The 59,777-nt window shown below is 46.4% G+C and overlaps 2 protein-coding genes across 6 annotated transcripts in view; one reads left to right on the plus strand and one right to left on the minus strand.

The window, feature by feature from the left end:
* The first annotated feature begins 6,536 nt into the window (after positions 1–6,536).
* Positions 6,537–38,318, plus strand: LOC128331305 (zinc finger protein 883-like). The gene is made up of 5 exons (XM_053264655.1): positions 6,537–6,736; positions 11,447–12,323; positions 22,481–22,535; positions 23,327–24,161; positions 36,219–38,318. The coding sequence occupies exons 2-5, from the start codon at positions 11,682–11,684 to the stop codon at positions 36,658–36,660; spliced, it is 1,974 nt and encodes a 657-aa protein (XP_053120630.1). The 5' UTR covers positions 6,537–6,736; positions 11,447–11,681; the 3' UTR covers positions 36,661–38,318.
* Positions 38,319–47,843: 9,525 nt separating this feature from the next.
* The window catches only part of ZBTB45 (zinc finger and BTB domain containing 45), a 15,221-nt gene continuing 3,287 nt past the window's right edge, over positions 47,844–59,777 (minus strand). For 4 of the 5 annotated variants that reach the window (XM_053265274.1, XM_053265270.1, XM_053265272.1 and 1 more), the window contains 2 exons: positions 58,635–59,777; positions 47,844–55,755 (listed from right to left, as the gene is read on the minus strand). The exon at positions 58,635–59,777 is cut by the window's right edge and continues 483 nt beyond it. In XM_053265274.1, coding sequence (XP_053121249.1) covers positions 55,199–55,755; positions 58,635–59,777 — 1,700 coding nt within the window. In that variant the 3' untranslated portion in view covers positions 47,844–55,198. The remainder of the gene's footprint in view (positions 55,756–58,634) is intronic. The other variant, XR_008310379.1, reaches the window with a different exon arrangement.

Consider the following 59,777-nt stretch of genomic DNA (forward strand, 5'->3'; position numbering starts at 1 on the left):
ACATTGAAGGTGTTTGTTTGTTTGTTTGTTTGTTTGTTTGTTTGTTTGTTTGTTTGTTTTGCCAAAGTGGTCCCTACCTATAACTGAGGCTAAAGAAGAGAGAGTAGCTGGGCCAAGGTGGTCCCCTGACTGATGAATTCAAGACTGACCTGCCCATGCTAAAGATGGTTTCCCTTCCATCTTGGAAACATAGCTTCACCCGAGCCTGAGCAAACTGCTGTGCAAAGAACTGAAGCCTGTACTTGGAGGACCAGCCTCCATTTTAGGCAAACGAGACAGGCAGTCACACTGGCAGAGGTATTGTGCTTTGAGACTGGGAATGAGGAGACTGAACCCAGCGAAGCTAAATTGCCACCCTGGGCCATTAGGGTCCTGGAATGCAAGAGAACTTCCAAGGGCCAGCAGACCATGCCTGAATGCAACCAGAGCAGCTCCTAGCCATTGAATGAATAGGTGTGTACCAGGAGCCCTTTCCTTTTGTGCACCTCTTGAATAGCCTTGACGCAACCCCTCTAACGACCCTACCATTTGATTAATTAATTATTTTTTACATGTATATGCTGTTCTTCCTCCAAGGAGCCCAGAGTGGTCTATATGGCTATGTTTATCCTCACAACAACCCTGTGAGGTAGGTTGGAGTTAGAGATGAGTGACTGGCCCAGAGTCTCCCAGTGAGTTTCATGGCTGAATGGGGACTTGAACTCAGGTCTCTGCAGCCCTAGTCCAACACTCTAACCACCAAGCCATGCTGTAAAACATCAATGTCCACATTGCCCGCCTTTTCAAATCCCTGACATTCTAGAAGTCAGGGGACCCCATTCCTTTGTTCTCTGTTGATTTTTACCATAAATTCCACAAAGCTACAATTGCCCAAGTACCTAAAACTTCGCTTTGAAGCCTGGGACTGCTGGTGCACACTATGTCCTGGGACCTTGGGTGAAGACAGCGGGAAAGCTTGAGGAGCAACTCCTCACTTTTTTGGGGGGGGAGAGATATTTTGTGGGGGAGATATATAGATTATTAGGTTTGGCGTGGGGAGAGTTCAGTAAAATGGGGGAATGCACAAATAGTTAGGAGGGTTCTGTAGCCCTGCCTGGCAACATCCAGCCAAGCCCCTGCCTCTGCACTCCGCCCCTACTTCTTGGACTTGGAATTGACTTGCAGCACACAAATGCACGGAGGATGCCAGACTGGAACTTGGGTGCCAGCCCAGTACCATTGGACTATTAGAATCAGGTCCCTGACCAGCAGCCTTGAATATTATGATTAGGTCCCGCTGAAATTAATAGGACTTGACTCACTTGTCTTAATGATTTCAGTGGTATTTAGTCCGGATTCGCTTTATTTGAATAGAACCCGTTTGTTTTGCTGCAGAGCTGTACTCCTATATCCCAAAGTAGTTCTATTACCCACATTTACATTATGTTCTGTAATCACAATAAGATTTGTTTTCTTATTAATATCTTATTTTCCCTCACTCACACCATCTCTGTGAAGTTCAAGTTCGTTTCCCTTCTTTTCTAATGTATAGATGAGGAACTGATCTTTTTAATGTATCGATGAGGAGTGTGTATAGAGGAGTGGTACTCTTTCTGCATTATCAAGAAGTGTGTCTGACTCCTGGAGGTGTTTCAGACAGCAGGCTTTACCACAGGCTTACCAGGAGGCTTTACTATGAGTTTGGGGCATAACAAATACTCCAATGCAAAAAGAAGATTAAAAAAAAAAAATCCCAGACATAAATTGGGCTAGGTTCCAAAATGGAGGGAAGAACCCAAATCATGTGTGAAGTGCTTTCTCAAATATCGCACAGATTTCAGGGTAAATCTGGCCGATATGTGAACGCACCCGGAGGCGGAACTAGAGGAGAGAGAGCCCGTGTTCACCCCCTCCCCGGTGGCCCCTTGCAGTGAGGGAGATAATGAAGAAAATAGGGAGAGGTAGATGGGGGGGGCTCAGGAGCTGGGGCCCCTGTTTCTTTGAATCCATCCACCCAATTATAGCTACACCCCTGCCACCCTCCCAAAGTAAAGTCGTGGTAAAGTCACAGTCTGAAAACGCTCATGGTGAAATTTTTCCTTTCCACAATATTCTCACAAGCCATTGTTGTTTTTGTTACAAAGTTTTCTTAACTACTTAAAAAAAATGTTATGCAGTTTTAAAAAAACACCCCAAAACTCTCTCTCTCTCTCTCTGTATATGTGTATATATATGTGTGTGTGTATATATATGTGTGTATATGTATACACACACACACACACACACTGTCACTTGGTACCACCTGTAACTATCTGCCTGAGGGGAAGTTAGGAAAAGTCCTTGGCTCTAAGACTGTATTTGGCAAGTGTCTATTAGCCTCATGCTACTGTATGTTGCAGATGACTGAGAGTTTGTTCATGCATTACATTTGTGGGTGAAAGAAGAAAATACTCTCCAGAGAAACTTCATATGGATTTTAATTTGTGTTCATTTGCTATTTGTCCTAATTCTCGGTAAAGTTCATTGCTTTTTGTTTGTTTTTTACATTGTATATCCCGCTCTTCCTCCAAAGAGCCCAGAGTGGTGTACTACATACTTAAGTTTCTCCTCACAACAACCCTGTGAAGTAGGTTAGGCTGAGAGAGAAGTGACGGGCCAGAGTCACCCAGCAAGTATCATGGAACATAGGAACATAAGGAGCTGCCATAAACTGAGTCAGACCATAGATCCATCTAGCTCAGTATTGTCTACACAATACTGAGCTAGATGGTCCTACGGCCTGACTTGGTATATGGCCGCTTCCTATGTTCCTATTGGGAGACCCGCGGCTGGCGAGGGATGACTGTACCCTGACATGAGGCACACTTGCTTGGAGCACCTTCCTTATGAGGCAAGGCTACAGCATCTGGGGCTCTTTAGTTTAGAAAAGAGGCGAATATGGGGAGACATGATAGAGGTGTATAAAATAATGCATAGAGTAGAGAAAATGGAGAGAGATTATTTTTTCTCCCTCTCTTACAACTCTAGAACCAGGGGTCATCCCCTGAAACTGAAGGCCTGGAATATTAGGACCAACAAAAGGAAGTACTTTTTCACACAGCGCATAGATAATCTATGGAATTCTCTGCCACAAGATATGGTGACAGCCACCAGCCTGTGTGGCTTTAAAATGGGCTTAGACAAATTCATGGAGGACAGGTCTATCATTGGCTACTAGTCTGGTGTTTACAGGCCACCACCAGTCTCAGAGAGAGAAGGCATGCCCTAAACTCCTGCCTGTAGGCTTCCAGTGGCATTTGGTGGGCCACTGTGTGAAAGAGGATGTTGGACTAGATAGGCCTTTGGCTTGATCCAGCTGGGCTGGTCTTATATTCTTCTTATGCCAAGGTTGGCCACCTACAATCTCTATAACTAGGGGTACAAAGTCTTCCCTAAGCATTTGAGGAGTCGTCCCCCCAACTACCTCTCTGTCCCCCTAACACATTTTTCTCCAAAAGTGTCTTTCCTCCCCCCACTCCCCGCCAAAATGTAAATGAGGAATTGTTCCTCAAGCTCCTCTACACCCCCCAGTACAACCCTCTTCTCTCTAATCCCCCAATTAAACCGTCCTTTACATTTTCCTGACACTTATCTGGGTGAGAAAGCAGTAAAGTACAGCTGTTGCTTTGGGAGTGTAAAGGAGAGATGAAAGAGCAGCACCACCACGACCATAGTCTCCAAAAGTCTCTACATAACAGGGATAGTCCCCGTTTTCTGGAATCTGTCTCTGGTAAATTACTGTCCCTATTTTGTCCTCATTTGTGTTTCTTGGATATGTCTTTTCCAGTTATGTTAATGTGAATTGCTAGCGTTTTCAGGATTCTGCTCCCTCCCCAAAGTTTCTAGGAATCAAATTTCCAAACGAGTGGGTGGATATGTCTCCAGTGCACCTGGATGTAAATGGGTGCAGAACGCGGAGGCATTATGAAGTGCACAGCATATTGTGTGTGGAATCTAGTCTTCAGTAGTAATAATGGGTCAGGGGGCTTTGGCAGTAATCCATGGCATGGGAAATCCCTGTTTTCCACTACAAAATGTTGGAAAGTATGGGCGTGACTCCTCTGCTTTGATAATCAGGATTAATGTGCTCTGGATGCCTGGACCTAAGGCCTTTGGAGCCGCCGCCCCACCCACGCTGTAAGATAAACATCATCCCCCTACACACACACACACACTGTGAAACTCACAGTATTTTTAACATGTGGATTCTTGAGGGCACAAACAGCAACTCACTTCACAAGAATGTAAGAATCTAAAACAGGATTCTTATGCATTAACAGAAACATTTCAACATCTGAACTTAACATATATCTACCCCACATATTTCTTTCCCCACTCCCCCCTCTGTCTCTAAAGCAGAGGTCATGTGTGGTGTGCGGCGCAGGCCACAGTCATGCTTGGCCGTCCGGCGCAGTGCGGGCTGGCGGCACGGCGACCACACCACCTGGGACAGACTAAAGAAGATTTGGGAGCCCCCAGGGGGTATGGAGGCCCTGGACTTTGGCCCAGAAGTCCAGGGGTAAGAGCGCCTCTGCTTGTAGACAGAGTTGTATGCCCCACTTCCCAGGTTGTTTGGCAGTGCCCCCTCCACACTGTAAGTCATCCTTCCCATGATGCCTCTGTTGGAAGTTGATGGTGGGATTCTTTCCAGCCAGAAAGTGAAGGATTAATCTCACTCTAGAGGTGAAGGGATCAGAAGGGGGTTTTCATATGTAAATGGCTTATCTGCATACCTGCTTTTGTGTCAGCTAAGCACAGAGACACAGACCAAGTCAGAAAGACTGACAGACTTCTCTCTCCATCCAAACAGACATGTAACTCAGCTAAGCTTTTTCTTACTTTCAAGTCAAGTTGCTTACAGTTATGAATCATGGTTCCAGGTGGTTTCTTCCAAACCCAATGCTGGGCTAAAAGAAGAAACCACCCAATCAGAGCCAGCATGGTGTAGTGGTTAGAGTGCTGGACTAGGACTGGGGAGACCCGAGTTCAAATCCCCATTCAGCCATAATACTAGCTGGGTGACTCTGGGCCAGTCACTTCTCTCTCAGCCTGACCTACTTCACAGGATTGTTGTGAAAGAGAAACTTAAGTATGTAGTACACCGCTCTGGGCTCCTTGGAGGAAGAGCGGGATATAAATGTAATAATAATAATCATCATCATCATCTCCACGTCCCTTACCCATTCACAGGCATGCCGCATGCTCCTATTTTCATTAGTGAAATGTTGGAGCTTTGGAGGGTATTCACTACGCAGCTCTCTAAGGGGGATAATGAAAAGGATTCCCTCCCCAAAGCTGAGTTTCTTTGTTTTGTTTAGTTCGTCACTGGAGAACTAAAAAAGAAATGGGCTGTAGCTCAGTGCTGGAGCATCTGCTTTACATACAGAAGGTCTCAGGTTCAGTCCAGGCATCTCCAGGCCGGGCTGGGAAAGACCCCTGCCTGAAACCTTGAAGAGCCTCTGCCAGTCAGTGTAGACAATATACTAGAACAAGGGTCTGACTTGGTAAAAGGTAACTTCCTGTGTCCCTAAATCCTTTGGTTGATTCAACCACTCTGGAGTATCTTGTCTGCTGGATGCCCTACCTAAACATTCGTCCTAAACATTCCCCCCTTTTGGACAAGTCCATTTTGTTTTAGTGACAACTCCGCAAGCCCTCTGTCCTTTCCTGTTAGACAGGATTCCTCACTTACATAAGATGTAGTAACTGGGATTTAGCAGGGGAGGCTGGGGGTGGGGGTGGGGGGAAAGCAGAGCTAACAACTTGTTGGGGTTAGGGCCTACACAGCCCTCTTTACCTTCCCATGGTTGATTGTCCTCAGATCACTGTCCTTGGACACTCTGTTGAATTTTTACCCCAGTTCTAAGCAGGTTATTCGGAAGTAATAAAAGAACTACAAATCACAAAGTCCCTGGTTCGAATCTCACCTCCCACATGATCTTACTAGATGGCTTTCGGCAAGCCACAATCTCTCAGCCTTTTTTGAGTCCATTCCCCACATCTGCAGTGTGGGGGAAATGCCGACCTATCAGTAATCCGTTCAAAACCCCTTTAAACTGGGATAGTATTATCTCCATATTGCAAATAAAATAAAATATTAATTGATGTGATTACCTGACTTCACCTTTAAAGTGTTATTGTATGGATTACTACGTGAGTGTGTTCTACGGATTACTTCATCTCTCTCTCTCTCAGGGTGGCATAGATAGGCTAAGACCCCTAGTTATGGAGTAGGCGGTCATGCTTCGGAGTAAGAAAGACTTCTTGTTCCAGGGCGGACCCTGCTCAGCTAGGAGGACAAGTCATGATGCTTGCTACCACAAGACCAGCAATTCTCACAACTTACATCCCGTAAATAGTCTTGTAACCTGAGCAAGCTTGCATTCTCTTTGCCACACATTGATTCCACAAAAGGCACTCATTGTTCTTTTGTAGATGCAGCTCAGCGAGTTTGTATTAATTTGATTCCCTTTACCGGCGGTACGGTTCCCTCGCTCTCAGCGAGGTCCATTGGCAAGAGAAAGAGTTAAAACCACCGAGCTGGCGCTGTCGTGCAAATAGGGCGGGAGACAGGATGCAGCAAGGGGTATTTTCCTGTGCATGAACCCGCCACTGCCCACACACCGAGGGTGGCTGTTTCCCTCTCAGGCCTGAGGCTGGAATGCGCTTGCTACAAGGGCGCAAACCCTTTTTGGATTCCTGCACTGGGGCTGCATCGGTGAGAGCTCCCTTCACGGAAATAGTTCAGTGTAAGGGGCAGGGAAGGGCATCTAAGTGTGCGTGGAAACCCCAGTAATGGGGAGACACCTGTGAAGGGCAATTCTCGCTCCCCGCCCCGTTCCCTCCCCATATCCCAGATCACTTTGCAGCTGGGAGGTTTCGCCCCCGATTTCTTTCTCTTTGTTTATTTCCTTCTTCTGCTTTCCCTTTATTCCTTCAGTTTTTGGCACGGCCCAGCCTTGGCTTTACCGGGCGGGATTTTCAAGATAACGTTGTGGTCAGTTATTCAATTTTGCTTTAGCTTGCAGATATAACGTTTAATGTGTAAGGGTTGTATAGATTCAACTGTCTAACATTGTAACTGATATGGAAAATGCTTGGGTCACCCCCCCCCCTTTTAAATTACATTTCATGCTCCATTTCCCCCTTTCTGTTTACGATTTCAGATGTAATTCTGATTGTAAGCTTGTTGGGGCAGGAATCTGCTCGTTTTGCTTATGTAACTCTATAAAGCACCGTGTGCACTGATGGTACTGTGTAATTTAAAAAAAAAAAGGATTTTTAGCACTAGGAGTGTGGTAGGTGCTGTATAGAACAGATGACATCATTCCTCCCTATAGATCTTGCCAATTGATTTAGAAGGGCAAGCCAGAAGCAGAGGGGAAAATAATTGGTGGGAGTGGGGGGTGGAGAGAGGGGCAGTGGATTTACAGACTGCTGGAAAAACATGACTTTCAGAGTAGAATTCAAAAAGGAGATACTTTACTTATTAAGGGGAGTACTGTTGCAGACACAAGGGTGAGAAAAGATGCAGAGGGCTCACAGTAGGCCATTTAATATTTCTTGAGTTGCTGGGTGTTTTTAAAAATAAATAAATTAATAGAGATAAATCCTCTCTCTTTCTCTCATGCATACAGATACACACACACGGCATATGTTCAAAGGAACAAAAAATTAGAACACAGGGGTATACATCTTTATTTACATTGATATTGTCATTCCTATACATACATAAGAAAAACCGGAACATGGCAATTGACGAGATAGCTAGTCATTTTGCCTGGTTTCTTTTAATACATATCAGACATTAACATAACAGGCAACCATTCATCAATCAAATACTCATTCATCCATGGAAGAAACGATAGGTTTCATCCATTTATGAGCAATCAATATTTGAAAGGTAGTAAATTCAGAATGAAGTTGGTTATCAGAAAATTGCAGGTAAGCAGAAGGGCTGCTTCCAAGGGTTAGCAACTTTACCTGCTGTCGAGAGTGAGCCCTCCTTCTGCCCTTCCATACGGAGCAGTGTTTTTCAAAGTACAGGTTGCAACTGGTACTGAGTTGTGAAATATTAAGCACTGGGTCCCTTGCTAACTAAAATGTTTATGACCTGTCACATTAGTTAAGTGAAACTCAGCCTGACCATCTTTCATACAGCGTTTACAACACTTTTATAAGGCGAGTCTCATGATCCGTGAGACCCGCTTACGATCTCTGTAGGAGCCCTGGGCGGCCGTATTGGCTGCCCACATGATTGCCGGCTCCGTGACAGAACTGGGGGGAGCAGGGGCCAATTGGCCCCCGCAAGCTCCAGCATGCCCTCGCAAGTGCGCGCATGCTGGCGAGACCCCCAGAGCCTCACCTCCAGGGGTCTCCGTGAGTAGCCGTGGCGTGGAGCCGTGCCGCGGCTACTCACAATCTGATAGCCCAGGTTTGCGGAGCGCTTGCTCCACAAACCCAGGCTAAGGGGTAGCTACCAAAGTGGGTTACCCGCTGGAGAACCGCCAAGCTCGCAGCTGAGCCTGGTGGTTCTTACGATCGGGAAAAATCGGGCTAGGCTTTCCTAGCCCGATTTTTCCTGATCGTCGGAATAGCCCACCTATGTCTTTGTCTAATATTTATTTATTTATTTATTTATCTATCTATCAAATTTGTACACTGCCCCAAACTTTCGTCTCTGGGCAGTTAACAATAGCATAAAACAAGTTAAAAACACATACAAAAACTTAAAACAATTTAACAATTTAAAAATAAACCAGAGATTAAAACCTAAGAATTTTTAAAAGCTGAGAAAGCTTGGGCGAAAAGATGGGTTTTCAGGTGTTTTTTAGAAGTTGCCAAAGTTATGTCAGTTAATTGTTAACTAGTTTAAACAGCATGTATTGCCCTTTGATTTTATGAAAACTCCTGTGGGAATAAATTATTCTTTGGGGTCATAGGGATAAGCGATTGCCTCCAACTGGGTCTGAAAAGTGCTGATCTAGAGGAAAAAGCCTGGAATCTAGACTGTGTCACAAACCATCAGGGCCTTAAGTGAGCCCCCTCCCCCAGCACCAGGATATTGTTATTTGCATTGTAACTTGGTATGAATTGTAATTATAAGCTGCTTTGGGAGCCAATCTTGGCTGATACGCAAGATACAAAGTAAAGGACTAGAAGACTTCCAAGGTTCTTTCCAGCTGTAATACTCTATGATTCTAAGCTTTTTAGCCGGGGATGGGGGGCGGGGGTTAAGCCACTGGCAGCTATCCAGACTAATGCTGCACTAGTTGCTGCACTAGCTAGTTCTGCTAAGCCAGGAGCTTGCATTCCAGACCATAAGGACATAAGAACAGCCCTGCTGGATCAAGTCCAAGGCCCATTTCAGTCCAGCATCCTGTTTCACCAGATGCCCCTGAGAAGCCCATAGGCAAGAGGTGCAGGCATGCTCTCTCTCTGATCCCCTGCAACTGGTGTTGATCGCCTGTAACTGGTATTTAGAGGCACCTTGCCTCTGAGGCTGGAGGTGGCCAGTAGTCACCAGACTAGTAGCCATTGGTAGACCTGTCCTCAGTGAATTCTCTAAGCCCCCTTTAAAGCAATTCAAGCTAGTGGCCATCACCACATCCCGTGGCAGAGAATTCCATAGATTAATTATGTGCTGTGTGAAAAAGTACTTCCTTTTGTTGCTCCTAAATTTCCTGGCCTCTTGTTTCATGGGATGACCTCTGGTTCAGTGCTGTGAGACCAGTGTTGTCCTGGTGCGACAGAGAGCACTTGCATAACCTATGGTGTGCCTCCTGCTGTGAAAACCTCTTCCTCAGTCCATATATGTTGCAGGGAGTGATGCAAAGCTATGCACTATCCTTGTTGTGCAAGTGGACCAAGAGTGCAAGAAACTGAGCAACTTTGAGCATCCGCTCAGCTATGTTACCTTGCATATGTACATCTTTGTTCCTTGTATTAGCGCAGCTTTAGTCTGAATTTCACCCATTGAATCTAAAGTCATAGTGAACTGGTAATATGCTTTGTAAATTCCCATGCATGATGTATAAATTACCTTTATCTAAAGAACTTGCATGCACAGAATCATTTACAACAGAGCTTTGACAGCCCATGCAGTTAAACCCTGCTTTTTATCTGCCATTATCTAAGCCAATATTTATTCATTTATTTTGTTAGTATCCTGTGTGATGTTAAATACACCCCACTTTATCATGGTACTTAGAAATACCATTGATAAATTTACCTATACAGTTATCTATGCATTCAGTACTGCAAATTATGCAGAGCTCAAGATGAGTTGGTTTTATATTCTTCATCCCCCCGCCCTGCCCCCCATTATGGAAGAGAAAAGAATAGGATTCTATTTATTTTATTATATTGCATATATAATATAATACATTTTATTTTTAGTCTCAGTTTTAATTCTAATTGTAAACAAAGTTATTTTGAATGGTTTTACTGTGGAATAGCAGTCTATAAATATTGTAATAATTAACCACAACTTAAAGCTCCTGCTTGCCTGTATGCTTTTGGGGATCTCCCCCCCCCCACATTTTTATCCCACCCTTCCTCCAAGGAGCTCAAGAGTCTCCCCTGACTTCCTTTTGTTCTCACAAGAACCCTATGAGGTAGGTTAGGCTGAGAGTGAGTCATCAGCCCAGTGCACCCAGCAAACATTGTGGCTGAGTGGGGAGTTGAAGCTGGGTAATCCCAGACCTAGTTGGACACACTAGCTGCTATATACCTCTCCCTCCTACTGCAGCTGCATTTTCCTGACTTAGGGTCCTAAGCTGTATTACTAAAAACAGGTATGGCTAATCCCTTGATAATTTTGTCTGTCTGGAACATCTCACTTTGGAAATGAAGCACTTATCTTAACACTGCATCCACTGGAGCACACTGGGTCTTTCATTCTCATTTTGCTCTCTTGCCACACCATTCAATCTCTATGGCCATGAACGCATGAGATGGGATGCGGGGGGGGGGGGGGGGAGAGAGCGTATACCTAAGAAAATGATTGACATAGAGAGTAATGATGCACCAGTGCAGCAAGAGAGCAGCCTAACACAACTTCCCAACTAACTACACTGGTGCAGCGTAGAAGTGGCAATATTTGACACCTTCCCCTTCCCCAAGAAGCCCTCTGTGCCACCCAAAGGTATGTCCCTGAGGGTTGCACAGGCACAGCCCTTGGGGACATATTTTCAGATGACACGGAGAGCTTCTTGCTGGAAGGCGAGGGCATCAAAATTTGCCTCTTCCCTGGTGCACGGGTGCAATTAGTTGGGAAGTTGTGTTGGGCTGCTCTCTCACGGCACCAGTGCTCTGTATTTCAGCCATTATTTCTTAAACACCAGTGTTCCACAATCTGTTGCTTCCCTTTTTCCTTACTTTATCTCTCAGCTTTGGCAACACCTTTTCTCTTTCTCTTTTTCTGCAGCTGCTGTGGGCAAAGAAAGCATTGTAAATCCAGAGAGTGCATAGACATTATCAAGGGAAGGCTTAGCAAGAAACAAAGAACCCAGACCAGAAAGGCTGGTGGCCAAGAGATTATCCTGTTGGAGAAGCATCTGAGATAGACACCTCGCTGGAAAAAAATCTCCTTAATCACCAGAAGCTGAAGAGAGCCGTGTTGAGGCCAGTTTTCCTACCAAGGAGCCTGCAGACCAGGAGCCATGGGGGAGAAGTCCCACACATGCCCCTATTGTGGGAAAGGCTTTCGGCGCAACTCTCACCTGACACGTCATCTTGGCACCCACTCGGGGCTGCAGCGTCCTTTGGGTGGGAAGCGCCTTGGGCAGCAGGTGCAGGAGGAAGACCGCCCCTACACCTGCAATTACTGTGGGAAGACCTTTGCCCGCCCTGCCCACCTGACCCGGCACCAGGAGACCCATTCAGGAGAGAGACCATACAAGTGCAGCTACTGTGGGAAGGCCTTTGGGCGCAACTCCCACCTGACGCGGCACCACAGCACCCACACTGGCGAGCGCCCCTATGAGTGTGGGGTCTGTGGCAAGGCTTTCACCCGCAGTGCCCACGTCACCCGCCACCAGGGCACCCACACAGGGGAGCGGCCCTTCCGCTGCACACACTGCGGCAAGCGCTTCACCCGCAGTGCTCACCTCCAGCGCCACCAGGGCATCCACAGCGGAGATAAGCCCTTTTCTTGCCGTGACTGTGGGAAAGGATTCACCCGTAATGCCCACCTTGAGCGCCACCGTGCCACACACTTGGGTGAGAAACCCTTCAAATGTGCCAGCTGCGGGAAAGGATTTGGGGCAGCCTCCCACCTTGTAAGGCACCAGAAAACCCATAAAGTTTAATCTGCCACAATTGCCTCCTCCATCCATCCAAACTGGGCTCAGAAATGGCCAGTAGAAAGTGCTTGGATTTACTTTATAACAAAAATGGCTCCTTTCCACCTTTTTTCTCTGTTCTAAAATATTTGGGTTTTGTCTGCTGTGACTTGGAGAGGAACTGAGTGTAACAAATTCAGCAATGTTTATACTGACAGAGAGTCTGGAGTGATGTGATCTTCTCTCACTCAGATCAGCAGCAGACCCAGGCCCTGTGACAATACATTTAAATTGAGGAATTGCAAACTGTTCTGCTACATTTTTCAGATAGGGAAAGGAGGTTGTTAAACCTGCCTGACACCATCCCTTTTTTTTTCTTAATAAAAAGAACAAAAACATTTTCACAAATGAAGGCCACTTTTTAATTCCAACTTGTCTAGTAGAAAGATGTCATATTCATCAAAAATAAGAAACTCATGGGAAACACTCTCCAAATTCACTTCCAGCATCACCAGAGATATACAGTGTGTTAAGTTTTTGCCAGCTGTGGAGAGAAAAATATATTTCTGGCAATTACCTGGAATGAACTTAGAGTAACTCTTCTCTCTGCCCCCACCCTCCGCCCCGTTCTTCCTTCGACTTTTGATTTCGGCCACTACAGCCAAGTGAATACTGCTGTGTCACATTTAGATCTGCCTGTAGTGCCCATGAAAATGATGCAGGGACGTAGGAGTGCTGGGTCTGTCCCTGAGCACTTCCATATCAGAAAAAGCAGAAAAAGGCTACTTAACTGCCTCTGAGGCCAACTGCCAGAACTTATCTGTCTCTTTCATAGCACAGCCAAGTGTGAAACTGTTTTACAATCATTCTTTCTTGTAATTTATCCTCTCAGCAATTTTGTAGGATATTGCTGTGCGGAACTGAGGAAGAGAATAGTGACTTTTTCCTGGTCAGCCAATGTGTAAGGCTGAACAGAGGTTTCTTCCCAGCCTCACCGAAGCATCACAAGCCCTTGTACAGTTAATGCTGTTTTGTGATCCCAAAACCCTCAAATGAATTCTAGCATTCTTTTCCAAAATACTGACTGGTATAACTATACAGGTGTATATAACAGCAGTACTCCAGTGTGGTCTAGATAGATAACCACATTCAACCCAAAATTATTGTAATTTTTTAGTCTCTTAAAATGTAGTCTCTTATGTATTTTTGAATGGGGGGTGGGGATGTATAAATGTTACTCTCATCTGTATCAACACAAACAGCTCTGTGGCATGTTTTTCACTGCAGAAGAACTTATGGGGACAGTGTGGGGGATCTTTAGTGTAAGCAAAGCTATGACTTGGAAATCCTTCTGCTGTGGATTGTGCTGGAAAATCAGCAGCCTCGGGCAATCTTCTGGCTGGAGATCCTAAAAATTTCTTTTTTTTACTCAGACCTGTCCCAAGGAAATATCGTCTTCTTCTGCTTCTTCCTAGGACCTCACCCAAACAGTGTGTTCCAGCATCTCCTTGTCTGTGGCCCTGACTGATTTGCTTCCAGATGTGTGGCCATGTGACACTCCAGAATCTTCAGAAACACCGACCACAAAGAAGGGCACAACCATGTCCTCATGTCAAGGTCCCACACTGGCATCTGCTGTGCCAGTGGCTGAGTTACAGTGGCATTGGGCCTCGGCAACAGCAGGAGGCACTCTTGAGTCTAGTGGAAGTGTTGATTTTTATTTGGGCTACAGCTACACAATAGATTGCAACTCTGGAGCAAAGATTGCATACAGGGGTTGAGTTTACTATATATATATATATACAGAGAGAGAGAGAGAGAGAGAGAAATTAATAGACGGGAGATAGTAACCAGAGCCAAGAACTGGATGCAACCTACACATCTTCGGTCGCTTGCCCTAAAAGAGAAATGACTTCAAAGTACTTTTACTAGTTTGCCAAATTTTTTTTAAAAAAATTAAGCCTAAATATGTCATAACAAAGGGAGCTTCTTGTAAGATTCAGCCAGATGCTCTTTTCTCTCTGCACTTTTTCTGAACTCTATCAAGTTACAAAATGGAAGAACTGAGCTCCTCTGTATCAAAATTTTGGTGGCCTTGCTGGTCACATGGAAAATAATAAGAGTCGGTAAAAAGGCTACCGGGGACCGTTGGTCAAAATGCAGTTGCTTTATGCTCTTGTATATCTTCTTTTTTTAATGTCTGCATATGCTGATCTAAGAGTTTGCTTTAGCTTCCTATGAATTTAAAACCAAACCAAGTCTGACTTTCTCCCCTCTAGAGTGTATACAATAGTAAGGAAATACTGATACCATGAACCATAACTCTTGTAGTAAAGACCTGTGATACTTTTTGTTTGTTTAGCATCCCCAGGACCCAGTGATTGCTGGAATCCTGTTTGGATATGGTTCCTTATCCTAAAGGGCACTGCTGGCTTTTTGTTGGAGCTCCATGCTCCAAAATTAAATTTTGCCCTTGTGAATGAGGATGTACCTAGTAAGCTGAACACTATCTCAACCCATGCAGTCTTGGGCAACTTTACTCCCATCAAGTTACTCAATATGGAAACTTGAGATATGAAAATATGACAGTTCTCCCTTGCTCTTTGGAGGTCAGTCTCACAGTTGGGTTGTATTCCCCAAGGATGAAGCAGGTGAATGTGATTTAACCCCTTATATCTAGAGCAGGTCTGTTCAACTTGGGCCCCCCAGCTGTTTTTGGACTACAACTCCCATAATCCCCAGCCACAGTGGCCAATAGCCAGGGATTATGGGAGTTGTAGGCCAACATCTGCAGGACGATTGAAGTTGAGCAGCCCTGATCTAGATCTCTCAAGCATCATGATCATAAGGTTGGTTTTCCACTAGTAAACTGCTTTTGTTTCTCCAATGCAGACTGCTGCAACACTGTCTCCTGATATGATTCAGAAGGAGGGGAAGTAGAGAATTTTCCAGGGATATATAATCTCTGTCCATAGTGTGCACTTCCACCCTCTATCCCTCCACTGTCCACTAAACCAATGTGGTTTATCCCCCCACCACTTTTAAATAGTTATTTTCTGCTAAGTCCCTCTCCTGAGTTCAGCCTAAGCAGCAAATGCAACAGTAACATACTTTGCCTCATCTTTACAGATGGACCAAAGTAAATAGAATTGGTAAGCAGCCACCATTTTGAACTGGCTTTGAGAACTGAAAGAACTCAACGGCCCAAATTACTCACTGTGCAGAGAAACAGTCTGCTCAAGGGCCAGTTCTGATCCTGCAGTCCAATTAAGAGAGACACCAGTCTTAAGTAGGAGCTTCTGGCATACAAATAAGGAGTGTCTTGTTGCAGATTTCAGCTGCAACATCTCAGAAGAAACAAGCAAGAGGGAAACATTAGGCAGTTTTTGCTGATTTTATACATACGTTGATGGTGTTCTTGATCCCATGCTTGATTAGTTGTTTCCTATCAAAGAAATGAAATAATCAAGCATGGGATCAGGGATCCATCAGGACTCATGCAGTATGAGTGTGGTAGCAGCATGGTTGTTAAATTGACTTTGGTGAAATGATGTAACCCAATCCCAATGCTAGGGGTGCAGGCAGAGAAAGGTAAGCATGCCAAAGGCCCATTGATATCAATGGGACCTGGATGCACTTATCATGTACTACAAGGCACCATATTGTAGTCACCTTGATACAAGAGCTGTGTGACAGACTAAGAGCTAAACATGACAAACTCTTTGTCTTACATAAGCTAAAAATGACAAACTGTCTATATACAGATGATAACTTTTCAGAGAGTTGGAGGTGCTATTGTAGAACTGCCGTTGATGGTTATAGTCCGTGTTCATTTTTCCTTTCCAGTCATGGACTCTGGTCAAACCATGTATGCAGATTTCTGTAACACTTCAAGCAGTACCCGGGCGAAAGCAGAAATTAGCTCCCAGCGGCCCACTCGGCATCACTGTTGTAGATTTTATAGCTGTTGCAGGAACCTTTTGGACTGTGTCTGTGACATTACTGATTATGATTCTGTAAGCCTGGAGCAGTTTTTAATCCTTTTCTTAATTTTTGTTTAGTGTGCTAGAGAATGTGAGTTTCTACTATCTAACCTTTTAAAAGAAAAAAAAAAAGTGTCCCCGTTCCTTGTGACTACTAACATGCTCTCCCTCCTCGTGTTCACGTTTTCGTTGACCCCTCACCCTATAGTTAAAAGACATATGCATATCCACTAGAAATGGGGCGGGGGGGGAAAGTATCCTATAGCCCTTTAACGAGACAAAAATATAGTGCAAAGCAGCCTGTTGCCACACAGCCACCTCCCACCATTTTCAACATGGGTATTTAAAACCACATGAGGCAATAACATTTTGCCCCCAATGGTTTTCAGTACAAATAACCAAAATCGTCTGAGGAATACTGAGAATGGAGACAAACCTTTGTATATTTTTGTGTAAATTTTGACAGAGTTGATGTCATTTGTGACAGGAAATTATCTCTCTCAGGTGATTTCTGCTTCCCTTATCATTCTGTGCTTTCTTATAGATGTCCCCACAGGGGACGCTACTATCTTTATTCAGTGCCTCAACGACTCCTTTCCTCCCAAAAAGTGTTCCGGTTAAATATTCCCTCTCTAACAACTTGTATGTATGTAAAACACGAGGAGCCCATGCACAAGAAAGCCTTGCTATAGGGGTTTGCCATAGGAGGAGGACAGGAGAATATGTAGAGTTGAAATTGGGCAACTTTTCTATTCTCAGATTGTTTTTAAAACTCAGGCAGTTACAGGGCTAGTTAGTCCCCTATACACAGTAGAAATCTATATTGTCATCCATTTCCATATTTGTGACTTTGAGGGTATTTCCATGTGGAAACAGAATTGCAAGCCTCTTATGGTTCTTTCTTTTCTCTCTGGATCTCCTAACATGGCAATTCCAATTCACCTTTTACAAAGAGATCTTTCCAGCTGGTACCATCAGTTACAGTTCTGATCTGGAAATGAACTCTGTAGCCTCTTTTGCCTAACTTCACTCTCAGTTTCCCTCACCCAAAATACTCCCATGCCAGTGGCTCCCATTTGGAGTCCATACTCCCACTTGGGAATCCATGTACTAGCATATCCCGATCTGTGTCAGAAATCCAAACTACAATTTTATATAAAGGTATCAAAGGATTAAGGATACACTCTTTAATAGAGAGCCCTAGTCTGTGACTTCCGCCCAGCTGTTGGTGGGGGCCCCATTTCCTGTCTCAGGCCATTTTATTGCGGGTTTTAAAGCTTCTTGCTGTAGCAAATGGAACCTTTTCTGCTTCCATTCTGGAAAGAAAACCTTGCAATGGAGGAACAGCAATCATGAGAGACTAAAGAGGCCTAGATACAGGCATAGCTTTCTCCCCTTCCCCATAGTGAGTGAAAACCTGGCTGAGTTGTGGCTGACAGTCTGACTGAATTTACATGAGGAATTCCTGAATTTTTGTATCTTTTAGAACAGGGGTTCCCAACATGTGGTACTCCAGATGTTGCTCAACTACAACTCCCATCATCCCCAGCCACAATAAATTGTGATGGGGTGATGAGAGTTGTAGCTTGGCAACATCTGGAGTACCACAGCCTGGGAACTTCTTCTTTAGAACGGCTCCTGAGAAGTAGTCAGAATGTCAGCCCTTTCTTTAGCTGACATTTTTAAACTCTTCCACTTTATTCACTATCTTCTTAGGTCCCTTGAACTCACCTTTGACGGTGTGCTATGAGTTCCACTCTGGCATTTACTGTATTATGGCTCAGCCTGATGTTCATGAACTCTCATACTTTGGCTTTTGCAGGGCTGGAGGGGCAGGCTGATTTTACTTTGCTTGTGCATTGTTTTGAGGTGGGTATAGATTTGGATTTATTGTTTGTTTGGACTGTTGGTATTTTCTATGGGTTTTATTACTGCCAATGGCTATGCCTTAACAGAACAGTCATAAATGCTGTCACTGCAGTGTCATAGCCAAACAGCCTGGGCATCTGTTCTAACTGAATGCCCAACATTACCTTCTACTTTTCCTGGTATCGTTCTTGGTATCTTACTCTATTTTTCCTGTCGTACTAACAGTGTCTATTTCTTCTCAGTATGAAATAAACATTTTTTGTTGTGTTCCAAAATGTCTCTTTTATGACATTGTGTCAGTTCTAAATAGCCAGAACTGTCTTCTCAGGTATAATCATTTGGCTCAGGTAGAAGAGTTTTTGGAAGTTACAGATGGGTGAAGAATGCAGAAGTTTATTCCACACAGTTAACAGGAGCATTTGACACCAGTATTTCAGAGTCTACACTGGATTCCTGTTAGCTCTTGGGCCGGATTAATGGAGATGGCTTTGGATCTGTAAAAGGCACAGCTTAGGTTGCAACATATTGCAAAGACCACTGACTTCTATTTAGTCAGAAACACTAGTTTAGTTTAGTTTATTGTTACAGTAATAAACCAGCACAAAACAAAACAACAACCATAATAAGAAACATTGTACAGTAGAAACATAGAAGAATACTATATAGAGTCTTAAGTTCTAATAATTCCACAATCTAACCTTGGTTGGACGATTTAATTGTGTTTCTTATAGTATAAGCAATAACAAAGTTTTGCTACAATGATGGTAATATTGTTATCATGATCTGATAGGAGAGAGATGTAAAATTTATCTGACCTGCCTGGGGTTTTCACTAAAATTGGAGCTATAACAGACACTAAAAATTAATGCATTTATTTCTGTAGAGGCCAGGCAAGTCACTTGGTATTCATGGCTCTCAGTATTTCCAGTGGACCTTCAGGAAGCACCCACTCTTCAGTGGGCATTCTTGTCATTCATTTTAGTACACCCTCACTTTTGGGGGGATATAAAGCACTCCATTCAGCACCAGTGTAAACATTTTTTCCACGGAAGCCTGCTTGCAGCTGGGCAGGCTCCAAAGCCTGCATCGCTGAATGTTTTCTTCTAGCAAGCACACAGCAAAATCTCCACACACAAATACTACCAGCCAGGCGAGAGAAGAGAGAAAGGATGAGGTTGAGGGGAATGCAAGAAAGAAAACTCCAGTGGGCAAAAGAAGGGGAAAGGAATGGCTGGGAGGTGGAGGAATGACAGAAAAAGAAAACCTCCACTGGGCAAGAGAAGGGAAAAGGTATCTAGGGGTGGGGAGAGATGCAAGGAAAAAGAAAAATGAAAACCTTACTGGGCAACAATGGGAAAGGGTAGCTAGAGTGGTGGTGTGTGTGTGTGTGGTGGGCAGTTGCAAAGAAAAGAAAACACTGCAGGAATAGTCAGAAAGGGTTAGAGGGGAGCAAACAAGCAAACAAATGCACTTGTTAAGAAGGAAAACATGGCTTAAGAGGCAGCGTGAGCGCCATATTCTCTAAAGAGAATGGAACTTGCTTTAACCCCTCTCCCTGCTGCTGGAGCCTCCTCTCTTCTGTGACTGGCCAGAAAAGGTGCCAGTCAAGCTATCCTGTCTTCTGATTGTTCGGGGGCTCCCTCAAGCATTGCCTTCTTAAGCACAGCCCAGCCATCCTGAAGAAAAAAGGTAGAGGAGATGCGAACCAATAGCCGGGTATGAAAGACTTCCAGGTTTAGCACCTAGGCAAATGTTCTGAATTGTACCTCTTTCTTTATATAAGTGAATGGTCGTTGCCACTAGTAATCATGATTTTCTGTGGGTAAAGGTAGAGCACTGCACTTGGGGACATTGTTACAGGGAGAGCAAAACCTACCCTTCAGCCCTAGCCTTATATTATTTTATTATTTTACATTTTATATCCTGCTCTTCCTCCAAGGAGCCCAGAGCGGTGTACTATATACTTAGGTTTTTCCTCACAACAATGCTGTAAAGTAGGTTAGGCTGAGGGAGAAGTGACTGGCCCAGAGTCACCCAGCAAGTATCATGGCTGAATGGGAATTTGAACTCGGGTCTCCCTGGTCCTAGTCCAGCACTCTAACCACCTCACCATGGTGGCTCTCTTATATGTCATATATGACATATGTCTTATATGTCAGCAAGGCCAAGTCTTATATGACTTGGCCTTGCTGACAGGGAAGGAGCTTAGTGCAAACGTATCAGCTCAGCTGCACAAGAGCCAGCATGGTGTAGTGGTTAGAGTGCTGGACTAGGACCGGGGAGACCCGAGTTCAAATCCCCATTCAGCGATGAGACTTGCTGGGTGACTCTGGCCCAGCCACTTCTCTCTCAGCCTAACCTACTTCACAGGGTTGTTGTGAGGAGAAACTTAAGTATGTAGTACACCACTCAGGGCTCCTTGGAGGAAGAGCGGGATATAAAATGTAACATATAAATAAATAAATATTGCAGATGGAATCCGTATCCACAGCAGAAGTGTGAAAATCACCAGGGAAACCTGCTTCCATACAGCCCAAACAGAGGGGGTAAGTCCTACGGAGTTCAATGAGACTTACAAGAACATTATGGGGGGAAACCCATATGTAGTCCAATAATGTTAAATGTTATGTGGAATTCTTAGCAAAACTGAGAAATGCAGAGGGGTCAAAACGAAACCTTTCGAACAATCCTTCTCCAGCAGCACAAGGGGCAGTTCTCAGTGAGCTGGTTGGCGACATGAGGCCAACTGGACCTATGCTGCCTAATGTCTACCTTCAGGTTATTACTATACTTTGCAAAACTTGTTCATGACAGACGCAAGAGACCCAAATGTAATGGGTCTTTCACAGTAAAGGCTCGATCCTAGCATACTTACTCATGAGTACAACATAATATCCGAAGCTGCCTCATTGAGTCCATCTAGCTCAGCGTTGTCTACTCTACACTGACTGGCAGTTGCTCACCAAGGCTTCAGGCAGGGGGTCTCTCCCAGCCCTCCCTGGAGTAGGCATGTGCACAAGTCACAAGCTCAGCTTAGGCATCTTTAAAAGCCAGGGCGGCAGGTCTGTACCTGCTGCTTGCTGCAGATTCCTGCGGTGGCAGCGCACCTCCCAGCACCCCTTGCACGGCGCCGGCATGTACATGGCCTCAGTGCACGTGCAAAGGAGAGGATGGGGCTCTACACGGTCTTTTGGTCCGATCCTGCAGAGTTCTTCTGATTTCCTTAGGCCCTGAACCTGGCAGGGATTTCCTGGGCTGCCCCAGCTGCGTCCGGGCTGTTCTAGGCGATGCCGCTAGAGGGCTCTGGCCGTTGTCAAAAAGAGGCGACTGTGCTCATTTTCTCTCGCCTCTGCTGCGGCTGACGATTTTGGGGGCTGAACTTCCCAGGTCACAGAGAGCCTTGTTGCTGTTGCTTCTTCTGCTTTTGTGGCGGCGGCGGTGCGGCGGCGGCATCAGCCCAGCCTAGATCCAGCCTGAGCGCCTGCGTTCCGCCGCACGGGAGCCCCCTGTTAGATATCTGGTTGGTTCCAGCCACATCCTCAGGGGAGAGCCTTTAGCCTCGATATTAGGAAGGAGGAGCCCGAACTCTGCCGCTCAGGGACCAACTCCTGAAGCCAGAGACTCCAGGTAACTCTGATGATTGGGTTTGGGCAGCAGGCAAAGTCCAGGAAGACCAGCCAGCTTTACTTTCCCTTACTCAGTAAGGGAGAAGGACTTGTGGCAATCCAGAGAATACAGCACAGCCACGCACGACAATGATCCCCCAAGCCGTATATGAGATCAGTGCCTTTGCGCGCCTCTTGTTTTCCAACAGCAATGATATGCCTCCCCTGCCTGGTTTAAAACTCGGATCTTCCTGTGGCTGTAAACAAGAGTGGTGAGGGTGGGGCGGGAGGAGCTTCCAAGACTGGACCTCAATATTGGCGGGTGGAGGAAGGAAACAGGAAGGAAACACCCTTTTTCCTGGCAGGGCTCCTCTGCCTCTAAAAGCTCATGCAGAAATTTAGCAGGCGAAACTTTCCCCGCTACTGGGAAAAAGTCATAACCTGTTGAATTTCTGGATGTCGTGAAGCTATGAAAAGCATACAAGAGCTCTGCTGGGGAGACAGGGGGCAAAGCAGGGTAGATAAATTAGGGGCATTTTAGCTTTGCAATTAGGGAAGCGAATGCTGCAGTGAAGGTCAGGCCATGTTGCAGGCCCAGGGCAACAGCGTTGGTGTTGGATTCTGAGCAGGGGACACTTATTTTTTCAGAGGCCAGAGCCTTCTGCAGAAGTGACTGATGTATTTTGCTGAGATACAGTGGGCCCTTCTGGACCCATGCCAGAGACCTGTCTACAGGGACATTGTGCAGGACAATTATGGGACTCTACTCTCGCTAGGTAAGGACTTTTCTTTTTATTTATTTATTTTTATTCTTTTATTTTTAAGGAGTACAGATAGCTGTTGCCATATTGAGATCCCAGAGGGATGCAAAATAAATATGATGATGACACTATCACTGTTAGGAATATGCAAACTTTTGAGTTACACAGAACCCATGATCAGGCAAAGGAGTTTCTGTGTAACCCAGAAGCCTGCATGTTGCTATGCTAGCAAAACCTACAGTAAAATGTATTGGAACACCTAATTATTATAAACTCTTAGAAAAGACTCAAAAGATTAGGATGACTTCATATTGTGATGGATGGAGAGATGGAGTAGGTGGTAAGATTACAGAAAGTTATGAGAAAATCCCTGGCCCCTATGGATTCAGCAATTCAACACATTCTTGCACTGTTCAGTGGTTGTTGCAAATTCGCTGGTGGGATTCCCACAGAATTCTGCTGGTTAGCCACAGTATGTCAAGAATTAGTAGCTAGTGCTGGGCATCAGCTGCCCCTAGGTCCAGTTCGGAGCCATCAGTACTACAGCTCAGGGTCTTCCCAAATGGCCACCTAGTGCATTCTTTCATAGGGAACAATGCTCTTGTGTTGCAACATCCACAAATGGGTCTTATTTCTTTATTTTAATTTCTGACTCACCCCATCTGAAGAGCTCGGGGTGGGCAGCACCACCTAAAGCAACAACCAATCGAGCCAATAAGGTAAAGTATCCATTAAAATATGCAATAACATCTATGGACACAAAGCAAAATTTTCCCATGCTGGCTTCACTCTCTTTCCTTTGGTAGATGGAGGAACCATGAACCCCAACCCCCCACCTGGAAGTTCTGAGGCTACGCAGCCACACAAGCAGCTACCGGGACGCTCTGAAGGCTCCCTGTATTCGGGCCAGAGTCAGGCTGGGCAACAAAGTGAGAATGCAGCAAAAGGATGGGCCAAGCCACCTCTTCCTCCTACAATGCCAAAAGACAACCTCAGTATCCCACCCAGGGTATACATGGGGCCCGGCCAGGGCTTGTGTATCCAGTGTGGGGAGAGCCTCTCCCAGGCTCAGCAGAACCTCTCCCGGACTCAGCCCAGCCTCTCCCAGGTCCAGCAGACCCTTAACCAGGCTCAGCAGAGCCTTGCCCAGCTCCAGAGAGCTCCCCACTCTGCTGATAAGCTCTATCCATGCTCTGATTGCGGGAAAAGCTTTGGAGTGAGCTCCCACCTCACTATTCACAGGAGAATCCACACAGGGGAGAAACCTTATGAGTGTAATGACTGCGGGAAAAGGTTCAGTCAGAGCTCAACCCTTGTCCTCCACCGCCGCATCCACACTGGAGAGAAACCCTACAAATGCACAGATTGTGGGAAGAGCTTTTCTGTGAGCTCCCACCTGACCAAACACCAGAGAATCCACACGGGAGAGAAACCTTATGAATGCCAAGCATGTGGGAAAAGATTCAGCCAGAGTTCCACCCTCATCTTGCACCAGAGAACCCACACGGGGGAGAGGCCTTATAAATGTGACGAGTGTGGGAAAACCTTCAGTGTCGGCTCCCACCTCACCATCCACCAGAGAATCCACACAGGGGAGAAGCCATATCGCTGTATGGAATGTGGGAAGAGTTTCCGGCAGAGGTCAGGCCTCAGCACACATCAGAAAACCCATATGATCCTGGTGAGACCATACAAGTGCCCACCTTAAGATGCTGGGCCTCAAACCCATCTGCCAATTCACATTAAGACTTTCCATCTCGTTAGAAAACAAGCATTTGAGAGGGAACCGGCCATGTCTAGAAATCAGCAATGGGACATGCAAAATGGAGCGACCCCAACATTCAGATGATGTAATCATAAATGAAAAAGACTTATGCAGCAACTTTGCCTTAATTTGCATGCTTTACTGTAGGTGCAGTGTTGGGAAGTGTGGCATTTTTGTTTGACCATGTTTTTTTCACTGACTAGCAAATGAGAGCTAGGACACTCAGCATATTAGGGGTCAATAGGCTTATAGGGGGCCAAAGGCTACAGACTAGATGGTGAATAGCTTTCAAAAAATAAGTCAAGCCTGCATGGAAGTTACATTCTCTGGACTTGGAAGCCCTGCCCTGTAAAATCCCTCAGCATCCAGGTCTGCATCAAGGTCGGTTGCCTTTGCCTCACATCTTCAGAGTTCTGCTCAGTGAGGGGCTGTGGCTGAGGACAGAAGGACAGCAGCACTGTCTGTCATCTTGGATTTTGAGAGCCTCACTGAGACTTGTGGGAGGCCCAGGGCACTGTTAATTGCATGGGCAGTGCTAAGGTGCCACCACCCAACACAGTATAGAGCTGGGGCCTTTTCAGAGGCAAACCTTGTTGGTCATTTGTTACATGAAAACTGGACATGTTCCTTGACGAGATCATCTTCTGTTCTGGGGACTCTGCATTTTCTAAGCAATCAAATCACAAGTTTTACTGGGGAAAGTGCAAGTATTTAGGAACTGCAGTTCTACAATAATTCTATTGAGACAATGCAGTTCCAGGAAAATGTGATTATTTCCCCAGCTAGCAAATTGGAGGACTGCCTGAAATGTGATTGTGTGAGTGTCACCAACACTTATTATATAGTGCCCGTGACATCGCTGACGGTTGCTTTATGTTCTTTTTCTGAGCGGTCCCTTAGTGTCCCGCTCAAGTGCAGAAATGTTCCTGTAAATATTTAAGAGGAGGAGGAGAAGGTGATGGACACCAGCAAGGCTACTCTTCTCTGTAGCAATGCTCTGCCTTCTTGTAAACATACATCCATTTTGCTTAGTTGGTGGCTTATTTTTATTTCATTAAGTGGTTTTTATTGTAATTGGTGGTGGTGGTTATGATTGTAAACCAGTTTGATGGTCACAGTTTTAGCAAGGAAGCAGGATATCAATAACAACAAGTAATCAATAATTATATTCTTTCTGAAATTTTGCTTGAAGGATGTGTCCTTCTCCTCTCCAGAGCTAGAGCACACATTTCCTAGGTGACTTTTTGGGGTTTTTTTGTTTTTCTTTTTAAAAGAGAGAACAGACCATTGCCACGCAACGAAGCTGTCCCCACAGGATTGTCTGCTCGCAGATTCTGCTTGTCCCTTTAAAAGTTCCAAGCCCGTGGGAGAAGATGCTGCCATGTCATCTCCTGCCTTGTATCTCCACCAGTCCCTTTGCCAATCATTCTTCTTCATCTGCTACAGCCAATGCAACTCCAGTTTTACTTAACAGCAAGCAGGTGGGGAAAGGGTAGACTAAGGAATAGGATGGGAGTTGTCTTCCATTGAATGTCTGAATTGGGTGTCTGTGTACATGTGTATATTTTTGTGTGAATAACTGTACATGTGTTCATCTTAAAAGTGAACCTGGGTACAGGCCCCTGAAATGCATGATATAGATAGGAAGTATACTGCTCTTTGTGTATTGAACGTAACATGTGAATAACTGTATACACATTCAGCGGACTGTATGTGCGGTGGACATAATTTGTGAATAGGGCTCTAGTTATCTTCTAAAGAAAGAGACATGATAAGAGAGCATGGGCTGGGCACACAATACAGCCACCTTGCTGAACCAAAGCATGTCTTGGTGGGCCTGGATGGGAGACCCAAGTAAACCACTTTTGGGGATAGGGGCGTAGCTCAGTGGTAGAGCATCTGAGCCATTTTTGGAAAGGCGGTAGAGAAATTGAATGAATAATCATCATCACCATCATTATCATCTGCGGTGCATGCAGAAGATCCTAGATTCAACCCCTGGCATGGCTGGGAAAGACTCCTGCCTGCAGCCTTGGAGAAGTCTCTGTCAGTCACTTTAGACAATACTGAGCTAGCTGGACCAAGGTTCCGACTCGGTATAAGGCAGCTTCCTATATTCCTGTTAGATTTATAAAACTATAAATCATATATAGTGTGGAGAAAGTGGGTCTCTCTCCACTGGGGTAACCTGTGCCATTGATGGGCAGTAGATACAGCACAGACAAAAGAAAGCCCGCTCATTTATAATTCATCATTCATGTATGGAATTTGCTGCCACAAGATATTGTGATTGCAGCTGGCTTAAATGGCTTTCAAAGGCTGTAAGGCAGCTTCATGGAGGAGAGGATTATCAATAGCCGTGATAGCTAAATGGAACCTTCGCTCAGTGCACCTCTGAATATCAGTTCTTGAGGAATGAACAGCAAGGGTGGGCTGTTGCCTTCCTGCCCTGCTTGAGAGCTTCTTGGAAGCATCCAGTTTGCCCCTTGTGGTGCACTAGATGTATCCTTGGTTTGATGCAGCAAGTCATAATGGGCAGGGATGATGGGAGTTGTAGTCCAACAACATCTGAGGACTCAAGGCTGGGAATCACTGCCTTAAAGGAACAAGCGGGATCTCTGGGCTGAATGTGGCAACTCTATATCCACCCCCGCCACCCTGTGGTCCCTTTTTATGTTGACAACATACCACTGCTTTGCCACTGGATCAAGGCAAGCAAAGCGAGAGCACTAAGGGGGAAATCTGTTCTGTTTTTAATTGTCTGGGTGCCAATAGCTGAACACTCCAGTTACAGTAATTGTAGTAGTTTTAGGTGCTCTTCTTTTCCATCTGTAGCTTGCTGCAGGAGCAGCCATGTATAGTTCTGCAGCCACATAATCTTCCGTTAATGTCTCTCTCTGTAATCATGGTGACTTCATTCAAAGTGTATTAAAGTTCAGATAATTGCATGCAACTGTTTGGCTTGATTATTTTTAACCCTCAGCTGGTGAAGCTGTTGCTTTACTTGCTTCTATAATAGGACATTCTTGGGGCAAGGGGAAGGCAGCCTTGGTGGGGACTGTGAACATAAGAACAGCCCTGCTGGATCAGGCCCAAGGCCCATCTAGTCCAGCATCCTGTTTCGCACAGTGACCCACCAGATGCTGCTGGAAGCCACAGGCAGGAGTTGAGGGCATGCCCTCTCTCCTGCAGTTACTCCCCCACAACTGGTACCCAGAGGCACCCTGCCCCTGAGGCTAGAGGTGGCCTACAGCCCTCCAACTAGTAGCCATCAATAGACCTCTCCTCCATGAAGTAAACAATATAGATGGGTGCCTTGGTGAGGCATCAGGCTTTGCCCAGATACTCTCTCTGGTCCACTTTCTCTGGGGAACATGCTGGGATTCAGGTCATCCATTAGAGATGTTGTTTAGCTCTATTGTTTCAAGAGTAACAGCCGCACCTTCCCAATGATAATCAAGATGGCAGTTTTAATTCCAGTATTATGACATATACACCGCTCTTGATTGTCCCCATCTCCACTCCTGGAATCAAACTTTCTAGACTATGAATGGATTGTTGTCAATATTATTATTCTTGTGTGGAGGGATGTAGCAGGTCCCTCTTCCATCATCCAGTAAACAAGGTGTTAAGTTTCTGTAAAGCGGGAACTTTAGGTAAATGTACTTGCAGATAGTGCATGGAATATCCTGGCTAACATTGGAGGGAGTCGGGTGGGGCATGTGGGTTTCATTAAAGATCGCCCCCCACCCCATCATTTGTTTATAGCTCTTGCCTATCCATGTTTATTCAGAAATAAGTATTACTGAATTTAGTGGGGCTTACTTCCCAGTAAGTTTTTATTGGATTATAGCAAGCAAGCAAGCCTCACCACTGCCACCTTCTCTTGCTATCATGTGGCTTGGGGTAGATCCATCAGGAGAAGATATGCAGGGGTCACTGGAGCATCAACTTGGGTGGGTGGGTGAATCATTGTTGGGAATCCTTCAGTTATAACAACTAAAGATCTTCCCAAATAACATCAAATGCCATCTCTTTAAACTTGGTGCTCAAGTGTGTATGGGAAGCAAGACACATTTTTCAAAGGAGAGGGATCCTAATTCAATAGTGTGAGAGGCAGGAACCCAAACTTGGCTGTCCCTAACAGAAAAATAAGGCAGAGGACGTAGGTATGATTGAGCTATTTGCCTCCTATGATAGAAATCAAGAGGAATGACAAATGGGTTTTCTGAACCTAATTTCTATGTTTTACATATTTGTTAAAACTCACCTGGCTGCCTGTTTGTAAGTCCATTGGCTGAGCTGCTGTGATGTCTTGCGTGTCCACAGAGGTGCAGCTAGATAATTTTGGAGCCTGGACCTAAGGCCTTTGGAGCCCCCCCCCCCCCCCCCCCCCGCACAAATTAAGCATCATCATGCTTGGCTGGGTGACCTCACCACCTGGGACATACTAAAAAGGTTTGCGGAGAGGGGACAGTAGCTGTGGAGGCCCTGAGTCCAGGGGTAAGAGTGCCTTTATGTGTTCACAAACATTTGAGTACTTGGGGGTGAATTATGCCATGAATACAATGCTGAGGGGAAAGTGCAGCTACTGTGAGGGAAGTGAAAGATCAGTTTGGATGAGGTTCACCCAAGTACAAAGAAAAGGAGGAGGTGTGTGCTGGAAAGCAGGAAGTGGAGAGAGGCAGGGCACCGGGGTGGGCCGGGACAGACAAAGGCTTACAGCTGGAAAGCTTGTGGGTTCAGCAGGCAGGGAAGCCCTGAAGTAGGCAAGGCAGCTCTGAAGTAGGCAGGGCCTCAGCTGGCCTTCCTTGCTTCTTGGGGCTGCCACATTTGCAGGTGGGGTTCTAGAAAATTACGCGGAGGGGTAGGGGGAGCAGTTATTATCCTCATAATCTCTAGAAATGTTTCTAACCCTGTTATCAAGGCCAAGATATATTGTGGTTTCTCATATATCTCACAGTCCAATATGCATAGTGCTTTACAAACCAGCAGGACAATTTCTGCCCTGAAGAGCTTACAATTTATAAAATATGATGAGAATATATGAAAATATGGTGGTACAGCAGAGTTTGGGGAACAAGGCAAAGAACCTTTGTATATTTTAGAGTCTATTAATAATTGTTAGCATCAGACATGCATTAGTTGAGTAAAGGTAAAGTGTGCCGTCAAATCGATTTTGACTCCTGGTGACCACAGAGCCCTGTGGTTGTCTTTGGTAGAATACAGGAGGGGTTTGCCATTGCTTCCTCCCGCGCAATATGAGATGATGCCTTTCAGCATCTTCCTATGTTGCTGCTGCCTGATATAGTAGCAGTAGGGATTTGAACCGGCAACCTTCTGCTTGTTAGTCAAGCATTTCCCCGCTGCACCACTTAAGGTGAATTAGTTGAGTAAGAAAGGTGTTGTTTTTTTTAAAGGCCCAGAAATGTTTACTTACTTATAATTTAATATATTCTCAAGTTACCCTTTACCCACATTAAGCTCTCTACCTTGCTCATAATCACAGTATTAAAGAGAGATTCCCCCTCCCAGATCAGTTAAGCACAGGCACCAGGTGGGGCACTGAAGAGGCAAAAATGCATTTATGGGTGGGCAAGCTGTGTCCCACAGACTAGATTTCTGAAACCAGAATGGGGGTGAGGGGAAGCCACTTGTCGGAGGAGGGGCACTTGCCCCCATGCTCCCCTCTAGGTGAGGAGAGCTGGTCTTGTGGCAGCAAATGTGACTTGTTCCCTTAGCTAAGCAGGGTCTGCCCTGGTTGCATATGAAAGGGAGACTAGAAGTGTGAGCACTAAGATATTCCCCTTAGGGGATGGAGCCGCTCTGGGAAGAGCAGAAGGTTCTAAGTTCCCTCCCTGGCTTCTCCGAGATCGGGCTGAGAGAGATTCCTGCCTGCAACCATGGAGAAGCGGCGCCGCTGCCAGTCTGTGAAGACAATACTGAGCTAGATGGTCCAATGGTCTGACTCAGTATATGGCAGCTTCCTATGTTCCTGCTCTCCTCCCCCGCCCAATCAAAACAACAACAGCAGCAACAACAACAAAACCGTCCTTGCTTAAGCATGGTGAGGAAAACAGTGATCTTGAAACCTCTACCCGGAGCGGGGGTGGGCAGCCTGGTGATCTTAGCTATATGGCTCTGGGCAGACCTGGGTGAATCAGGTAGCTGCTTAGAGCACAATTTTGGGGAGGGTGGAGGAAGCAGTCACCGCTACATGAAGAAGCAAGAAAGAAAAACCCAAAAGTTTGCCTATCCCGAGAACAAGTCCCTTCCCCCCCCCCACCCCCACCCCCCGTTGTGTATATATAACTTGAGCCAGTAGGTAGAATTCTTTCGAGACTCTTAAAGAGACAGCAGCCCTCTGAGAATCTGGCGAAGCAGCCGCCCGAAGTCAGCATCGCCCCTCCTTCTCAGCACGCGAGTTCGCAGATTCAGGGCCACCCCAGTTCTTCGAGGCGTTCTTGCCGGGAAAAGCAGGGGTTAAAACCATGGAGCAACCCAGGCCCCATCCCTAGCTGTGGCCAGAGCGGCTGCCTGTGTGTGCGGGAATTGGGTTGCAGATGCCCAATTCCTTTCTCTTCCCTCGCTCCATCCCCTCCGCCCCCTTCCTGAGCTGGATCCCGGTCCGGGTGCCCCCTGCCTCCCCCTGCTGCTGGAGCAAGGAGGTGTCATCCCAGCCCAGCTTTGAGCAGAGGGTGAGGTCAGAAGGATTTTGGAAGGAGCAGTGCCCAGATGTAAGGTGGCAAAGGGGGTGGAAGGAAGGGGGCCAGGGAAGCTGCCCCTTCTCTGTATTTATTTGGAGTGATGGAGGCGCTGCATATCCTCACGCTCAAGGGGAAGGGGAGGGCGACGCGCATGGGGCTGGCAGGTCCACTTTTCAAAAGGAAGGGACTCACAGCAACTCTGCCTGTTTAATGAGAGGATCTCCCCATTTTTCTTCCCCATGAAAGGTTTAGCCACAGGGCTTCATTGGAACCCCAGGATCTGTTTTCAAAGCCATTGTTTAGTCCTGAGTGTATGAAGTCAAGCCAAAGAAATGTGTCTCTGAGCATGTGAAGAGCGTATTTTTGCTCATTGCTGAGCACTCTCCTCACACATCTGGGAGGAATTGTAGGCACTGCTGCCAGGGCAAAGGGCCTGACTTCAAGAAAGATTTGAGTTCGCATCTCTCTTTTGGAAAATTAAATACACTCTTTTGGAAAATTAAATTAGGTTTCTCCTTGGCCCCCAGCTGTGAGCCTGCCCCTTTTAGTGGGTGGAAAGGAATTCCACATCACCACTCTGCAGTTCCCCCAGCCTACCCATCTAGATCCCCTTTGGGGCACATACTCAATATCTCTTTGGGATACTTACTCAAGCCTGCTTAATAAAGACTTATTACCCATTTATTTATTTTTATTTGATTGTCTCTGCTGCTGCTCTTTGTACTCTGTAGTGATTTTATGCTTTTGTTTTAAATTTTTAATCGAGGCGTTCTTGCCGGGAAAAGCAGGGGTTAAAACCATGGAGCAACCCAGGCCAATTTTTAAATTTTTAAATTTTTAAATTTAATAAATTTTTAATTAATTTTTAATTTAATTTAGCTTAATATTTTAATTGTGTGTGTTTTTTTTTTACAATCTTGTTTTAAAATTTTGCTGTAAACCACCTTGGGATTGTTTTAATGAAAGGCGGTATATTAATTTAACAATCAATCAATTCATCAATCAATAAACAAACTACCTTTAACCATATAGTTATGGTCGGACCCAGAAAATGGATTTTTTATTCCACCCCTTTCAAGTGTACCTGTTGGAGAAGTAGAGATTTTAGTCCGCGCTGAATAGTAGTACATCAGATCAATAAACACAGAGTACAAGCTTGTGTTTTGTGGTATATGTTGCTCTAGCTTGCCTGGAAGCACCTCTGCTAAATTCCAGATGTATGAGCTGGGGGTGCTTATTCAATGATGATAGAAAGACACTCTGTACAAGCGCAGAGGAGCCTTCCTACAGTTCCAGAAATCTTAGAGAAGCACCTTCTAGGCTAATAAATATCCATAAAACTGATGATCCACAGTTCCAGAGAGCCCTACAGAATAGTACCTGCTATAAAACAGATCCTCTGAGTTCCAGATACTCCCCAATCCCTTTGCCAAACATTGATTTAATGCCATTGCCATATATTAACTCAAACTCATAGAGACTTCGGGTGCATTCAGATTGCAAGTACTGTAGGTTGGTGATGCACAACTCTACCTCTTCTTTCTGTCTGCTGTAGACTTTCTGAACAGGTGTCTGAGTCCAGCCATGGAGTGGGTGAGGGTTAATAAACTGAAGCTCAATCCAGAGAAGACCGAGGTATTGTTGGTTGGTGAGGTTGTATCCGAGAAGGGATTTGGGATTTTGGCCTATTCTGGGTGGGGTTGTGTTTCTCCTAACAGCTTGGGGGTGCTGTTACATCTGGCCCTGTAGATGGGTGCTCAGGTACTTTCATAGCACTTTTAACCAACTTTTTAACACCATCTGCAGCCTTCTTTGAAAACTGGGATCTAACCATCCTTATCTGCATGGCATTTAGATGGAAGCATTGCAGTGCACTTTATGTGGAACTGCATTTGAAAACCTTGTGAAAACTTCAGTTGACTCAGAAGACAGCAGCAAGACTGCCGTTAACTGGCATCAACAGCAGGAAATATATCTTGCCAATACTTCAGTGACTTCCATATTATTTTCAAGCACAACTCAAAAGCACTGGTATAGCACCCTAAATGGCTTGGGACCTATACTGAGTTTGGAGTCTACTCCCATAACAAACTTGCCTGACTATTAAAATTTCTAGAATTCCTGCTCAAAGTCCCTCATCCACCCTGTGGTAAGGTGGGTGGCAATAAGAGTCAGGGCCTTTTCAGTTGTGGTCCCTTAACTGTGGAAGGCCTCCCTACCCATCGACACTTCCATCCATTCACTCAGCGCCCTGCCTTATGGCTTTTAATGTTGGTTAAAAACCCTGCTATGTATGCAGGCTCTTGATGGGTTTTAGGATCCACTGACTATATATATATTGATTTTAAATGTGTGTTTATTTATTATTGTTTTAATTTGTTTTTGATGCTGCTGCCACCTTTTACTATTTTCCAGTTTAAATTCTTGGGTTTTGAGTGTTGGTTCTGATATTGTTATTGGTTTTAATTATGTTGAATCCTGCCTCAAACTGTGATTAAAAGGCAGGATTCAAGTCCTTTAAGTAGGATTCAGTAAAATAATAAATCCCTGTTATTTCTGGCTGTGCAGTATAGCATTAAAGCAGAGGGATGGGAAATACAGCTTGAAATAGACATGCCTGATATCTGAAATACCAGGCAAGAGAACAGATGGGTTGGCTGCTGCCTTCATGTCATGTTTATGTGCATCTGGTTGGTAGTTTTTAGAAATCGAGTGTTCAGTCAAGTGGACCTTGATCTGATACAGCAAGGAGTTCTCAAACTTGGGTCTCCAGAAGTTGTTGGACTACAACTCCCATCATCCCTAGTCACAATAGCATTTGGCCATTGCAGATGTGAATGTTGGGAGTTGTAGTCCAACAACTTCTGGAGACTAAAGTTTGAGAACCTCTGAGCAGAGCAGTTCTTACATACTTAAGAGGTGTGGAGTTGCACTGAAATCCTTTCCAGAAAAGAGAGTTGCCAGAATCAGCCCCTTATAAACTAGCAGAATGGGGAGTGGAGTGGATGGATTAGACTGGGATATTTTAATTTGTGGGATTTTGAATGATTTTCTCTCTTCAACTTAGGTTGTTTTAAACTGCATTGCTATGAAATTTGACCCACTCTGTACAAGATGAGATTCTAATTCAAAAGCTACACACACACACACACACACACACACACACACACACACACATATAAAGAGCTCTGAATCTGAAACATGCTAAATTCTCTATCTTTTACCTCTTAGGCAAAACCCTGCATGACTCAGATGATGTAGGATCTCTATGCTGGTGGAACGACATCATGCAGGATAATTATGAGACACTCATTTCCCTGGGTAAGACCATCTGTTTTCCGGGTGTTTGGGGCTTGGGAATTCCTTGTGATGCCTATGAAATGCCTGGGTGGTTTTCCTAGCCTTTTAGATTTCTGGCAGTCCAGTTGCTATGGAGTGTGTGAGAAGGATAGACATCCACCTCTAGAACGTTTACCTTCTTCCTTTCTGTTTCAGATTTTGGTCTTTTCTTCTGCCTTGTTTCCCTTCCAGAGTGTTTATTTATTTATTGTTAAATTTATATACCACCTTTCATTAAAAACAATCCCAAGGGTGTTGTGGAAGTATATTGCTGAAATGATATGTTACTTCAGCTTTGTCTATCTTAAGTCACTTTTTGCATAAGGTGTCCAAAATACTTTGAATCACTTTCCTCCTGCCCAGTCCTGTCTCACTACAAATAGTAGCATTGAACTATGTAGGTTACCCAAAGAGGGAAGGAATGGCTTCTTGTCATCGTCTCACATATTTGATATAACACAAAATCTTACATGCACAGAATTGTATAAGCCAGTTGGTGAGGCCTCACATTCCTAGTCAAAAACTGCACTTTATTTTACAGCTTGGCTGACCACCGACCCAGTTCAGGGGCGTAACTACCATTAGGCAAGGGGAGGCGGCTGCCTGGGGGCCCCCACGCCTCGAGGGGCCCCCCAGAGGCAAGTCACATGTGAAGTGAGTGTGTGTATCAGCGAGGGGCCCATTTTAAAATTTTGTCTTTGGGCCCACTCCAGCCTCGTTACGCCCCTGACCCAGTTAATATAGCCTTAATTGTTACACAGCCCCAAAATATAACCACATCAGTCCTGCCCAATTGCCAATCAGATTGTTCCCACAACCATACTATTTTGCCTGGATCTTTATTACCTCAGGGAACATCTCAGCCTCGACCAGTATGTATCTCTTCTCCTGCCCCACATACATTTAAGATCTACAAATGAGACCCAAGAGCCACCTAATGGCGCAGCAGGGAAATGACTTGACTAGCAAGCCAGAGGTTGCTGGTTCAAATCCCCAGACTATGGGAAACACCTATATCGGGCAGCAGCGATATAGGAAAGATACTGAAAGGCATCATCTCATACTGCGTGGGAGATGGCAATGGTAAACCCCTTCTGTATTCTACCAAAGACAACCACAGGGCTCTGTGGTCGCCAGAAGTCAACACCAACTCAATGGCACACTTTACCTTTAATGAGACTCAACTGAAAGTTCTATTCTATGTGGACACTAGGTTGGCCTCCACAAGGCATGGGGCCTTTTTTGTTATGGCCCCAAAGCTCTGGACACCCTCCTACAGGAAGTTCACATGGCTCCCTTCCTGTTAACTTTCCCCAGGCAAGCAAAGCTGTTTCTTTTTTGTTCTGTCTTAACAAACTGACTCCGTATGATGTTTCTCTGCTCTGCTGTTCTGGTTTTGTGATTTCGTTTTTAAAACATTTTATGTTCATGATTTTTAAAAATTTTACATTGATGAAGGGGTTAGCAGGGTTTTATAAGCCCATTTTCGCACATGTACTTTTTGATGATTCCTCCATGCCACAGTCTACTGGGTGAGTTTACAAGCCTGGCATTGTGATGTTAGAGCCAAGTGAACCTGTCTCCATATGCATCCGTGTGACTACTTTCTTTGCCCAATTGCTCTTTCCTTGCATTGAGGTATGTTGCTGCTGTCTCCACAGATGTCCGAAGGGAATGCGAGAAGGAAACCTCTGTCCCCAAAAAGATGTTGCCAAGAGAAGAATGTGAAGGGACAGAACCTCTGAGCGCGGATCTGGAACTGAGTCGTGGTAGGCTTGGGGTTGGAGACTTTTCTCTGGCTCTGCCTGCCATAGCTGCCCCCATCCCCTCCAGTGAAGGCCGGAAGCCTTACAAATGCGTCGAGTGCGGAAAGGGGTTTGGCCAAAGCTCGCACTTGATGCGCCACCTGGGGACACACTCCGGGGAAAAGCCTTACCGCTGTGCGGACTGCCCCAAGGCCTTCACGCAGTTGTCGAACCTGCGGCAGCACCAGCGGATGCATACCGGGGAGCGTCCCTACACCTGCGACTGCTGCGGCAAGCGCTTCTCCTGGAGCTCGAACCTGGCCCAGCACCGGCGGCTCCACACCGGCCAGAAGCCTTACGCTTGTGTCCAGTGCGGCAAGCGGTTTTGTGAAAGTGCCCGGCTCCTGGAACATCAGCGCACCCACACAGGCGAACGGCCCTACGCCTGCCCGCAATGTCGCAAACGCTTCAGCCGCAGCTCCCACCTCGCCCGCCACCAGCGCCTTCACGCGGCTGCCGTGGAGGTGGAGGAAGACCGGCGGCCTTATCCTTGCAGTCAGGGTCCTGCCCTCCTGCTGCACTAGACTCTCTGGTCTAGTGTAACGAGACTCTATGGCAGGCGTGGGCAGACTTGGCCCTCCACCAGCTGCTGTTGAACTACAACTCCCATAATTCCCAGCCACAATTTATTGTGGCTGGGAATGATGGGAGTTGTAGTTCAGCAACAGCGGGAGGGCCAGGATTGCCCACCCCTGCTCTATGGTCTATTGTAACTAGAGTCTGTGGTCTGCTGGTGCTGGTACACCTTGGCTGAACTGATGGCTCTACAGGATTTTGCCTGTTCCTTGGATCTCTCGATTCTGTGAGCATCCTGGTGATGGTCTCAAAGTTTTCTGCTGAACTACATAGGCTGCAATGTGAGCTTCGATCACACGATACCTCAGAGCATCTACCGCGGGGCTACTCAACTCTGGCCCTTCTGCAGATGTTGGCTTACAACTCTCGTAATCCCTGGCTATTAGCCACTGTGGCTAGGGATTATGGGAGTTGTAGTCCAAAAAACAACAACGGCTAGGGTGGGGGCCAAAGTTGAGCAGGCTTGATCTACAGCATGGAGCACTTGTGGTTGTGCAGGATACACCATAACAATCTCTGTGGCCATACTATGTGTGAGAAAGATTTCCCTGTGCGTTGTGCCAATACACACTGTGCTGAGAGTATACCAAACGTACAGGCAGACTACGGCAATTGCTACACATCAGATAATGTGCAGCGGGAGAAATGAATCCCACATGAGCCAGTGCTACAGAATGAGCTCAGGGCCAGGTCGGTCTCACTACAGAAGCGAACTAGGCAACTGCCTAAGGTGCCAAAATGCAAGGGGCAGAGCTGTGGTGAGTGTCTCATGAAGAGGGCCGTTGGCTGTTTTTTTGGAAGCGTTGCAAAGCAGCAGCGTATTGGCTGGGTTGATCTTTCCTGCATTCCAGGGGACACAGTTTGGGAACCTTTTGATATCCCCACTAGACACACACACACACACACACACACACCCCTTGTAAAAAAAGGATGTAAAGAAGTGAGAGACATTAAAAATGAAAATAAGAAAACAATGGACTTTTGATAATTTGATGGTGCTGTTGTGAAGCATATAATAACACAGAGGTGGGACTGGGGACCAGTAACATTTTAAATTACCTAAGGCAGCTAAAACTTGCTCTCTGTCGCCTTCCCTGGGGATGTATGTGGAAGCACAGCATCTTCTGCAGCTCAGAATCTAAAGGCCTTGTTCTCACTAAGATGGTAAGCTTGTGTTTGGGCTGTACCACTTCAGACTATAGGTGTGGGGCTTCATGATTTAATGCTCTGCCATACCAAAAAATGTTCTTTGCATAGAAAACTAGCATGTTAGGGGAAAGGGTTCTAATCTAGCCTTCTCTCTGACATTTTAGGCCTAGTTTCCCCTGTGCTGGTAAATGTGTTTGGACTGTACCACTTCAGATTGCAAGTGGGGGTTCAGATTATTGAATGTTCCACCCTCCAATTAAAAAAAACCTATACACTAACAAGTAAGTGCGGGTTAAAAAGTTCTAATCTAGCTTCAGAGCTGTGGGTTTTCCAATTTTTGTATTGGAAAAATTCCCAGAAAAAGTTCTGGAAAAATTTCCCATGCAGAATTTCCCATCATTTGTTCAATATTTGTATTATTTGATGAGGGGATCAATAAAGACATGTCATATGCTTTCACTGTTTTACTGAAATTCAAAGTTTTTTGTGGAAAGAATTGTATTTGAATACTCAAATCAATGAAACATATGTACCCTCTCACACACTTCCTAGGCATACTCACCTGAAAAACATTAATTACAACTTTGAAATTGCTAAACTTGCCTAATACTGTACTGCACTGGCAAATATTTCATTGTTACCAATGAATTTCGTGTGACCCTCAGGGACATATTTTGTTGATACATGGTGGGCGTCGGAGAGAAGGGAAGATTGGCAAAAGTCAACCCTTCCTCTGCTCAAGGGACAGTGCAGCAGTTGGCTAGAACTTGCACAGCTGCATGTGTGCAATGCTGGTCCAGATGTCGGGCAATGAAATTTTAGAAATGGAAACTTTTCTAATGGAAAAAGGAAGTATGGAGAAATGTTCCATTTTGGAAAATGTATATGGGAAATTTTGCATCCAGATCTCTGCCTAACCTCTCTGCCATTCTAGCTTTCTGAATACATTTTTTTTTTAAAAAAGTGAAGCAACTTTCCATTGTATGCACTCTCACCTGCAGTCCAAAATTGAGCAGTTCAGATGCAGCTTTACCACCTCAGTGAGAACTGGCCTCAAGTGAGAGACACTTTCAGACTGATACAATGGAGAATCTTCTTGAGCTTCAACCGCTCATGAAAATGCAACAGTCTGCCGTGGTGTGTGCAAAGGTACTCTTTAAAGAACGGTGGTTGTGAGTTTTCCTGTGGTGGAAGTCCAACTCACAGGTTGTGACTTGTATTCAAAAGGTACATTGCAAGGGGTCAAGTGCTTGATCAGCATCCATGAGTCAGGAGGAGAAGGGCAAGATGGGAAGCCTCTGCCTGATATATTTTAAGTGGCACATGTAGATGTGTATGTGTCACTTAAAAAATTATAAATAAAATGGACATCTGCTTGGTTTTAAATGACAAACATCTAAAATAAAGCTGCAAAGCTGCTCTAGGGTGGGAGAGGTGGGGTTCATGACATCAGAGCCACCAGGCTCTTCCATGTGTTTGCATTTTGGGTATGAATGTGTGTCTACTAATTCTGGTCATTTGTATGCACATGTAGTGTAGCATCTGCCCAAGGCAGCTGAGTCTCAGAAGTGGAATATTGCCTTGAGCATTTGTATCCTGGAAGGTGGATATTTAAGTCAAGTTAGTGTCATCACTTTGGGGTCCTAGGAACATAGGTAAAAGTAAAGTGTGCCGTCGAGTCGGTGTTGACTCCTGGTGCCCACAGAGCCCTGTAGTTGTCTTTGGTAGAATACAGGAGGGGTTTACCATTGCCATCTCCCACGTAGTATGAGATGATGCCTTTCAGCATCTTCCTATATTGTTGCTGCCTGATATAGGTGTTTCCCATAGTCTGTAATCTCAAATGTTGTAATTATATCTACTTTCAATAGGTGGTTGGGCACGGTACTAATTTAAATTGCTAACTAAATAACAATTTTGCCCCCAAACCTATTGGCAGCCAATGCAGTGGTTTTAAGACAGGCATAATATGGTCTCTCTGAGAAACCCCAGAGACCAACTGGCTGCTGACCAAGAACCCAGGACAGAAACAAGGGCAGTCACGAGAATGCAACTAAGCAAAAACAGAGGGAAAAGAACCCTCCCGTGACTGAAGCAGATAGATAGATAGATAGATAGATAGATAGATAGATAATTTATTACAATAAGACCACTGGAAATATATACTAATGACCAATGAAACAATGGTTAGAATAATAACTGAACCATAAATAATAAATGACAACTAATAATGGAACATAAATGATAACTGTCAGAACCATCTAGTGGAGATACTACTGAACAAGACGAATGTAGGGCTGCAAGAGAACAGAATGAGGCAGGCAGGGCTCTAAGATGACTGTCGCTGACTGGCTAACATAAAAAAGAATGGTTGAATTAAAGCCAAGAAATACATAAAAAGCTCAAAAACTGGAAAACTGGGGTAAATAACCTCAATGCTGTAAACATCTATGAAACTCAAAAAGGAAAAAAAACACACACCCAAAAAACATGAGATGATGAAATACCTTAACATGAAACAATAACATAACCAGTTACCAAAAAATGCATGAGCAGAATAACAATAAACAGTTAGGAACCCATAGCAGCCAGTACTGAGGGACAGAAGGAGAACAATGTCTGAGCTCGGCTGCCGTATGATAAAGATACTGTCGATGGCGTTATCTCAGTAAAATCCGTGCAGAGGGTAAGAGATTCCAGAGAGGAGTCCAGCTGTGGGCGTTGCCTCAATAGAATGTAGGTTCCATGAATCTCAAGCAGTAGCGGTAGTGCTATGAGATGAGTACGTTCCAAAAGCAGCACGGGTCAGCCTCCACATGCCATTGTAGATAAATGCAACCTTCATATGGCAAGATATGTGTATCCAATTGGGTATACGGCTCTGTCCGGATATTTAAACAAGCCGTCTCGCAAATAGCTTCATCAGCCTATTGGATATCAAGCATGAATACAGTCAACCAAGAACCCAGAGCAGCCACAGAAACACGGAGCTTATGGTGCCTCTAGTATTTGGGGTGCCAGTGATGTGAACATGGTTCGTCCCTAGGTCCGCCTCTTAGTCAATCAAACAGACTCAGTGGGAATCATTTTAGAGGCTTTATTGCTACTGCAGTTTAGCAATAGGTAATCAATAGGCTCATGCTCTCAAACCGATTACAGTTTGGTTACAGGTGCATCTTACATTTATACAAACAATCTGAATGATGCTGACACCCTAGACACAGTATACGTGGCAATAAAATGGTGGTCTAAGTATCTAGTACGCATGCGAATGATTCATTGTTCATCTGGTGATTACTCCTAATTTGGTTAAATCCTGTTTTCTTAACTGTCAGCGAAAAACAGTGAGAACCAAGTTTCATAGATACAATTTAGTAGAGAGAGATAATGACGTTGATCATGAGAGGCAGTGATGTCCCTGAGCTGGGCTGGGGTTACTTTAAGTTAAAATGAGGTATTCTGGGCAAACATGGAGTAAAGCAGCACGGGTCAGCCTCCACATGCCATTGTAGATAAATGCAACCTTCATTAAACAAGCCGTTTCACAAATAGCTTCATCAGCCTATTGGATATCAAGCATGAATACAGTCAACCAAGAACCCAGAGCAGCCACAGAAACACGGAGCTTATGGTGCCTGCAGTATTTTAGGTGCCAGTGCTGCAGCTGGTCTATGTCTCACCTGCACGGCACTACAGCGATGGTTTCTATGCGGCCGCTTCTCCGTGCTGCCTTGCTGCATGTGGTGGCGCTGCTCTCCACATGGTTAAGATGTGTTTTTCATGCCGCTGCCAATCTCCACCAGGAGCACCAGAGGTTGAGGTGAGACAAGATAACTGTGGGTCTACACAGTGGATGTGGGGCACCATCACTAGGGTGGTAAGGTGGGAGTTATGTTAACACACAGGATGGATCAGACCCCTTTAAGGGCACTTTTCATTTCTACAGAATTCAGTAGGTTTGTGTGTGAGGGATGTCCAGCTTGAGGTTCTCTAGCTGTTGGAGGTCTACAATACCTATTAACCTCAGCCACAATTGTAGCTGTGGATGATAGAGGTGGTTGTCAGTGGCATAATGAGGCCAGTGGGGGCCTGTGTTCATAAATGAACACATACACCCCTCCAAAAAAACAAACTGCAGCACTCTTAGGGGCTGTGAAAAGGTTCTTACATTTTATTTTCATTTTATTTTTATTTACAGAACTGCCCCGTTGCTTCGTCACCACGGAGCTCTCTCCCCCCCCCCCCCGCCACCAGTAGCATCCACTACCTCCTAATAACATAAGAAGAGCCCTGCTGGATCAGGCCGAAGGCCTACCTAGTCCAGGAACCTGCTTCCCACAGTGACCCACCAGTTGCTTCTGAGAAGCCCACAGGCAAGCCGAAACTCCCACCCTTCCACCCTAGTGATGCTGGTGCTCCAAATAATCCACTGTGTGAAGCAGTTCCCTCCCTCATGTTGCCTCAACCTCCTCCTCTGGCTCTTGTGGCATCGGCGGTGGCAGAGGAAATGAAAAGCGCCCGCATTTCCCAACTGGCTTTTTGCAGGCCAGGCACACTGTCTGTTTCCTCTGCCATCGGTGCCGCAAGAGCTGGAGGCAGAGGAGGAGATGGTGGTGGTGGCGGCGGCAGTGGCAGCAGCAGCTCGTGGAGTAGGAAACAGCCTCCGATGCCGTGAGCTGGATGCGGGCCGTAGAAGCAGATTCTAGCTGGAGGGGGCGTGGAATAGCGCAGTGGCCACAGTGGCAGTGGGGGGTGGGGAGTGTAGCAAGGCACAGGGCAGAGGTGAATGGTGGGCCCCAGCACCCCTGGGGGTCCATGTTCATGGACCACCACCAGCTCCACGCTTGGCTGTTGTCCAACAACCTCAGGAGAGCCTTATACTGGCCACACTTGGTCTATACTAGGCCTGCTCAACTTCAGCCCTCCTGCAGATGTTGGCCTACAATTCCCATCATCCCTGGCTACTGGCTGCTGTGGCTGAGAATTATGGGAGTTGTAGTCCAAAAACAGCTGGGGGGCCTAAGTTGAGCAGGCCTGGTCTATACTGACAGAGCTTGCTTGTCTTGTGAAAATTCCTTCTACGACCACCAGAGGGAACCATAAGCCACTAGTCACAAGCCGAATTATAATCACAGAGACGAACTGTAACAATGGCTGGATGAACTTGTGATCAAAATCATTCATGATCCCAGGAAATAAAAAGCATGAGGAGGCCTTTTCCATTTTTTTTTAAAGTGTGCAATAAATGTGTGGTTGTTGCTCATATGTTGCATGAGATTCAGATGCCTTTTCTTCAGAGTAATACTTCTGTTGCTGGCATGTCACATTTTCTGATGATTCACATTGCATTATATTATATTATTTGTATGTAACAGCAAAGCCACCTTAAGTGGCGCAGCGGGGAAATGCTTGACTAACAAGCAGAAGGTTGCCAGTTTGAATCCTTACTGGTACTATATCAGGCAGCAGCGATATAGGAAGATGCTGAAAGGCATCATCTCACACTGCGCGGGAGGTGGCAATGGTAAACCCCTCCTGTATTCTACCAAAGACAACCACAGGGCTCTGTGGTCACCAGGACTTGAAATCGACTTGACAGCACACTTTATGTAACAGCAAAACACGGGTCCAATGAACCTGCAGTTTGCCTCCCCTCCCTCACACCCCCCACTCCCAGACAATCAAAATCCCTGTCTGGGAGCCAGCACTGGGGGCAGGACTGACTGTGTGGGCTTCCTTCGATCCTAGAAGAACAGCCCGTGCCAGCCAATCGCATGACATCTCCGGTTTGGAGTTAATTCCAAATGCAGATGTCACACTGCAGGGAACAGACCCTTGTTTTGGTGAGTGAAACTCACTACAAACTGAGGGTTCATTCCTAGGTTTGGTGGTGAGATCAGAACTGCGGTTGGGTCCGGGAACCACAGTTCCAACCATTTGGATGACACGTCAGGCAAACCGCAGGTGCGTTTGCCTCCAGTTTGGCGTTATGTGGGAAGGCGGCCATTGTACCACAGAAGATGCCGTTCCCCCCACTCAACTTAGTACATTTACTTTAAGGTCCATTCTTCCTGGAATAGAAAACAGAACGCCACAGTATCAGTGCAATTCTCTTGAAACTGGGTCGTGGCCATTTCCTTCCAAAGGGCTGCCTTTTCCCTTCCCAGCCACACCTATAAGCTTGACTTTGGGGGGACTTCCCCCAAAGCCACTCACAGGGCCTCCTGCACTCCCTCTAGCTACCAGCTTCCTATTGGAGTTCTGCCTCTAATGCACCGGAATGGACTTGACAAATAAGTCCAATTAATTGATATGATTACTTTCACAAGTCCTGCATTCAAGTAGTTAAGTACCATCAGGAGGGTCATTCTAGCTTTGTCTAAATTGCCCCCCCCCCCAATCATAACATGAGGCTGTTAGTTTGGGAAGGTCTTTTGTGCAACGGTCCCTGTGAAAACCTCATGGTCTATGCACTATCCCAGCTGTTGTTGGGGTGGCCTGGTGTTTGGCTTCCCATAAAGGAGCCCCCACCCCCACACACTGGAAGCATGCAATGCTGTGCAGAGGCAGACAGATTCTTTAAAGACAGATTCTTTAAAGATGAATAAAATAGAAAATTATTAACCCTCATCCAGATGTGGGGGTGGATTTCCACCCCCAGCTACGTAAAGGTGTGGGAACAAGCAAAACACTGCATTCCCAGTTATGCTCTTGTTGTCAAACTCTTACCTGCACTCTGGTACATGAGATATCCACAGGTGTGATGTGACACCTCATCAATTGTGATATTAATAAAAATATGACACAGTAGAAAATTACCCCAAAATGAACGGACATCCTATGGTCAGGTGGAATCTCTTCCATTCCTATGTTAAGACAACTGGGAGAAAAACCACCCCAGAAATGAATGGGCTTCCTATGGTGGGTTGGTTTCTATCCCATGTCCATTTAAAGCCATTTTGAATGGGAGAGAAAACCCTGTTTCTCTTTGGAAACTTCAGTTTTGTTCCCCCTTTGCAAGCTCAATTGACCTTGAAAGATGATAGTGTCTGAAAAATAGTCTGAGGGACTGCATAATTTTGTGCTCCCAAGTTTGGGAAGATGAAACCAGCTTCTCCCAGAATGTCCGACCAAGTATTTCAGACAAGTAAACCATTCAGAAACATCTGACCTCGCAGAAGCAGAGGTTTTAGTCAGCAGAAAAAAGCCAAAGGGATCACAACAGCAATCACAACATGTCAGCTTCAATAAGCCTGGCATCAGTGGGTCAACCATCCACAATATATCTCTGGATTGTGCCCATTTCTCTAAGTAGGATACAGCCCAGAAGGGATGGGAGCTGTACATTGGAGCTTGATTTCAGGTGGAGAGAATGAGGAGATGTAAAAGTTGGCACTGGGTAGTCTGCTGAACCTCACTCACCTGCCAGTGAAGGTACCGAGATTAGGGGTGTGCACAAACCATTCAACAACGAACTAATCCACAACAAACTAGGCCAGTTCAACGGTTCAATCCTGAACTGAACTGGCCTCCAGGAGAGGTGGGCTGCCAGTCCATGATCAAACTGAACTGAGCCTGGTCTGTTGTGGGCTGGTTCGAGGGGCTAGGTTGGATTCCCCTTTACCTGTACAAGCAAATGAGAATTCTGGCTTTAAAAGGCTTCTAAAGCTGGCCACAGGGTGGTGGTGAGATGGCACCTTTAAAAGAAGGTGCTTACTGATCCACCGGCTCCTCGAAACCCCGGCACTCACCCCAGAAGACTGGCGGCGAAGTTCCGGCCTCCACAGATGTGTGGGAGTTGGAACTGAGCCATCAGGCTCCTGGGGTGTGGGGTGTGTGAAGACACCTGGGTTTAAAGGAGTGGCTGCCAGTGCTGCTGGTTCAGTAAGCACCTTCTTTTAAAGGTGCCCTCTCACCGCCTCCTCTCCAGCTGCCCTTAGAAGCCTTTTAAAACCAGGATTCCTCTTTGCTTGTAAAGGGGAATCCTCACTGGATTCCCCTTTACAAGCATAGCCCCTTGAACTGTTGAACCAGGTCATACTGATCTGAGCCAGCTTGATCAAATGGACTGGTTGGTCCGGTTCGGATTTGAACCGAATTGCAAAAATGAGGGGTCACGTGACAAGCAGAAATGGCAAAAGGTGGTCTAAAACCAGTCCATCACTGGCCCAATGCATACATCCAGTGACTGTTGCTGGTGTCTACCTTATGTTTCTTTTTAGATTGTGAGCCCTTTGAGGACAGGGGACCATCTTATTTATGTATTATTCATTTTTCTATGTAAACGGCTTTGAGATCTTTGTTGAAGAGCCATATATATATATATATATATATATATATATATATATATATATATATATATATATATATATTTGTTGTCATCGTAGTACTCCTACATCATACACGAGCACACAGGGATAGCATGTGGAACAATCAGACACTGTCAGTCCTTCACATCGCACCCTGTGCCTTAGTCACCTAGAAAGGGCTGGAACACAAGGGCTAGAAACAACAATGGGAGATGCTGGAGTGGTGTGGTATTCTGACATGCTGTGAGGCCTGGACAGAGTGAATAGTGCTGGGAGAAAGCTGAGCAGGAACCATTAGATCAGGGTTTCTCAACGCGTGGGTCCCCAGATGTAATTGGACTTCAACTCCCATAATTCCTAACCAAAGGCCGCTGGGGCTGGGGATTATGGGAGTTGAAGTCCAATAACATCTGGGGACCCACACGTTGAGAAACCCTGCATTAGATGCTGGAGTTGGCATGCACAATGGTGATGAGGTGGGGCTTCTGACACCTGAGATGGCCCCAGGAGATGAGGAGCTAGGCTTGGGAAACAGTGAAATTGGGTGGGCGAGGAGGTACATCAGGGAAGGAAGAGGGATGAAGACAGGAAATGGAGGAGGAAGTGGGAGGCCTTTGAAGGGATGTGTGGATGAAAGAAAGGTATTTAGAGATGCACAGATCAGTGATAACCTACCTAACCTACCTCACAGGGTTGTTGTGAGGAGAAACATAACTATGTACTCCGCTCTGGGCTCCTTAGAGGAAGAGCAGAATATAAATGTAAATAAATAAAATAAATAAGGTGAAGAGTGGTGAGGTGATGATGATGATGATTTTACATTTATATTCCGCTCTTCCTCCAAGGAACCCAGGGCGGTGTACTACATACTTAAAATTTCTCCTCACAACACTCCTGTGAAGTAGGTTAGGCTGAGAGAGAAGTGACTGGCCCAGAGTCACCCAGCTAGTATCATGGCTGAATGGGGATTTGAACTCGGGTCTCCCCGGTCCTAGTCCAGCACTCTAGCCACTACACCACGCTGGCTCCCAGGTGGGTTCTGGGTCCTCCAGTGAGAGGCTAGACCAAGAGGACTTTTGTCCAGCAGGAGGAGGTAGTGAGTGAAGCAACTCCCTCCCTTGCAATTTGAGACTTTGAGAGAGAAGGGTGGGAACCATCATGAATAATGTGGGAGAAATCACAACATTGACTGAAGTCCTGGAGACCACTGCCAGTCAGAGTAGACAATGTTGCTGTAGATGGACCAATCGTCTGACTCCTTAGGCAGCAGCTTCCTATGTTCCAATGGAATCACCTTGACCTAACAGAACTGAGAGCATATTTTGGCCTACTTGTCCTGGTTGTTGTGTTTCATGCCAGTTATGAAGAGCGGCAGGGACTGTGGGCAGTACATTTGGGACTTTCCTACTTCTGTGCCATGAAGCAGCGTAGATGGTTTGACCTGAGGACATCACAAGTTATTTAACATTTGATGATAAAGCCACAGGACAGGAGAGAAGACTGATTGCCAAGCTGGCACCATTAGAGGTATCTGGACCTTGTTTATGCAGCAGCTGCAGCAGTGCATTTCCCTTGCCTGTGCACACATACTTTGTTGCCTAAAGCTGCATTCTGTGACTTTGAGAAGCCTCCACGGAGTAGGAGAAGGATCCTAAGAGGCGGGGACTTGGTAGCACGATTGCCATAGTGCGTTTTATTTATTGAACATATATATATCCCACCCAAAGCGTACATCTCTGGATGGCTCACAATACAATACAAATTACAACAAAATGAAAGGCTAAAACCACAATAATTTAAAATTGGAAACAATGTTAAAAACTATCAAAACAGTATCAAGTTAAAAGCCTGGGTGAACAAATATGTTTTAAATGCCTTTTAAAAAACTGTTAAGAGATGGGGAGGCTCTTATTTCAGCAGGAAGTGCATTCCAGAGAATGGGGGCAGCATGGAGAAGGCCCATCCCCAAGTAGCCACCAGACGAGCCAGTGGCAACTGTGGACGAACCTCTCCCAATTATCTCAATGGGTGGTGGAGTTCCTAGTGACGAAAACATTCTCTTAAATATCCAGGGCCTAAGCTGTTTAGGGCTTTATAGGTTATAACCAGCACCTGGTTTTTTGCCCAGGAACTTATCGGCAGCCAGTGTAGCTCTCTCAGTACTGGAGTGATATGGTCTCTCCGAGATGACCCAGAGACCAACCTGGCTGCCGCATTCTGGACTAACTGCAGTCTCCGGACTACACAGAAAGGCAGCCCCACATAGAGGACATTGCAGTAGTCAAGTCTGGAGGTTACCAGTAGATATACTACCGTTCTGAGGTCGTTTATCTCAAGAAACAGACACAGCTGGGATATCAACTGAAGCTGATAAAAAGCACCTTATACTCACTGGGGAAGATGCTGTGGGGAGTAGCAGTGGGGTCTGCAGGAAGCATCTATGGCAGGATAGGAAATGGGGATGCTGGATCAGAGTCTGGGTTCTAGAAGAGCCTGGATGACTCACTTGAGTTTTTTCATGGTTATCAGTCACTTTTCACATCTTACCACACGAGGCAACCTTTGCATGACTTGGATGTTTGAACTACATATGTGTACTTTTAGAACTGCACGGGGGACGGGCTGCATGGGTTGTGTCCAGTTGCACATTTTTGAAAAGGCCCTGGTGCCCCTGCATGCAATTTGCCTTTTTTCATAGCTGCCACACACGAGGTTGCCTTTTTCACTGGCCCCAGACAGTCTCTCCTGGTTGTTCAGCATCTGTCAGATTTGTGGGTGCAGTTCTGGGTCTTCTTGTGTAGGCAAAATATCTTGCTCACATCTCCATGTGGTTCCTGCCTATTTCCAAGTCAGTGCTGTGCATCTTGACATGGCTGTGCGTCCCACAGTGCTGGATGCACCTCACTGCTATACTAATGAGCATATTTCAGGAAAGTGGGGAACCTGCACCAAGAATACTGGCCTACCTTAAAGGAATGTTGTAAGGATTGGGACAGGACCAGGTATGTGAAATGCCATTAACACTCTAAAAGCACCATGATCTTTTTTGGAGCTTTTCAATCTTAAACAGTGCAAGGTGTCTGCATGCAAGTCCAGAGAACACAAGGTTTCTGCTGGCAGTAAAATGCCAGATTTGGCCTGAAGGGGGGCAGGAAGGTCTGCTGAATAAGGTTGATCTTCCCTGTAATGTAATCCGAGCAGGGGTTTGCGTGAAGAGTTTCCCAAACCAGCCTCTAGTGCAGGGCTGCTCAGCTTCGGCCCTCCTGCAGATGTTAGCACACAACTCCCATAATCCCTGGATACTGGCCACTGTGGCTGGGGATTATGGGAATTGTAGTCCAAAAACAGCTGGGGCCCCAAAGTTGAGCAGGCCTGCCTAGTGCCAGCTCCGGGTCTAAAGGCCCCATGGCACGTGCCCTCTGGGAGGCCCCAACAGCAGCCAATGGTCCCCATTTTGTTTTCCCCAGAGTGCCCTGGCATAGTAGGACGCTATGGGAGGAGAGCTGGTCTTGTGGTAGCAAGCATGACTTGTCCCTTTTGCTAAGCAGAGTCCACCTTGGTTTGCATTTGAATGGGAGACTACATATGTGAGCACTGAAAGATATATTCCCCTCAGGGGATGGAGCCACTCTGGGAAGAGCAGAAGATTCTAAGTTCCCTCCCTGGCAGCATCTCCAAGATAGGGTTGAGAGAGATTCCTGCCTGCAACCTTGAAGAAGCTGCCAACAGTCTGTGTAGACAATACTGACCTAGATGGATCAATAGTCTGACTTGGTATAAAGCAGCTTCCTAAGTTCCTAGTGTAACTGTGAGGCATTTTGGGAAATAAAACAAATCTCCTCCCCCCACCCACGCAACCTGTGCCTCAAATTTCGTCAGAGGGCCAGCATCCATGGCTAGAAATACTGTAAGGAAAGCAGCCTGACAGGTCTCAGGGACAGGCCATGGTCAGTGCTGGACCCCTCACAGATGCTGAAAGATGCCAGGCCTGGCAGCCTCCGCCCCACCTCAAACCGGCAGGGCTAACCATGGACAATACTGCAGGGCTGTCTTAAGCCACTCTCTTTTAGCCACATCCTCGCTCGGTGGTATTTATAAGATCCTTGTAGAGTGGCCAAGCACTCGGACCATGAACCAGGATGTCACCAATTCAATGCCCATCAGCCCGAAACGAGAGACTTTAGGCAAGCCATTATTAGCCTCTGCACCTCCAGGGGGATAAGAATACTGGGGATAACAACACGGGCCTATCTAAAGCCTGCTACGAGAATGACTGAGAATATGTGTAAAGAGCTTTCAACAGCAGACAGCACCACATGGATACTAATTATAACAGGATGATCAGATACGAAATCAGACCAACTGATACGACTGATGATCAGATATGACTGAAACCATCTAGGCAGACAATGCAAAGCCTCGTATTTCCCTCGGCTGTGCGTCCTTCCTTGCTTTCCATGGAACTCGTAGAAGGCTCGTTGCTCTCCACAACATACCTGAGCACAGGCAGACCTAACCCTTTGGTTCTGCATCCACCACAAAACCATTTGTGGCACAGTCTGCATTACATTGCCTCTGGTTAACATCCCCAAGCTTCTCTCTCCCTTAGTGGCAAAACCTCCCCAGAGGGGAGCAGTCTGCCAGAGAACGGAATATAATGAGCTCTATTTGTAGCAGGTTGCTTAGGGAGTGATTAAAAAGATGTCTGCAGAGGTTTCGCAGCCTGGAGTATAAATAAGCTCCAAGGGGTGGGGGCTTTCACCATCCCTTCCTCTCTCTCTTGAGAGAGAGCTGCTTAATTAACCCAAGTGGAATGCTATTAAAAGTTTCCACTTCTTGAGAAGAGTTCAACTCCGTCAGGGGCCTCCCCAGAGGCTGCAGAGGCACCTGGCACCATCGGTTGCTTTCCTCTGCCTCATACTCTCTTCTGCTTTCAAAGCAAAGGTTGTGCTTTCTCCGTGAACAGATAGCCCGAGGCCTGGTGAGCCAGCTCCCAGCGGAGGCAGGGCCAGCGTAATTAATTTCCTTGACGGAGGAAATAAACTTTAGACCTACAGCAGGCTGAGAACACCAAGTGGCCAATCTATGCCCAGGAGACGTTCAGCTAGCTCTTACTATAGGCCCAAGATGTACAGATGGCATTTTTCAGGGGGACGTCAAATTACGGGGTAGGTGATAATTAAGCTCCACAAGACAGTCATGCTGCCGCAATGATTACTAGGCAGAAAGGTCTGAGGTAAACATAAGGGGCAGATAGGACTCACTCAAGATGCCAACTAAGTATGTCACTCAAAGCTGACCTAGCTGCACATACAGTAGCACTGAAGCATGCAGATTCCACCGCCATCTAAAAAGCTATCAAAGATCTTATCTGCTTTGTGTGCTCTGTGTAGTTACCAGTTATTTAACTCCAGTGCAGTTCATCAAGATGGAGCTGTAATGACAGGGAAAAGCTGCACCTCTAAAAACTCCTCCGTTATGAAAGTCTTCATTCGGTTAAGCAACTGGAACATAGGAAGCTGCCTAATACTGAGTCAGACCATTGGTCCTCCTCGCTCAGTATTCCAGCCACGGATGCTGGCCCTCTGACAAAATTGGAGCCACAGGTTGCGTGGGTGGGGGGAGATTTATTTCCCCAAATGCCTCACACTTACAGTAGGAACTTAGGAAAATGCCTTCTACCAAGTCAGACTATTGATTCATCTAGCTCGGTATTGTCTGCACAGACTGGCAGCGGCTTCTTCAAGGTTGCAGGCAGGAGTCTCTCTCAGCCCTACCTTGGAGATCTTAGGGAGGGAATTTGGAACCTTCTGCATGCAAACATACAGGGCTCTTCCCAGAGTGGCCTCACCCCTTAATGGGTATATCTTACAGTACTCATACATGTAGTCTCCCATTCAAATGCAACGAAGGCAGACCCTGCTTAGCAAGTGGGACAATTCATGCTTGCTGGGAAATGCCTAACAAGCAGAAGGTTGCAGGTTCGAATCCCCGCTGCTACTATATCTGGCAGAAGCGATATAGGAAGATGGGGAAAGGCATAATCTCATACTGCGTGGGAGGAGGCAATGGTAAATCCCCTCCTGTATACCACCAAAGAAAACAACAGGGCTCTGTGGGCACCAGGACATGGTACACTTTACCTTTACCTTACCACAAGACCAGCTCTCCTCCTTGGCAATCCTAGTCTTGAAGATATGGGTGTTGCATTATACGTGGCTGATCGGGAAGTCCCTCGTATAAATCCCATCTCGGCTATTCTTATTAGGTACTCTTAGGCCTGCTGCTCTGGAGTTCTGGCAGATCTTGTTCAGCATAGGATAGAGGAAACCTTCCCATGAGAGGAGATCTGCCTCGACTGCAAGGGTGGAAATGTCTTCAGCCAGTTAATATTGCCCGTCTTACCAGAAAACTGTATGCTCTGGAACAATGCACACTTTGCAGTGAAAAAATGGGACTACAACTAAATGTAATGAAGACTAAACTAATGACAACAGGTACAGCAACCAGCCTAAGCAGTAACAATGAAGACACTGAAGTAGTGGATAGCTTCTGCCTTTTAGGATCGACCGTCAACAGTAAAGGATCCAGCAGTCAAGAAATATGTTGCAGACTAGCACTTGGTAGGGTTGCAATGAAGGCCTTGGAGAGGATATTTAGATGCCGTGACATGTCTACCCCTACAAAGATTAGAATAGTTCGGACAATGGTTTTCCCTGTGACACTCTATGGATGTAAAAGCTGGACTTTGAAGAAGCAAGATAGAAAAAGCATTGACGCTTTTGAACTTTGGTGCTGGAGAAGACTTTTGAGGATACCATGGACAGCTAGGAAAACAAACAAATGGATTATAGAGCAAATCAATCCAGAATTTTCACTCGAGTCACAAATGACCAGGCTCAAACTATCATACTCCGGACACATTATGAGAAGATTCAGCTCCCTTGAGAAGTCTATAATGCTGGGGAAAGTTGAAGGCAAGAGAAGAAGAGGTCGACCAGCAGCAAGGTGGATGGACTCGATTACAACAGCAATGAATGCACCACTGAGAGACCTGAAAGGCCAACTTGAAGACAGATCATCCTGGAAAGAATCTATCTATGTGGTCGCTAACAGTCAACACTGACTTGATGGCACTTAATCAATCAATCAATCCTGACCATTCAGCCTGCAGAGGCCAAGTGTGTAATGGTGCTTTGAATGCTTTTGAAAGTATAAGAAACACAAAAGCTACTATAAGATTTTATGGAGGTCGTAATGGTTTGTGTTTTGCGCTGCTTGATAGAAGTGTTGTTTATATATGTTGTTAATAGCTAAGTTGTAGAACGGAGCATCAACAGCGGTTCTAAGCCTGTGCAAGATGACTGGCTGCAGGACTAGAGAGAGCCCTTCAGTAGGGACCAGGAGACCCTGCTTCTGGGCTTCAGAGGTACACTGCCTCTGTAGAAGGAGGTTCCTTTTAGCAATCATGACTAATAGTCATTGATGGGTCTATCCTCCTTGAACTTGTCCAATTGACAAGCCATCTAAGTCAGAGGCCATCATTTATTCTCATATATATCTTCTCTTTGTTATGCATTACAGATGCTTCCCTCAATTGTTACATCTTTATTACTATATTGACAGTCTTTGATATCCTTTTTGATAGCCATTTTGACTTTTCTTTTGAAAAGAAAAGAAAGGTACAAATTTTAAAAAGAAAAGACAAACACACGTCAGTTTGTCTCCAGGGAATGTTTTGACCTTACAGCAAGCACTACCTACTGAATAAGCACCATCCTGTGATCAGCCAAAGAACAGCATGTGACTGGCAGAACCCAGTCACTGCTGACTTGCAGTGGTGTAGGAAACGGACTACACACTTTTCTTGCCAGAGTTTAGTATTGTTCCCTGTAAGAAACTAGATGGACTCTTTGGTCACTGAATGAGGCTTTGATTCAATGGACAATCCCCAAGAATCTCAGCAAAAATCCTTCACTTCCATGACTTAGAAATGTATCTATATACATATATAACTGCTTTATTTCTTACGGGGGATGGGAAGACAGAGGGAAGACACTCTGATAACTTGACTAGAATAGAATGAAAAATATCTCAGGTGTACGACCACTTTGGAAAGGAAAGGGAGGAACAGCTTAACATTACAAGCACAACACACACAACCCTCTGAATACTTGCCTGCTTCAAAGCATAACCCAACAAAATCAAACCTTTCTGTTTTAGACATTTCTCATCCTAAACACCAAGGGTAGGTGGTAGTTTTCACGGGGCAGCTCAAACGGCCACAGTTTTTCATGCTTCCTATTGGTTGTTGCAGATCTTTTGTAAGAGCGTAAGAATAGCCCTGCTGGGTGAAATCTGAGTCATCTGGTCCAGCATTCTACAGCGGCCACTTGGGTGTTTCTGGGAAGTCCACTAGAAGGACAAGAAGGCAACAGTCCACCCAGCTGCCCATGCCCCCTGCCACTACAGCAACTGGTACTCAGTGGCATACTGCCTCTGAATATCGTCGCTATAGTTAGCTAAACATGAAGCTGCCTTATACTAGATGGGCCACCTGTCCACCTAGCCTAGCCAGCTCTTACTAATAGCATCTCTTCAGGGCTCAGGTAAAGATTTTTCCCAGCCCTGCTACCTGAGATCCTTTTGAACAGAGATGTTAGGGACTGAACCTGGATCCTTCTGTGCGCAAAACACATGCTCTACCACGGAGCAATGGGCAGGCCAGGAACATTTGTCAGCGGGGGTCTGTCTCTGCCCTCTGGCCATGTCCTCTGATAGTGAGCACCACTGCCTACAGAGGCAATGACATCTTCCTCCTCCAGTTTAAAATCTACCATCAGCCTTCCAGGAACAGTGGCCTGAAAGGAGAACTCTAGGCCCAGTGCAGGCAGCTTTCCAGTTTGCAGGATGTTGGAATGCGCCCTTTTCCAGATTATGCAACTCAAGGCAAGCCTTGATGCCCCCTTCCTACAGGCAGTGAGGGCTGGGCAAAGGTCCCATCCGACCGTGGCAGAGAAGTAACTCCTTAAGCCGTGTGAGTCTGTATAGATGACTCTGAAGCTGGGTCCCCCTTCCAGGCTGCAACTGGCCCTTCTCCAGTTGCCTCCCCCTTCCAGGCCACCATGCTGCTTTCCCCAGGGGCAGGGTCTCCCGTTTTCCACGCAGTGATGGCGCTCTCGCCAGACGGCTCCCCCGATTTCCATGCAGTGGCTGCAGCGATGGCGCTGTCGGCGGCGGAAGTGGCGGCGGCTATGTTGGGCTTCTCCTTCCATTCCGCAGTGGAGGTGGCAGCCACGATGGCCCCCGGGGCGTCCGGCTGCCCGCCTTTCCAGGCGCTGTGGGTGGTCATGTGGCGCTCCAGGAGGGTGCGGTGGGAGAAGTACTTGTTGCAGATGCAGCACTGGAAGCGCTCAGGCCGGTGGGTGCGCATGTGCACGTTGAGGGAACTCTTCTGGGTGAAGCGCTTGCAGCAGATGGAGCACTGGAAGGCCCGGACTCCCGTGTGGGTCACCATGTGCTTGAGCAGGTAGTCCCGCAGTGAGAAGGAGCGCCAGCAGATGCTGCACTGATGGGGCTTCTCGCCTGTTCAGGGGTTAAAAAAAAGACACAGCAGGTCAGCAGAGAGTGCAGAATTGTGGACCCTGAACAGAATCCGCCCCACAGTCTGGATTTAAGGAACATTCCCCTTTTTGGGGAATACCACAGAAGGGCAGCCATACTGGATATCTATTAACAGACCAAATTGTTCACGGACTGCACACTGACACTCTACGGATTTGGACAATATACAATTTTTATTCCTTCACTATAGATTCATATTATAGCTGATATTAGATATTATTAGTTGATATTGCTCCCAGGGGTTGCTGCCCACTTGACGAGGTCATTTGAGGGGGCTCTGCCCCGGGTGCCGACAATGAGTGAGGCTCGGCTGTCATGAACATGGGACAAGGCCTTCTCTGTTGCTGCCCCCAGACTCTGGAATGCTCTCCCGGTGGCTATTCGCTCCTCAGTCTCCATCACAGCTTTTAGAAAAAGTGTAAAATCTTGGCTTTTTGCCCAGGCATTTATTGGATTCTCTGCTGCTGCTCTTTATAGTCTGTATTGCTTTTATGCTTTTGTTTTAAATTTTTAATCAGATTTGTTTAATTCCCCCCCCTTAATATTTTAATTGTGTCTTTTTTACCAACTTGTGTTTAATTTTTTTTGCTGTAAACCGCCTTGGGATTGCTTTAATGAAAGGCGGTATATAAATTTAACAATCAATCAATCAATCAATCAGAGGCCTGTGAGGTTCCAGCTCCTGTCTGACGTTTTAAAGTCAGCCATTCCTAGCCCCACTTCCTGAAAAGCTTACAGAATGCCAGAAGTTTAGTCAGGCACCAAAATTCTATGGTCTGTGCAGGGGTGTAGGGATGTCCACGGACCGCGGAGGCGCGGTCCGATGCCGGGTGTGTGTGTTGCTTTAAGGGCGGTGGGGGGTTGTACTTACCCCTCCTGCCGCTTTCCCCCCTCCAGCGCTCCATTTTCAAGTAAAATCTTCGGGGCGGCAGCGGTCCTCCCTGCCGCCCCTGCCCCCTTGTTGTCTGCTAAAAGCAGAAGTAACTTCTGCACATGCACCCACCGTGCGTGCCGCCAATGTGCGCATGCCGCGCATGTCACAGTGATGTGCGTGACGCATGCCGTGGCAGCGGGCGCATACGAGGAAGTTACTTCCGCTTTTAGCAGACAACAAGGTGGCAGGGGCGGCAGGGAGGACCGCTGCCACCCCGAAGATTTTACTTGAAAATGGAGCGCTGGAGGGGGGAAAGCGGCAGGAGGGGTAAGTACAACCCCCCCCCCCGCCCTTAAAGCAACACCGCCACCCCCGGTGACAGTCCATCGGACCGCCGGACCAGCGAACCGGTTCGCAGGCCTCCAACATGGCCTGCGAACCAGTTTGTGCACATCCCTACAGGGATGCAGCTATAATTGAGCATATGGGTTCAAAGAACCTGTGGACCCCAGCTCCTGGGCCACCCCCCCAGCTCCAACCCTCCTGTTTTCTTCATTATCTCCCTCACTCTGTGGGACCGCTGGGGAGAGGGGTGAACTCAGGCCCCCCTCTCTCCTAGCTACGCACCTGGGTCTGTGTAATCAAAGTTAGTTTATTATATTTATATCCCACCTTCCTTCCATCATAAGGTGACTTGCACAGGGGCCTTTGGAGATCCTGTTTACTGAAGAGAGATTAGCTATTTTTTCAGAAGAAGCCAGCAGGCTATCCTTCGCACCCTGATTGGAGGTATATTTGAGGAAAGAAAATGCAAAACTGGACTAGCTCCCCAAAACTAGTATTTCAGCGAGTTACTGAGTTGAAGACTTTTTCAGTACACCTTCAAGAGGTAGGCAGAAATAATCGACAGGAAGCCATACTCTTTTCTTTTTACTTGTTCTCTGCAAGAAAAAGCCTACTAAAGGATGTTTAAATTAGGTTAAAGGTTTCACCACTTTTATGCTTCTGAATGTTGACGGAACCTGCTGCCTACATGGGTTAATAAGTGGCTTTCTCCAAGACACATGCCTGCAATTTTAATATGTATCCTGAATGCCGACGTGTGATTTTGTGATATTGTGGGGCATACACAGTATATCTATAAGAAACAGTTGGTTTCTCCTCTCATCTTTATTTCTCCAAATTTTCTCATATCTTTATTATCAGACTGTTGTTGCCAAGGGTTTCTGCCTGCTCGACGATGTCATCAGAGGGGGCTCTGCTCTGCGTGCCAACAATGAGGGAGGGTCGGCTATCATGCACACGGGACAGGGCCTTCTCAGTTGTTGCCCCCAGAGCTTGGATGGCTCCCCTGGTGGGCATCCGCTCCTCAGTCTCCATCACCATTTTTAGAAAGCAAGTGAAATCTTGGCTTTTTACCCAGGCTTTTGTTTTGTTTTTGTTGCTGTACTTTACTCTGTACTCTGTACTTTATGGTCCTATTGTGTATGCTTTTTAAACTTTTAATTAGATTTGTATTTTTATACTCCAATTTAATATTTTTATTGTGTAACTGTTCTATAGTTTTATATTGTTTTCAATGTTTGTAAACCGCCTTGAGATTGTTTTAATGAAAGGCGGTATAAAAATCTAACGAGAAATAACTTAATCAAGAAAATAAACCATGCCTCTAGCTCACGGGTAGGCAACCTTGGCTCTCCAGCGATGGTTGAACCGCAACTCCCATCATCCCCAGAAACAATAACCTGAGGCTGGGGATGATGGGAGTTGAAGTTCAACCACAGGTGGAGAACCAAAGTTGCCCGCCCCTGCTTCAGCATTTCAAGCATCTGACAACATGTCTCTTGTTCAGCATCACAACACGGGCTTGTGTCGTGGGGGCTGCTAACATTCCCCAAGGCCTCACCATGCTGCCCACCCCGCTGCAGTCCCCTCCCAGGAATCCCAGCCCCGCCGCGGTCATTACCAGAATGAATGAACATATGCTTGGTGTAGTTCTTGCGGGAGCTGAAGGTCTTCTGGCAATGGCTGCACTGGTAGGAGGGCTCAGAGCAGCGGGAAGGACCCGGCTGCTGACTTGGCTGCTGCTCCCCCCCGCTGTGCAAGGGGCCCGTTACCATGGCGCTGGGGCTGAGCTGCACCATGTTGCTGGCGCCTGCTTCCTGCTGCTGCTGCTGAATGCTGTACAAGCTCTGGGCCACACTGCCAGGCTGGGGCAGATGGAACTGGAAGATGCTGGTGGTGCTGGTGGCCGTGTTGGCGCCGCTGACCTCAGCCTTGAACTCCCGCTGGATACCCAGCGAAGAGACGAAGGTCAGCCCCCCGCTGCTGCTGCTGCTGCGCGGCGGGAACGCCGGGGAGGGGCTACCCAAGTCCGGCTTGAACTCTTCCGCCAAGCTCCTCAGGTTGGAGGCCTCCAAGCTGCAGTCCGAGTGGAACTTCTCCCTGTCCCGTGTGGCTGAAGCGGCAGCCTCTTCCCCGCTTTCCTCCCCCTGCCAGGACGGGATGAAGGACTCCGAAAACACATCCTGGTTCCCAAAGAAATCTTGACCCTCGGTGGTGGCGTAATCCAAGTGGATGTTCTCCTTCCTGCTGGCCCCGCTGGTGTTCCCAGGATCCTTCGCCTCAGCCTCCTCGCTGAAGCCGGCAGGGAAGTTCCCACTCCCACCACACTCAGCAAAGCAGCTCAGCTTGGCCTCCCTTTCTGCCACCACCCCCTCCAGACCTTCCCCTCCACCTTCCTCCTCGTCCTTGATGATGACTGGCATGGCCTCGGACAACTGAAGCCTCACGGGCTGGCGCTGCTTGCGGCTGTGGCAGCTGGGCGTCGCTTCAGCGGCGTGCAGGTACGGGGGCCCCGTTTCCCCATCGCTGATGCCTCCCTCGCAGGCCACTGCCCTCGCCTCCCGGTGCTGGGAAGAAAGCAGGTCACGCAGCTTGTAGCGCACCTCCGAGGCGCAGAGCAGCTTGGGAGGTTCGAGGTGGGGGGCCTCGAGGTTGCTGGGCCGGGAGACGCTGCCAATCACCTCTTTCGACGGCTGCTCCTGGGGCTTGACGGGGAGCACCCTGGGAAGAGAGAGGGGCACAGGTGGAGGGGCAGCCGGGGGTT

This window comes from Hemicordylus capensis, chromosome 6, assembly GCF_027244095.1.
Source record: "Hemicordylus capensis ecotype Gifberg chromosome 6, rHemCap1.1.pri, whole genome shotgun sequence".
NCBI classification, from domain to species: domain Eukaryota; kingdom Metazoa; phylum Chordata; class Lepidosauria; order Squamata; family Cordylidae; genus Hemicordylus; species Hemicordylus capensis.

What these genes read in the sequence shown, in the direction of transcription:
- LOC128331305 (XM_053264655.1), top strand. Translation starts at nt 11,682, where the DNA reads ATGGGGGAGAAGTCCCACACATGCCCCTATTGTGGGAAAGGCTTTCGG. An exon ending in TGGGACTCTACTCTCGCTAG is followed by an intron (nt 22,536 to 23,326) that starts GTAAGGACTTTT and finishes TTCCTTTGGTAG; the next exon opens with ATGGAGGAACCATGAACCCC. An exon ending in GGGAAGAGTTTCCGGCAGAG is followed by an intron (nt 24,162 to 36,218) that starts GTCAGGCCTCAG and finishes GTTTGGCCAAAG; the next exon opens with CTCGCACTTGATGCGCCACC.